Genomic DNA, 71,626 nt, shown 5'->3' with positions numbered 1-71,626 from the left:
ATGGTTTGGAGACAAAGTTAGAGAGGCAAGACTAAAATGGTTTGCACATGTGCAGAGGAGGGATGGTAGATATATTGGACAAAGGATATTGAATATGAAGCTGCCAGGGAGGAGAAAAAGAGGAAGACAGCAGAGGAGGTTCATGATTGTAGTAAAGGAGGTCGGTGTGACAGAGGAGGATGCTGAGATAGGGCGAGCTAGAGGCAGGTGATCTTCTGTGGCGACCCCTAAAGAGAGCAGCCAAAAGAAGAAGCAGCAGTGAAGCACTTAGCTGAACAAAGTGAAAACAAAATGTTGAATTTTCGCCGCATGGTTTTATGTTTTGCTGCAGCTTCTCTCTTCACACACAGCAGACAGCACAGAAATTACCATGAAGCCTGTGTCCCCGGGAAAACATTTTCCTCCAGCTGATAACTACCACTCACACTGTAAGTGTAATAAACCCCCAATGAGCTTCAGCATGTGGAAAGGTAAATGCTTTTCCCACAACAACAGCAAGCTGACACAATGATGTGAAATAATCCAACAAACAAAAATGGCTGCTGTAAGAACATTTAGATTTTCAAGACTTTAGAGGTAAACGTCACGGTTCTATTTAGCACTAATGAAAACTATGTTAGCTCTATTATTATCATAGTTGCTGCTGCTTTTGTGTTCATCTCTTTTCACTCTCATTTGATTTTATCTTTTTTTTTTCTGATGGATTTTGGATGCTTTTGTCAAACTAAATGTCCAAACAACCATCTGTGGGAGAAAAGCAATTAATGATGGCTGTGTTTAAAAATGGACACAAAGTCAATCTTCATGGAGCCACTAGTGTGACTTTAGGCTGTTTCTCTTGTCATAAGCTGGTTAGGTTAATTTTGTCATTATGATAATTAGATTTAGCTGGAGGTCCTGTGTTCAAAGATCTTTGACTGCTCTGAATTTGTTTTAATGCCCTTGAGCAAGAAAGTGAAACACCAAGTCGCTATGGGTGGAGACTGACCTCCACTGTGAAAGAGACCTCTATAAATTCCATTAGCTTTCCTGATTCTAATATGACACTTTTGTCCAACGTTCACGTGTTAAATGCTAAATAATGCCTGTGGGCAGGTCAGCAGCATTAGATTTGCCTGTTACACACATGTTCTGTACTGGCAAGAAAATGAACCAGCATGAAACGCTTCAGTCTGATGCTTTAACAGTCCCTGTTTCAGTCCATGAAATCAGTTTCTGGGTGAACTCTTGGTTTTCCCCACATCAGACTTAAAGTTACAATTATGTATTAAAATGAGGGTTTTTTTGCTATGTAGATGGAAAAGTTTTACATTATTTTTTCTTAAGAGTTGTAGAGTTACAACTATAATATTAAAAGAAGTTTTACATTTGTTATGTTCTGAAATGGTGAAATTTTACACTTGTTGTTCAGAACTTTTGAAGGAGGGTGATCTTCCAGCATCTTGATGCGTTTTGAGAGAGTCGGATGGGGCCCAGGGCATGGAGTAGTATTGTTGTGAGAAATTGCTACTACCTTATAGAGCACGGGGGGGGGGGCACATAGTGGACAGATCACAAGAGTGTAGCAGGGTCACGATTGCTCACACTGAAGGTTTTCTGAGTTCGCTGCATTCCAGCCACGTTCTCACAGGTCGTGTTGGTCATGAAGAACATAGCAGGGTTGTCATTCAGCAGGAAATGGGCCTTAGCAGCTTATAAGAGGCTTGTTTTATTTATATTCATTGGTATACACACGTACTCCCACTCTGTGACCTGTCTGCAGTATAGGCTAATTATTGGAGGCAAACACATGGTAAGCATATGACTCGCATCTGCATAATGCATCAGAAAACAGCACAATCAGCAAGTCTGAAGTAGAGGCAGGAAAAGCACATGCAAACAGCAGAAACATGAGGAAAAGAGCAAATTTAGCAGCATTCCCCTCACAGCTCTCATCAGGGTGAAGTGCAGGATGAAGTTAAGGGAGAAACATTCACACAAAACAGGGAGAGTGGAATAAAGAGATGTTAAAATAAAAATAAAAAAAGTGAGAAGCAAACTGGATATTCAAAAGCAGATAAGAGATAAAAATGAAAAAAAGGCGTGTTAGTGGATGATAGAGGGGGAGAATGGGGGGAGGAAGTAGGAGGTCAACATTACTCATTCTGTCACTGTTAATTGGTCCACAATTATATGGTGTTTGGTCCTATTAACACTCCTATAGATGGTCCATCAGGCCCATACATCAAGCAGTTTGTCCACATGGACAAATGTGAGAAAGTGGAAGGAACAGCAAAAAGGCAGCACAGAATGGCGTAAAAGAAAGCTTTTGCATGTATCTTCCCTTGCACAGTTTAGGCTCACAAGAAAGATAATAAAATAAATTCACTATTAGATCAGCATAATCATCAACTTAATGAACTTATGAGTGCATTCACTGCATCAGTCACTGAAAAAGCAAAATGGCCTTTTGTTCAACTGCAGCTGTTCAGTCTGAAAGAAAAAACTTCTTCCAAGGCCACTGCCTACAAGGAATACAGTGTCTATGAAAAGGAGTTTTTAAGTAGATGGTAAACGTAAAGATGTCTAAGTAAAATCCGCATGGTTTGCAGAGCTGATGGTTTCCCAGCAGAACACTACTCATCTTCCATTGCTTTGTGGTCCCGTTCTAGCAGTTTGAGCAAATGCTACTAAAGTAAGCTTTCATCAGTTATCAGAATTGGTTAAAAATTAGAATCAATACAGAGTTTCACAAATAAACAACTGAATTAGTCCAGGGACCTGCTATCGATGCATCTCTGATATCGGCATGTTTTCCTAATAGCTCTCTTTTTAAACTACATCTTAGTATTGTAGTTCTTAACACTCAGCAGCAGGCTACTAATATGCTGACTTCTTTGAAGCAGTGCTCAGTCCTACATGTTTTATTTTGATTGTCTAAATTCAGATTTTTTTTTTTTTTTTTTAGGTTTACATGAATTTATGACAGAAACAACCAAGTCACCAGAATGAAACCTCATCTATAATGTTGTGCTGACATCTTGAGTCTTTGCCTATTTTTTTTAATAATTTGCTTCCATAAAGCTTCAAGAAAAAAACATTTGGAGAACTACTGAGCTGGCTCCTTGGAAGGAAAACTAAGAAATCAGGGATGGTTTATAATTTTTGCACATTAGTGTACATTTTGAACAGGTCCAGATGGAGATATGTTGTGTTTTTACATATATCCACACAATACCTACATGACATATAATATATTCCTCTAAAATAGGGTTCTCTGCACATCAATCTGGAAATAAATGGCTGGATCAAGTGCCTCACAGCTTGGACTACTAATCTGACAGGAAAAAAAAGAAGCAAGCGCTCACTGATCTGTTTTCTGTTCTAATGCATCAGAAAACAGACACAACTAGTGTCTTCATCAGAGTCCAAGTGGAAACTGAACTGAGGCAGGTAATTAAAACAGATCTGAAACAGGTGCTCATAAGTCATTGGACAGAAGATAAAGTCAAAAATACACACCTATTGATCAGGAGGGCAGGACTCACCAAGCTTGACATACAAAGAGTCCAAAAACTGGATTATCAACAAGGAACAGAAGTCCTGACAACTAACAAGTATAAATATGGACTTTCAACACATTACAGAAAACATAACAAATTAGTTTCTTTGTTAAAACAAAAAGGTAATAAGTGTATGAATCCAGTAGACTTCTTTACAAAGCAATAAGCTGATAATGTCACCTCCTCTGGAGGAAGGTGAAATTTATTTTATTCCCCAGAACTTCAACGACGCCGCAGAGCCATGATTAGCCTGTACATAAAGCTGAGCCAATGCAAAATTCCTATTTTGAGTATGCATCGCAGTCTGTGTAAATTTCACCTTTTCTCTTTTTTTATTTTGTAACACGGTTTAAACCTGTTTCCCATTTTTAACTTATGGCCCATGTGTACCAATCATTGGTGTATGGCATAAATGTCAGTTTTGTCTCCCAACAAATCAAAAGTGACAAAACTACGAGTTATTAAGGTCAGTGTGTGAAAGAGTGGTTCAGCGAGTATGAAAACTTTTTCACACATGGACTGGACCCCAGAGTCCAGGCTGTAACCACTTTGAGAATCTGTGGAATGTGCTCGACAAGACTTTACACACTGATTCAACTTTAGTTACCGACATAAGAAAGATCTAGAAAGAAAGAATATTGGAATGTGGGCAAAAATAATTGCTGACATTCATGAAATTATGAATTACATGCATGTTGTAAATATGTAGGACTTTTGATGGCCTTGCAGCATTGCAGTGGATATTGGTTTGACAATATAATAACTGACGGAAATAAACTAAAGATACCTCACACTGCATGAGTTATTAAATGATCTCCGAAGAAAAAGTCTGAACCAGACAAGGCTGAGACTGCAGATGTTATCCAGCAACTTCATGAACCATATGACAAAGTTGGTATAAGTAAGAACAAAGTTTTAAATTTTGTCGCCCTTTGCTCTGTATGATGATGTCTTATTTTTTTCTGTCCATCATCTCCTCTTCTCCTTTGCCTACTGACTTCATCCACCACCTCTCAACGTCACCCTGCCACTCTCCCTTTATCTTGGCTCTCCGCTGGCCACCGAACACAGCGCAGCCAAGGTGAGAACATGTCAGCTCTGATCCCTCTCTGTCACATCACCGTGTGATCTTATCAGATAGCGGGGCAGGCGTTAAGGCTCATCTTCTTTAGCATTCAGCCTGTGATCGCCAGCTTCCTGCAGGCCTCGGCTTTGAGTGACTCAGATGAGAATGAGATGTCAGTGTGCGCGTGAGGGGCCCCAAACACCTACCAGCATCAATCACAGGCTTCCAGGCCCCAAGTCTAGCCAGACGCACGCACACATACAAAACTGAGTATACATATAAGATCACATCAGAGCCTTTTTTAAACTGCTATTTGTCCAGAGAGAGACACTTTACACAACAAGTCCCTCTCATGCAGGAAACGCATAAATATATGGATTCAGCTGGAGGTGCTATTTCATGTTTGCTCACACACACAGACGTGAGTAAATCACTGTCTTTAGTTTCTCTCTAGCTGGGTTTTGACAGTTCTTCATTTACAGTCACTATTTTGTTGCTTTGCAAATGACAACCGAATAAAAAGGAAACACTTTAGAGAGCCGTAATAAAAAGCAGGGACTGGTTTTCAGTAACCACAGCCTATACTCCGAGCTGAGTGACTCCTCAGATGGACTCAGCCTCACCAGCTGGGTGATCACCAGCTCAAAGCATCAATCACTCCTGAAGCAAGAACCTGGGTGACAACATCAAAACTGGACTACCTACTGGAAAAAAAAGTCCCCGGTTTATCTGTGTGTCACGGGGTTGAACTGGAACAAATGCACCGCTTAAAGTGTGAGCAGGTATCATGATAAAAAAAAATTGTCAAGAAGAAAGTATGAAATGAATGGTAACTGGACTGCAGTTATATAGCACTTTTTTAGTCCTACTGGCTACTCAAAGGGCTTTTACACTACAAGTCACATTCATACATTCACACAAACATACCCGTTCATAAATCAGAGGCTCCACAGAGTTCAATGGACAGATTATGATCTTGTGGTGGAAGTCCGGATCAAACCACCGAGCTTCTGATTGGCAGACAACAGTTTTTTCCCCATTAACCCAGCCAGATCTAATTCTTTGCTTAACACATAACTACACTTGATATAATTTTAAACACATTTTTCACATGTTTTTCTCTCTTTCTAAAGAATATCTCTGTCCACGTGATTCTAACACAAACGCTGAAATACCCGTACCATGGCACTAGTAGGCGAATCCACATTAACATCAAATTAAGAAACAAAGTAAGACAATTCTTAGCTTGGCTAAGGATACTGTGAAGGTTTCTTTGTTACTATTTACACTTTTATCTCAGGTATTAAGCATTTCAGCATTTGGCAGCAACAGTATCAGGATATAAAGAGATAGACAAGGAAAGTACACCCCTGATAAAACAGCTTCCTTGTTGTTGTGGTTTCTAGGGAGGATAGTAGTGGGCATGCACAAAATAAGCTGCTACATCATCGCTTTCTGAACAGCTCTGTCTTGAGTCTACATGAAGACAGCAAAGTGCAGTTTTGAAAAATCTCCACTTTAAAAGGCATTTATATTTGCCTCTGTTTATCTCCCCAAAAATTCAATTTGCATGTGAACAAGGAGGAAATGCAGCAAAAGTCTCTGTTATTAAAAATATCTGGAGTAGTGTGAACAGGACCTAAATCTAAACTGACAAACAGGACTGAATGCCAACAAAATACAAAACAAAGACACGAGTGTATGTTTTCTTCCAGTGATGTTACTTCACAAGATTATTGGATACTCCTGAGTCTTTTCTTTCTGATAAGAGAAGTGAGCGGGAACATAGATTCTGACTGATTATTTGGGCCCACAATCTCAGAAGTAAACATTGAACAGATTTCGTACAAACCACATCTTCTGGACTTTGTGACACTCAGACTCCAGAAAAAAAAATAATGTTGTTTGAGGTCTAGGTCTCAGCAACACACAGTAAATAGAGACACAGATACCAAATCTAAACATAGGTGAATATAAATTTCCAAATTTACTCATTGGATTTATCTCCGCTGATAAAACTGCACAACATACATCAAATTCTACTTTCAGATGTGGCAAGTTGTTCCCTTTTCTTCTGCTGTAGACAAAGCATATCTAGCGTGTGCTAACATTCTGTTGTTTATTCAGTCAGCCTCATGAACAAATATAGGTACCACTATTTACTATCAATAATGGTTGTTCCTCACAAGGTTTGTGTGTATTATTACATTAGTACCTGGCTTGTATGACAATTATCTAGGAAAATGTTATTATTGCTACAGCATTAACCTCTAAGCAATAGTCACAACATTTGAAAACCATGTCAAAAGAATTGACTAAGACTCCTGTTCACAACATGCATGATGGCTGATTTGGTCACAAGTGGACAACTCTAGGAACAACAGATCACACCTCGTAGTAAAAGCTGTCCTGAGTGATCAGATCTTAGGGACCCGCTCTGCACGCAGCCAGCGTCTCACTGTCAGGTGAGCAACAAACAGGACATCAGCAAGTGTGCTGATGTTTCTGTAAAACCCCAAAAACGTTCAGTCACCTGAACAGGAACACGATTCAAATTCACCCCAGTTGCATTTTTTGTGGAATTATTTACAAAGATCTTGATAATCCATTTTTGTGTACCCAAACAAATGTGATACACTAAAAAAAATGATTTCTCAGTGTCACTGGAAAGTCAAGGGTATTTTAAACTTGTGAAACTCCAGTAAAGTAAAACATCCAACGGCTCATTGACCTTTAGGTGCTCAGTTTACTGGGCTATAACACAAAGCATTTCACAACAAGATGATATTGGCAACTCCTAAAATTTCTCATGGGGTGATTGTTGAGACTATGACAAAGACAATCTGTTCAATTGCTAATTTAATTATTTAGTGAGTCATTTTGGAGATACAGTATATAAACGTCCCAATATGTTTCTTTTCTGGGCTCTTTGGCTACAGAAACCACATATTGTTTGTTACAGTCAGAAAAAAAGAATCTTTAAGAAAAATAAATAAATAAAATCATTTTAGCGTTGCAAAGAATGATCAATTCAGTTCGGTCACCAACAAGATAAGTGTCATGAGATTACCTTCAAATACAGCCTGCTTTCTTCTCATCGCACTGACTCCATCATATGCTGACATCCTCCGTGATACTGTATGTCCCCTGCTGACTGCTGACAATAACTCCAGCTGCTCATTCAACCACCAAAAGAATGTGGATAAAAGTGTCTCAGACGGTGTTTGAATGTGGTCCAAGCCGATTCGTCCTCAGTCTGTGCTGAGAGCATTCACATCTGTATTTACTGCTGCCCTGTTGCGAACTGGTTTGCAATTTGAAGCTGGTTAACTGGACTCACAACGCTTGAATGCAACTTATATAAAAGAAATATGAGTAATTACTACTATTTAGCATCTGAGTTTGACTCAAACTGCCACAAAATCCATCCACCCACTACATTTAAGATGCTTTTTTATTGCCTTTTTCTTTCTTAAAGTGCATCATCTTTTTTTTTGTTTTGACATTTTTGACAATAGCAATTCAGACATCACTCTCTATTTTTCTAAGTTGTTTGATCCTTGTGGCTGATGATTCTTATTTTTCCTAGTTTTGTTGTTTGGGACCTTTTTCAGACTTTCAACTTTGGGTAGACGATGTAAAAACACCAGTAAATAGTCCCTTTCACAAAACATTAGACCCTAAACACCTTTTTCTCCTCGTGAGGCAACATGGGAGTTGAAGTCAACCTGCAGCTGTTATGCCTTTGAGCCAGCAATGCATGTAGTCACAGAGCCAATTCGGCAACTATGAGAGCAGAACAAAGCAGTGCAAAAATAACCAACAGGGTTGCTGTCACTTGCTGGTTCCTGGATGCCAGAATATTTTTTGTGAGCACACTTTGTTGCAAGCTTGATTGATGCATTTATGAATAATGAACTGATGTGCAGCAACGGTTGTTTTTCTAAGACAATTGTTGATGTTTTTCCTCACTTGGCATTGGGTTATTACTCAATCTGTCAAAGCAGCAAACTGCACAAACTTCGTCTCCTTTTGTGGAGGTGCTCATATTTACCAATAATTAGTTAACCTGCATTTTGCCTTATTTTAGTTAATTAATGACACAGTGTCTTATGTTAAATTATTACAGATCAAAAGTTATTTAGTGGCTAAGGAGGTAGGGGTTTGTCCTGTAATTGGAGGGTTGCTGGTTCGAGCCCCCGTTCCGGCTGTCTCAGCCGTTGTGTCCTTGGGCAAGACACTTCACCCGCCTTGCCTACTGGTGGTGGTCAGAGGGCTCGGTGGCGCCGGTGTGATGGCAGCCTCACTTCTGTCAGCCCGCCCCAGGGCAGCTGTGGCTACAATGTAGCTTACCACCATCAGTGTGTGAATGTGAGGATGAATGGGTGAATGATTGGACAGTGAAGCGCTTTGGGGTCCTTGGACTAGATAAAGTGCTATATAAGTGCAAGTCATTTACCACATTCAAAACCAAAAGGAGAAGATAATTATGTCTTGATATGTAAAATTTCTAAATTTAAAAAGTAATGTTCTTTACCATTAATATATGTACATCTCATCAGTATTCCTGTCTGTAGCAAAAAAAGAGGAAGCACCCAGTTTAATAAGCTGCATTTACAAATAAGAACCACTTAGCATAGCTAATAATGCCACAAACGCAACAGCTATAATTGCTTTTGTTTTTAAACTGTGAGTAACTTCTCTTACTGCCACATCAGTGCCATCTTCTGGCCTTTTTTAGCATGTGTGAGGCAAAGTGGGTTGAATCGCGCTGTTGAGTTCATTTTGCTCTGGTCTGGTAAGTGTGTGTGCCAACCTGCACACACTGTACAAAGAAAAGGAGAGTTTGAGACGGAAAAGCTCAAAACTATCCTCCATCCATCTTCAATACCCCTCCAGCTGCCTCTATGTGAGCCTCAAGCGAAAAAGTATTGTTTGTTTTGACAGGCACTGAAATACATTTTCAGTATCTGTCATATGCTGGATGAATCCCTTTGAACTCTATCTACTGCATTTCTGCCTCATGGATTTGTTGTAGGGTCTGTATGTGACAAGGAGCTTCAATGCCATCCATGTACACTTTCACACAACTGGTTTCATTCCAGCCATCCTGAGCAAGAACATAAGCAAACAGAAAGGTGCACAAACAGTTACCGAGCACACGTTCATGCATAAATACATTCAACTCTGTGGAAGCTTATTACCCAACTTTATTCTGTCAATAATCAAAACATAAGTGTGCTGCTGTCCTGAGGGATTGAGTTGCAAATGAGGGCTTGTTAGGAAAACAAACTAACAGAAAGAGGCAGATTGGAGGAAAGTGGCTAAAAGTAAAAGACAGAGACATGATGTCAACTATTCCTGGATAGTTCTGGACTACACAGTTTATCTCCCAACCTCTGCATTTAGTGACTGTAGTCTGCTCCTTGCACTTTTTCAACTTCTTGTGAGGCCCAAACACAGAAGATGGTGCAGCAGGGTTTGTTGAAATGCAAATGTTTCTTTTTCTTCCACCTTCTGTGAAATTACATTTTATTTTGGCAGTCTAAATATGGGTAGCATTAACAGACTCCATCCATTTATGACCTCTGAGCTACTGTGAAAAGTTATGAAGCCCTACAGATAATCAACCATCTCGGGTCAAAAACATCATTTTAACATTTTACACATATTGCATTCATTAAACTCCTCCTATTGATTTTGATGTTATCGCCTTCAGAGTTGGTCAGTATGGGCATAAGGCACTTGTGATCAAAACTGAACAAACTTGAGTTTTCATGACCTCAAAATTTGACATCTTGCCATAAAACACATTAAACCACCTGATCGGTACCAAAATGTGTAAGTTTATTCACAGTCTGGTCCTTAATGTGTCAGTATTCCACAATAGTCTTCATCTTGCCCACTGAAAACTAAAAGTTATTGAGGGTTTGGTGAGTGAGGTGAATTTAATACTCGGACTCATCAGGAGCTCCAGGACAAAAATAATTCATTAAAAAAAAAAAAAAAGGCTGACGTGGCAGTAACAATAAACCAAGCTACAAAAACTCACAAAACCCAAGTTTGCAAAGACACAAGGAAAACCAGACAGCACATAGATGTGACAACAAACCAGCGAGAAAGTGAGGGAGATGACCAGGTTTTAAAGACTGAAGGTAATTAGGAGAAGTGGGCACAGGTGAGTGATTACTAACTTGGGGCAGGTGAAGATGGGCGTGGCAGGCAAATAAGAGATTGGCTAAGGACAAGTGAATGATGACAGGAATACAAGGAGTAAAAACTATACAAAGACAAAACTAAGCATGAAGACAACCGAATGACAAAATAAAAGTAACAATAAACCCAAACTCAACACAGGATAACCAGAAACACAAAAAAACATTAACCCTAAATACAAAAAGAAACTCAAATCCTGACAGGTTTTACTCATGGATGTCTCTCTTTGACCTTTCAAATAACAGGTAACAAGTTGCTGTTGTCTTGTTTTTTCTTAGAAAATCTTTAAAAACAAAAACAACTATAAGGTTGTTTTGTTCAACTGGGCCTGAGTTTCTTGTTATCAGTTATTTTACTTGATTCTGGGGGGGAAATAAGAAAAAATACCAGAGATTCAATTTTCTAACCACAAACACAAATGATGACTATTTTCCAACATCTGTGCTTGAATTTAACAGTCAGCTGGACAGTTCTGAAACTGCTGCTACTATGTTTCAAAACCATGTGTTGACAACTGTAATAAACTACAATATTACTGATGCAAATATAAATTAAAGTATTGTTCTTTCAGATTTAAAAAAGCTGGCTGTTATTCTGTATTGTATATTATTGAAGTCATTCTGGATGTAATATAAGATAAGAGTAGACCATCTTCATTTACCATTCATTACTTTAATTTGTGTGTGCACGTGTGTGTGTGTGTGTGTGTGTGTGTGTGTGTGTGTGTGTGTGTGTGTGTGTGAGCAATATAGGAAACATGCATGAGTATTCTAGCATCGTTATTTCAATTATGTGTCATGTGGTTGGAAACACATTGTGACAGCTCATAAATAATTCTGCTCCTGTGCAGGAAGCGTGTGTTTATCTACCCTTTAGTCTGCTTATTGACCCACACACACACACACACACACACACACATCACAGACTCTTCTGCACTGAAATGATAATGCCACAGATAATTAAGAGTGATACTGAATTACAAAATGGATGAGATAGTCCCAGTTTGAGTCTAATTAAAAGGTTCTTTGGACCTCTTTTGCTGAAAATTAGCATGAATGCACACTGAGAATCATTCATGGATGCAGGGTTTGTTTTTTGTTTTTTTTAAGGTTTCGCTTACATGCACAAACACAGACACATATGAACACTTAAAGACAGAGAATAAAACATGCCGACTCACAGGAAGGACGGGTGGGCCACTGACTCATGTGACCTTAAAGGTCCTATTATGATGACCATTATAACAACAACTTATAAGCCCGTTACGCCCAACCTGATCAGAACTGAAGATCCCTTATTGATGAAGGTGAAACAGCTTCAAGAAACAGGAGAAGTCCAGTGGCTTTCTATTGAACCACATTGGATTGTCATGTCCTGTATGACTAAGAAATAAAGATAAATATTAAAAAATATAATATAATCAGAAAAAAAACTTAGGGGTGCTGATTTTTCATCTTAGCTGCTCCTCACTCCATTGCAAACCTCTTTATTGGCAGCTGGCCAATAGGACCCCACCAGCTGCAAGAAGCAGCATTGCAGTCTGAAGCCCACAAAACTGGAGGACCTTCACCCCTTGGCTGTGCCTAGTTCTTCTTTCAATGAAAGTGATTAATGAAATCTGTGACAAAGGGCAACTCTGACAAAATCTAACCCTTACTGGAAACAAATCTGACTTGTGCATGTGGACAAAACTCTAATTCCAGTTGCACAGGGAGATGGCCCTTAGCGAGAGGCCCAAGAAGCTCACGAAGTGTTCTACAAAGCATTTTGTTGAACCTGGGTGAGGTCATAAAGGTGCTGTATAAATCTGGACCATTTACCACTTGCATGACAACTGACTGGGACAACTTTCATGCACCCACAAATGTCCTTGCAAGATCTTGTCTAGTATTTCATGACCAGGAAGAACACTAAATCAGTTTTCATCCAAATTACAAATCTGTAGAAAATACCAATATATTTTGCCATTCTGTCCAAAACAAAAGAGTTATTTTTTTTGTCCATAACTGAGCCAACCATCTAAGTTTACAAAGAAATTGGAGAGGTTTTAGGAAGATTCCACTGAGAGCGCACACACACTCGCACACAAAAACAGCAACTTCGAGGCCCCTGCAGCAATGCTGAACCAAGCAACACCGACTGCTGCAAGAAGCCACAGACAACTTCCAGCAGTGTCTGTCCAGACGCACACCTTCAGTGACACACGAACAGCGCCGAGGTGGCAGAGGGCGAGTCACTGTGAGCAATCAAAGCAGTGCAGAGGGACAGAGATGCCACATACCTGCCACGATTTATCAGCATCACAGCCTCACAGTCATCCATTCACATTCCTGTTCTACAAGGTGCCGGAGAAAAGAGAAAGAGCAAGCGAAATAAAAAGACAGTTAAATCATTTGGCAGAGACTGTTCAGTGGTGATGAACATTTATGGCACTCTTCAAAACCCTCACACCAAGTTTTATTCAGCAGCTATTTCCACTAATAAAACCAGGTTTTAAACCTTTCTCTTACAACATTTTTTATTGGGTTTATAATCTGTTTGATGTTGTTATCATGTAGGCATCAATACTATTAATTTCATTTTCTTACATTACTGCCCAATATCAGTGCACAGAGTTACAATCAATAACTAACATCTTAATTGTGAATTATTTATTATAATTTTGTTTTTGTGTTGTGATCCTCAATTTTAAATAGAAAAAAAAAATGCACACAAAAGAAATCAGAAGATCTAGAAAAATTTGTAAAAGACACAGAGAAACTGGTGACATCTTATATCTAGTAAAAATATTACCAAATATTACCAAATTGAGAAATACCTCTGGGCTCTGAAAATGTTTTACTTTGTGGTAATTCAATAATTTCATGTTAACATTAACAGTGACTCGTAATTATGTGTTAGTGAGTTGCCACTCACAGTTCACCTTTTTTTTAAAAACAGCTAAATAAACCCCAAAAAAGTAATTAAATCAAATAAAACCAACAGTTACATGGATGTGTGTTTGAAGTGCAAACCCACTCTCAGCTGGCCTGAGGGGTTACAAAAACAACAACAAAAAAAGAACCATCTAAAATGGCATCCCTAAAGACACAGAGTTATTTACATCCAGCTCTCTGAGGACCTGGGCTGATGCCTCACCTCGTCATCCACCGCTGCAGACGGACAGGACAACAGGAAGGTGGCAGGCAGGTGAACGCTCAAGGACTTGGAGAAAATTTACATTTTACTTTCTTTTAGTGAATAACAGGCATCTCATACAAAACCACTGCTTGAAAATCAGTGGCAATTCTTCAGTTAGTTTTTGATCATTACCCCCTTGAGCGTACACACACAATAACCACATGCACATATAAAAACACCAAATACCAATTTGTAAATACCATTTACTGCTCTTACAAACTTTTTACTCATTATATAGCTCAAATAGTGTCACTATCCATGTTAGCATCTATTTTATGATTTAGGACTACTTCATATTTGTCTCTAAAAAAATATAACAACATAATTGGGATGTACACTTGCTGTGACAAAAGTCTATTTACCACAAGTCCAAATCCAGGTAAACACGTGTGTCTTTCCTAATTCTGCTAGTCAGATAAACTTGTGTTCCTTCGGTGGGTTGATGTGAAGATTTTGCATGTGTGTCGGCAGTAAAGTTGGAACTCAGTCTTGGCGTTTCAGCTTTGTTATCCTTTCTACGAAACATTGCAACAGTTGCAAAAAGAGATACAAAATCACTTTAAGTTTTTCTGTTCTTTGTTTATGTGTTGTAACAAAAATCCGCCCTCACTGTGAAAAGTATCGAAGAGGCTGGCAAACAACTTGGTGTTTTATCGCCACCTGGTGGTAGTGTTAGCAACGCTTTAGTACCAGAAAAAAAAAAGTTGCTCTTCAAATTGATTTTTGCGTTATTTATGTAAATCTGTGCGTTTTTAACAACTATTCACATATGTAAGAAAATACATATTGCCCTTTTATAAAGAAAAGTATAGGAATGACTGCTGTACAAGAATTTGAAAGATTTGTTTTTAAGAAATGTGCAACCGTACAGAAAAAAAGCAGTTTTTATCCTGAATACTTCCTGCGAGTTGGAGCAATCTTTTCAATGACTGATACACAGCTGTTATCAAACTACCTATTTTTTTCAATTATAGGTGAGGCACTATTTTTTTCTTTCAAACACAACATTTATATAATTCTGTAAATGCAGTATAAAGAAAACAATAAAAAGGCATTCAGATCAGACTTTACACTACTCATACACATTATTTGGTGCTGATCAAAATACACAAAATAAACACAATTGGCATGCTGTCTGGTGTTGTCTCAACAACCGAAGAGCACTACAAAGTACAAGTTTTGCTCAACCATGTCGTTTTTGTGGTCAAACTATTTCCATTTGTTTCCAGCTGTGTCAACATCTAACTGAGCCACACTCCTCTCTGCAACTGCTTTGTGAAAATTCCAAACATAATTAGCCAAAGCAACATTCCTATTGTCTTTTTTTCAATATATATTAAAATTTAATTGTCACAAACACAAGATTTTAAAAAGACATTAAAAGGTTTGTTCGTTTTACAGTACATTTAACAGCCAGAATGGATATATTCTGCACAAACCTTCAAATCTGTTCTTTTTCTGAACATTAATAAACATAATTTTCCCTTTAGATATTCACAATGGGATTTTTGCACAGGGATTGCAGCACATAAAAACTTGTGTGTCACTGCTGAGACTATAGTCTATGCAGCCCTCAACTGATGTGCAGAAGAAGAACGCAGGCAAATGAGAAAACAGACAGGAAGACTACAGATAACCGAACAAAAGAAGTGGACAGACAAAAATAAAATGTACACAGGTTGACAATTGTGGACACACAAACAGGTCAATACATGCAGAGACAGGTCCATGAGCAGGTGGGTAAACAAGCACAGAGATCGTTTACACTGGATCAATCACCCAGGATCAGATAAGAGGACTTTAAACAATCTAAAGACCTAATACTTATAGCTGATCAAATATTTCAAAATGTCATTTTTTACTATAATTAGTCAATCAGAATTTCTGAAATGAGGTTTTATTCAAAACTACATAAAACCTGTATTGAACTTCTCTCAAATATAGTGACATAACAAACAAATGGGTTAATTTTGTTTGTTTTGTTTTAGTTTTAGGGTTATGAGAAAAAGTCAGGGGTTACATTAACCCTATAGGATTTAGATTTGTGGGGTATTTAATTGTTTTTTTGGACACCCTGGATCACTTTCAGTTTAGAGGTATAAAACATAGCTGTGATAGTTTAAAATAAAAAGAATAATTTGGCAGCCATGAGGGATTTACATAAAAAAGGCCATTTGTACATTAAAAAAATGTCAAGTTCTTAGTGTGGGTAAATCTGTTGTATTTTTAGCAGGATGTGCGTAGAAGAAAATCTGATTGCAGCCTCATCTTATCATAAAATGGATCAGATTTTAGCAGTGCAAAGATGCGCCATCATTTCCCTTCACATGTGCATCTATTTGTGTCTGCTCTACCGATGAACTTAGATTGTGCACATGCCTGTCTATGTATGGATTGGAATCTAATAATCTGTCTGTAGTACTCAAGAAAAAAAGTAAGATGCTCCTCTGCGCACCTTTGTCACTGAAGAAATGTCATCCAAGTTCGGAGTCTATGATGGAAAGTTATTCCCCCGGCTCAGCCAACCTTCTCTGCCACCGCTGAGTGCGAGCCCTGATGTTTCCTGCCCTATAAAAATCTGCAGCACGAATGGCAGCAGTTGGTTGTCTCATTATGCAGACAGAAACCAACCTTGTTTCTAGCCATGACAAAATTCCTGAGTCAATTTGTGGTTGTCAGTGAAACGTACCAGAAATGGTAACTGTCCCAACAACAGTAGCAGTAAATCGTCCATTTGGTTTGTGTTCACCCAGGAGAGCTAGCATCCTGTAATGATTTCAGAGATGTTTTTTTTTTTTACAGAGAAAAGGCAGTCAACTGTTCACCATTATATCTGCATGCAATGACCCCTAAGTTTTCAAAAGAGCAAATATTGTAAATATATACTATAAATAAACAATGTTGTCTGCTATAGCCATAGAGTTTGCCTCAGCTCATGCGCAGAAACCTCACAAGGAATCCCACTGCTGCTACCAGCTGTGGTAGAAATGACAAGGAAAGCTAGAAAATATAGCTTAATCTTTTTTTTTTTTTCAATTGATTACAAAAGAAATGTTGAGCAGAAAATCCCAGGGATGAGACCTTTCCAAGCAGTTGAATGGGCCTGCCTTAAGATAGTCAGAGCGCTTTTAATAAAAGCTGTTCAGTATCTAAGGAGGCTAACCTCGTCATGAGCTGGAAGGCTGCATTACAAGGAGGACTATATGAGTTGGCATCAGAATGTCAACAGACACGTACTCTAAGTGACAATTCTGTTACACCTAATAAAGAGATATCACGAGATCTTGTATCATAAAATCTTATTTTCTATAACAGGGGTCACCAATATGTGGAAGAGGAAGGTGACAGCTTTTCCTGCAGGGGTTATTTATTCGACATGAGAACCATGTTGAACACAATAGCAGCACCAGCAAATAACAAGTTTCCTCTTTCTGGGTCACTGATTATAGGTGCTCTGTGGCCTGTGACTCAGTCAAAACACTTTTACATATACTGAAATTTGTCAAAGATAAACGATTTAGAGCTGGTATCTTTTAAGTTTGTATGAGAAGGTCATTTTTTCTTGCATATTTTGCTTCAATGTCCTCCACACTGCTCAGTCTATGAAATATCTGTTTAATTATATGAGACATTGGGTACCTTGTCTCCAAACAGTTGAACAGAAAGGCTAAATGAACCAATAGACACAAATCCCAGCAACAGTTTGTGGTGGACTTGTCTTGTCTTGGTGGAGGGAGACCATTCCAATCTTGGCTTCATTCTTTTTTTTATCATTATTATTATTATTTCAATTGGAACAAAGAAACCATTTTTCTGCCTGTGCTGCATCAGCTTTTACTCTGTGTCTTCCGTCTGAAAGTTAACGCCTACAACCTGGTGAAGCTGAGATTACAAACCCACAAATCTTAACTGTAAATCCCTGCTGGAGGTCCCAAAGCAAAGCAGCAGCGAAGACATGCCACAGTCAGAGATTTGCCAAAGCAGCTAAACATGCAATCAGTGATTTGTTTCATGTTTGTCAGCCCAAAGGGTGACTGAACGCTCCAAATATACTCACACAGCTCAACTCCAACGGTCGTTTGTGCAATGATTGAATGCTTCAGCTGCAAATGCGTGCATAAAGCCAGAGGTTCCAAACTTCTCAGCGTCTGATCCACAAAATAACAGCAGCAGTAAATTCTGATCCCAGCTATCTTTGGTTGAAATATGCAAATATTGCAATTAGGTCACTTAAACAAGGACATAATGACAAAAAAAAAAAAAACATCATTATATTATTTTTATTGACTTATAACATGTTTTATTTCTCACAACAGTTATAGTTAAATCATTTTTAAATTTTATTTTGTTTCTGAAAATCATCCTATAACACCAAACTTGATGTTTTGTGACCCATACTGGGGTCCAGATCCCAAAGTGGAGAACCTCTGCATTAAGACATATTGTCCAGTTCACTTTCCATAACTTGTTCATGACCAATACATCTCAGTGAATACGAGTCCCCAGTCCGTTCATCCATCTATCACTCCATCCTACCATCACTTGTGAACAGCACACCCAGATATTTGAACTTCTCAGGCTTGAGGCAAAGACTCACCCCGACCCAGAGGGAGCATGCCACCTTTGTCAGGTTGAGAACCATATAAATAAAAACTTAAACTATGAGAGCATAGGATACCAGGAATGCTTTTAAAGGCTTTCCTGTCCCTGTATAACCAAAGCAGGAACTATATCTGCATCCTCAGTACAAAGTTAAACTCGTTCCTAGAGTGGTTTTGACTCCGCCAGAGCTGTCCCATGTCTCTGAGCTTTCTGTGGTGTTCAAGGCACATTCGTGAAGAGGAGGGTGTCTGGTTTGAGAACCTCAGGGTCTCGTCTCTGCTTTTTGCAGATGATGTGGTTCTGTTGGCGGGTTTGCATCTAAGTGTGAAGCAACTGGGATGAGAGTCAGCTCCTCTACGTTTGAGGGCATGGTTAGGATCACTAAGAGCTTGTCTGGGTCTGCGAAGCTCAGCCCCTTCTTTAGTCAATTAAAAACTGAGGTGAGATTTCAAATCAAGAAAAATGTGTGGTTTCCCACCTTCGTTGTCGTTACAAATGGAAATAATATTCTCTCAAGCAGCTTACGTTCAGGATTTTTTTTTTTCTGATACTGACAGATTTTCAGCATAACTAACCTGCTTGGAAAAATATCTCAGACTCTGTGGTACTGTCTTGGTATATCAAAGATGCTGTTTGCTATCAGTTGGTTTTGTTAAAAGATTTAGATGTCAGCTGATAGTTCAAAGATGAAACTTTTAGAGACATGCTTCCCCTCTTTTCGAAAAATGCATCGTTAGTCTGTTTTTGCCAGCACATACACAAAACTTACTCACTTGACAAATAAAACTTGAGGCCTTTTTAAGTCAGAAGGCTTAACATTTGGATGTGAAAACGACTTTGTTTACAGTCGAATCATTGGCTGAATGTAGATTGTTCAAGGATCACCTCAGTGGTTTTGTTTTACTCGTTTTAGATTCAGTTTTTCTTTCTGTTAGGATACAGAATCTGATGAAAGCAGGAGCTAAATAACACTTTCCCAGGGGAAATAACATTCAGCTGCTAATAACAAAGATTTACCTGTGGCAAACAGTCTAATGCTTTCATTATTAACATGCTTGATGTTGACACTCAGTGTATTTATAGATTAGTAGTGTGGCATTTTTTGAGAGAATGCATATCTCCCATTGCCTTTCATGCCAGTTTCAAAATAAGATGATTTTGTTTTGAGAAGGTACAAAGTTATACTTGTTTTGGTCAAACCTTGTAAATGCTGTTATTCTTGATCTCATTTTGCAAGATCTCATGGGATCTGTTAGCACTTGAAGTATGTGTTGAGAAAGAGTCTCAGCTACTACTACACCAAATTTATCTAAATATCTGTAAAGCAGACTGAGTTGTTGCTATTTTTGTGTTTGCTAAGGTTGCTTAGCTGTGGCAGCTATCTTGAATGGGGTATACTTCAAAGTTAATCAGCTGCAGAGGTACGTCGAATGATTAATTTTTTAAGAGTTTCATAAACTTCATCCTCTGGTTCATGGGATTTTTTGCTTACACTGTAAAAAAATAAACACGCAGACATTAGCAAAAACAGCACAGCCTTCACCAACGCTCAGTAAATATCCTAAAATACAATTATTTTGTTCTTTAGACTATTTGGAGCTCCATTTGTGGCTGCAATGCATTCAGCTTGTGCGACTTCAACAAAAACGTGAAGAAAAGCACATGTGAGCAGTCGTAAGGCAGCTTCATCTCCAAACTCCAAACTCAGCCACGCAGGCAGAGTTTGTGACCAGTGTTTGGGCTTAAAGCTGCCGTTCATATTTCATGAAGCTCAGCTGACAAAACAACGGTCTCTATCAGACGCTGCCAGCACTTAACTGATGTCGACTCTCATCTTTAGATGCTGAACTTTCATGCATGACCTAGTGGTATTTGGGAAGAGCTGTGAATCATTCGGGTTGGATGTGGAGTGAGAATCCTCCCCTCTCCATCCACACCACACCCACCCACACACACACCTGTGTTTATTAGTGGATGACTGATGTCTGTTGAGTCTGATAAACTGCAGGATCACTGCTGCGCTAAAAGCAATGCAACAGTACCTCTGTGTGGTCATCCGGAGAACTGCACAGTGACTTTAGAAGATAGACTGCCTGTCTGAATTCATCCAAACTTATTTATAACTTTAGTCTTCATGCAACTGTGTTTTTGTAAGTAACACACATTTCTAAGAAACCCTTTTATTATATTCTTACCCAAATATTTCTTGATATTTTGGCAAATTTTGCTGAATGAACACAAATAGAACTTTTTGATTATCAGCCAAGATCTGAAACAAGGCTCACTCCTATCAATGTTAACTCCAACCCAGTGCCAATCTGTTACCACAGCTGTGGATCAAGGAGTGGATACAATGGCTGAATGACTTCTTTCCACACCAAATTGGCATTTGTAATCAGACCTAATAGAGGATTTCACCCTACTGACATGGGGCGAGCAGTGTGCCAATACTGGCAACTCTGTTATCCATTTGATTTTATAATAAAATCACTGCAAATACAGCCCCACGACCCTTTAGCATGTACAGTTAGAGTTAACAAATTTGTAAATCCTGCTAATGTCATCCAGTCTGCACCAAAATGGACATGGATGATATTATTCCAGCCATAACTCATTCACAAAATCTGTGGGCATGACATAATGGATTATCATTGTCCCCTAGAACATTAAAAAAAAATCTGCTTCTCTTCATACTTTCTTTAGGAAAGCTGGTCTGCACATGTAACCTTTCAAGACCTACAGAAATACTTCTTGGATCCACGGCCTAAATTCTACCAAAAAGTCAACCATTTTAGATTAAATAATTTTTTTTTACATACAATATATTCAAACAAACTCCTCCTAGAGGTTTCAGCTTGTCAAACTGAATACCATTCAGTATATTCTTAAAGGCATCCGTGATTAAAAGTTATCATTAACTTAAGTCTTTATTAAATGGGGATGAAGTGGCTTGACCTCAAAGTTTGATGTTTTGCCTCAAAGCAGAGAATTCTTATAATTCACACATAAACCGTTAAATCTACACCACATTTAAAAGGCTTGCTAAGGATTTCCTAATGATCGTTTCTATATTTATGTATTTCACAAAATACAGTACACCCTACAAATTTCTGCCTTTGTCCATCCTTCGTCACCAAAGAGGCTATAAATTTCAGAGGCATCATCCAATGGGTATAAACGCACGGTGCAGCATTTTCAAAACTTTGAAATGAAAGATAAACTCAAATTTAAGAAGTCTGATGAGGTTTCCTAAATAAACACGGGAACATCGAAATAAAATGACCTCAACAGTCTTTTGCCACCCAACAGTAAGAAATAATACCTCACAGATGGGACATTTTTTTCAGATTTCAAATGAATTATCAATCTTTAATACTTAACACGTATAAACATCAATGTATTGTCATCACCAATCTGTCACCATGTAACAGAAAGTTGGAATAACTCCTCAAGCATGGTTTGATTTGACCCAAATTCCTCATAATGTTGGCAAACAAGGCTTGCCAACAGCTCCACCTACTGATTGTAGACACGTTGTGGGCACGTCTGGGTGTAAACAAAAGAGACTGTATATTAATATTGGTATATAATATCAATACCAGTCGTCTTTAATTGTGTGGTGAAATGCTCATATAAGAAAAAAAATCACAGTTGATCAAAAAGTAATGAGGCAGCTGTTTTATTTTACCACACATGACGTGATAATCGAGGCACAAACAGTAAACATTCGACGACCGTGCATGTATTTTAGATATATCCAGGTAATATGCAATAAACTGTTCACACAGAAACACATATTTCATAGATACTTCAAGGCGGATGCATGATGTGAAGCACACAAAACAGACTGTCATGAAGTCAAGCTTTTGGCACAACAACAATCTAAAGAAACATCGTAAGCTATTAGGCAACACACAACATCATGTCATTACAATGTAAATGCTCTTATAGATAGTTTCACCTTTATGGCTTTCCCAATATAGGCATGACTGGCTTGAAAAGTGCCACAGGAATACTCAAATTAGTCCAAACAAAGTCTTGTACCTGGAGACAGCTAACAATAAGCGTGTCAAAGTGATTATAACATAAGAGTGTGCAAAAAAAAAAAAAAGGCAGCCTTTTAGTGTGAAATCTCCTCCATATGAATGCTTGTAGCAGAACAGGCTCCTCATCAATCTCTGGAAACACTTTGCTGGGGCTCATGCACATGTATGTTGGAAAAGTTAAATGTTGTATGGTTCATTTCTACTTTAAACTTTAGCCTGACCCCTCTGATCAGCAAATGAAACAGGTGCCTCTTCCTGCTCCCAAACTAGTTTAAAGATGTTTCTACTCCAGGCTTCTCTTCCTTCACTTAATGACATCACTATGATACGTATTTGCATAATATCTCCCCAGTGGACAGTTTAACACACCCTGGGCTTAGTGAGATAGGGGCCTTAAAAGAGACAGGAGCTAAAATTAGGCGTTGTGGGGTTTTTTGAGCAGCTGTTAAAACCTCTTCAGATGTCCAAAATCAATTTATAAGCCTGGACGTTTCGCTTAATACGAACATTTCCAGTAAATAACATAGTTTTAGATGTGCTGCAAATCTATAAGGAACATTTTTTTTTCATAACAAAATAAAAGTTCTGCCTTAATATCAAGAAAAATAGACATTTTTAGAATTACATATGTGTACTCTTATTAAAAAGCTACTGAGCTACAGTGACATAGAAGAACCCTCGGTTACAAATGGGTTACAAATGCAACAGTTTTGATTATTAATTTCACCACAACCGGATTTTAAGACAACGTTATGGACTGATAATTTCCTGTGAATTCTGGGTAAGTGAAAATCTATAATCAAAAGTAAATTCTTGGAGTATTCAGCACAATAATACTGATGAAAAAAAAACAAGCATTGCTATTAAATTTGACAGTGTTATAAATAAATTTTGTGTGTATTCTTATGCTCGAACATGTAAAATACACGTCAAGGATTTTGACAATCAGCTGTGCAGGTCAAAAAGTTAATAAAATAAAACGCTTTATATACTTGAAACAAAGGTAGTTTCTGCTTTAACTGTTTCACTTTTTATTCTTTGCCTGAACTGGCGAACGTCTACATTATGAAATACTGAGATTTATTGGGAAGAATGATTATTTTGTTTAGTGTTGTTAGCTTTGGTACTCATTTCTCACAAAACATACAACTACTGAAGTGTTGGCCATGGGTAAATAAAATAAAATGCTACAATAACTCCAGGAAGAGTAAAGAGTTTTGTAAATCAGCGCAGTCTGTGATCCAGTCACAATCATTTCCTGAAAAGTTTCGGCACAACTGTTGTAGAGTTTCAGTGTTTTGGAGCATTTGAGCCAGTTTCGTCATTGATTATTATCACCCACCGCCAAGAGCAGCAGCCTATCATGTATCTGCCTGTGTCTGTGCGTGTGTTCGTTTGTCTGTCTGTTGGCAAATTACCTCATGAATCACTGGACAGAGTTTAATGACACTCTCAGACAGCAATCATTGGGCGTACTGGACGTCTATAACTAAGTTTTGGAGTCAGCCCAATTCAAGATGGCTGCCACAGCTTTTCAACCTTAGCAAAATCAGTCAATTTTACTGATATTGAGCTCAAGTTTTGTGTGGTAGTAGATGAGTTATTTCCATTAAATACTCTGAGTGCCAACATTATGTGCAACACCTTTGCTTAAAACTTTGGCAAGCAAGGCAGCAGGCAGTAGTCCTTCAAAGAATGCTACCAGTGTGGAACTTTTTTAGAACTTTTTAAAACACTTTTGGGGTCATTTCAGGTCCTCTTTGCATGTCACCTTTCTAGCCACTAATGGATTTTCTGCTGTAAACCCACCTCATCCCTGTTGTGTGGTTCTTACACCTTGCCAAATGTCATTCATTCTCCCTTTCCGGTGACGCAGGTTTGCAGAAGTAACAGTATGTCTGTGGCTGAACCAAAAGAAGTTGGCAGGGCAGCTTCAGGTGAATATCTTGTTCTATTAATCCACACAAAAAGTTCAAAAAACATCTTTTGTTAGGAGTTTGAAATAAGCTGCAAGACTGAGAATACAAGTATGGAAAGTGTTAAATGTGAAAAAAGTATGTTTTATTGTCTAAAAAGCTTTATTTTGACTTAGATTATTGGGTAAACTGTAGATTGTTGATAATAACCTACTAAAGTTAATGTTAATTTGCAGGTGTTTCCATTCTTCTTTTGACTTTGGGTTCCACTGAAGTAATTGACCACTATTTAAACGCAACAACGAAGTGCACATGTAAAAAAACATCAACCACAGGAGTTACTTCATGCAATGATAAATAAGTAACGTAGAAAGTCTCCCAAATGTCTTAACAAGTTGATGATGTTGTTTTTTTTTATGATGAACGCTCTCTTTCTTTGCCCAGCATTATATCGGCTTGTTTTGTTTGTGGAATCCATAGATTTATTAAAACTCTGACCCGGGTGTTTTATGGTTTGCAAAATAAAGGCATAATCTTTTCATGACCATCAGCTTCACGGACATTTGAGTTTACAAAATACCTTTCCTACGTTTTCTGCAGGGGAGCGTCTTTACAGCGGCACTAAACAAAACACAAACTCATGAGTGCATTTCAGTCCCGTTTGCCTTCTGTTAATGCAGTAAATGTTGGCTGTAAAGGCCACACGAAAGCCACAAGTGTCAGGAAATTTACAGCATCACAACACCTACACTGTATGTTTGCGAGGTCTCACCGAAAGGAGTGGAAGCGGTGTGTGTGTTTTAGTGTGTGTGTTTGCACTAATGTTTGGCTTCTCGGGGGTAAAACTCAGCCAAGGTGCTCTGAGGGATCCTCTTCAGCATCTCTTTGGGGAAGATCCTCATGAGCTGCCATCCGATGTCCAGAGTCTCGAACACACTCCTGTTCTCATAGGCACCTGGGCACCCAAACACACACACAATGGCGCATCAACAACCTTGCTACATTGGTTTGCAAAGGAGGATTTTGCAGACTTTTGAGATTTCTTTAAAGCTTTAAAATGTTTTCACTGGGGTTCATAAACTAACCAGTTTGCCTAATCAGTATCAGTGAGGTAGAGCTTTCCACCAACAAGACAGTCAAGGGTTGATGCAAAACAGTCGATTCTTTAAAACCTCATTTCATGGCTCAACTCACCACTTGCATCTCTGCTGCTTGCAGATCATGTGGTTCTGATAAATTCTGCAGAACTCAACAACAGCAAGCGCCGGGGCAGCCAAGTGTAAAGCTGTTGGAACCAGAGTCAGCAACTACAAGTCTGAGGCCAAAGTTCTCTGTCAAAAATGGCAGATTGCTCCGTGATGGGGTGAGCCGCTGGTCAAAGCGTCATCACTGGGCTGTTTGCAAAAATGTGCTGCACCAGCTATTATGGTGAAATGAGCAAAGCTGGAAAGTACAATGTCACAAATGTTCACAAGATTCAGCTAGTTATCAAAAGACCAATATTGTGGATACAAGCAGCAGAAATAAGCTTCTTTATTTTCTTCGTAATGTGGCTCCATAAGCACAGCCTTTCAGGTACTTCAGTTGGAAAGGCCTTCAGAGTACTGTTTTGGGAGCTTTTACAGGCACGGCCAGCTGGGAAGAAGCCCAGGTGATAAAGAGTGAACTCATTGAAAGGCTTTTTTCTGGCCTGAAAAGCCAGATGAGATATAAAACCTGGAAAGTAGACCTGGTAATTGGGACATATAGCAGAACACCCTGCTTAGCCTCTTTCTGCCACCCCCTGGCCTGTAATGGGTGGCAGAAAATGGTTCGGTCCACTAATAAATCAATACACCACGCACAGTTTAAAATCATCTCTGTTTCTCTATTTCTCTGTCTTTAAGCCATCAAAGCGTCTTGATGTAAACAGATTCACCAGCGGATGAAGTTAGGCTTAGGTTTAAGGTAGAGTTGCTTTCTGCACTTCTAACCAAACTAAATAAAAGACAAAACTAGCATAGCTGCATAATTTTTATTCAAATTCATCTGGTTTGCTGCCTATGAACTATATCAAATGTGGGATATCTACTGCACCTTGGGAGATGAAGTTCTTCTCAAACTTGGTGAGGAACTCCAGATAGAGCAGGTCATCAGCAGTAAGAGCCTCCTCTCCCACGACTGCCTTCATGGCCTGAACGTCCTTTCCTATGGCATAACATGCATACTACACACACACACACACACACAGGTTCAGTAAGGGTTGGTAAAAGTCTGTATACGTACTACAAAGCAGCTTTGTTCTTACAAGCTGGTTTGAAACATCAGAGTGGTCTCTGCGGGTCATTCCCTCGCCAATGGCAGACTTCATCAGTCGAGAGAGAGATGGCAGCACGTTGATGGGGGGGTAAATCTGATGGGGAATAGAAAAAAAGAAGTCAATTAGCTGTGGAGGCCATCTTGAATCAAGTTGACTCCAAAGGTTAATCAGCTGTAGATGTACATCCACTGTAAATTCAGTAAGATTTCAAGCCAAGACCAAAATATTTCCAATGCGAGAGGAACAAGCCTAAAGTAAAGAATCAAATCAAAGCTCATAAATGATCCTTTAGTCAAGATTAGCAAGTCTGATGTCAAATCCCAGGACAAGGCAAAACTTACAAACCTTCAATGATGGTCTAATGTCATGACAAACATTTTTAAATCAAGTTCTACATTAAGTTCCAACTCAGCTCCTCGGTCAAGTTTCAAAGCCTAAAACAGACCAATAAATCCAGTGTTATTTGTCCGATTGAGACCTGTCTGTTGAAGTCAGGATCTAAGACACAATTCGCTGAGGTCAAAACAAGCTCAGAGTCACATTGGACGCATCTTAAATCAAGTCCTGAGAAAAACCGATCGAGTCAAAGTGATCAAATGTATGACTTTTGTTTAATGAGAGTTGACTTCTAACTACAAACAGTAGAACACAGTGGTGACCGGATCTATGACCATTATATAGATAATAAAAGCCTCTTCAGATGTGACACTGTCATGATGTCCCCATGTCTGCGAGGCTGCTCTTCATTACCTGTCTGTTATGAAGCTGTCTGTCCACATAAATCTGCCCCTCAGTGATGTAACCAGTCAGGTCGGGAATGGGATGAGTGATGTCTGAAAGACAAAAATCACTCTGTTAACACAATTCTGCAGCATAATCAGTTCATGTGTGATACTGTAAGAGCGTGTACCATCATTAGGCATGGTGAGGATGGGGATTTGGGTGATGGAGCCACTGCGCCCCTCTACTCTGCCAGCTCTCTCGTAGATCGTCGCCAGGTCAGTATACATGTAGCCGGGGAAGCCTCGGCGGCCTGGTACCTCCTCTCTGGCTGCAGACACCTAAGAGAGGTTAAAAAAAAAGCATGGAGCTCTGTTACAATTTTCTGCACTAATTGTGTAGTAAATGCACTGAAAACATGGCTGACCTCTCGAAGAGCCTCGGCGTAGGAGCTCATATCTGTGAGGATGACGAGGACATGCTTCTCACACTGATAGGCCAGGTACTCAGCTGAAGTCAGAGCCAAACGAGGCGTGATGATTCGCTCAATGCTGCAGAAAACAAAGAAGCTTCACTTTATTTCCCATTTTTACATGTTGTTTCAACATAACATGGTTTTGTAGTGTTTAGATTCAGTGGTATTACTGAATCTAAACACTACAAAACCATGTTTACATTTTTTTATTTAAAGAAATCAGTACATAATCAAATTTTACAGCCTGAAGCACTGAATTTAATCATTTTATTCTTTTAACGCCAAATCTAAAGTTACACATCAAAGTGCTTTGATTTGACAAGGCATTTAGTATCTAAGATTTATTCGGTAATCTATCAAGGCACAACTTCAAAAACATAATTTTTCCGTTTTGTTGTGATTTATAGCACTTCTGCTTATGTACAAAATGAAGTCGACAGCTCAAGTCTAGTAAGGACTCATACGTGGGGTCGTTGGCCAGGTTAAGAAACAGACAAACATTGTCCATGGATCCGTTCTCCTCAAAGTCCGACTTAAAGAACCTGGCTGTCTCCATGTTCACCTGGGCAGAAAAACAAAAACAAAATTGGGGTTCAATTAAAAATAGGTAAACTTCTTTCTGGTGACAAAAACGTTCAGTCTGTTAGTTAATACAGCAAAGTTAAGGTGGTTTAAGGGGAAATTTCAAGGAAAAACCGAGATGTGACAGAAAACTGAAAAAGTTAACAACTCTTTGTCAAAGAAAGACGTTTAAGTTTGTCTAAATGCTTTGCTATGGTGGGTCTTTAAAAGAGCTGTGTGTCAAACTAAACTAAAACTCTGTACAAAAACTATTTTATGAAAGTTATGAGCAACAGTACAACAGGCTGATTGTACTGAATTGTGAGCTGGACATAGTTTTTTACAAACTGCTTCTGCATATTCGGTTTTAAAAACTGATAAGAACCAAATTATTTTTATTTGTTGATTTGTAAAACCCTTAAAACTGGAAATAGGGTCACATTTCTTTTATTTACCACTGTATGAATGACAGTAAAATGAGGTGGATGGTGGTCAAAGTAAGGTTTAATCCACTTGTATCCTCTCAGTCATTCTAGTTTTTAATTTCCTCTTATTTTACACCAACCTGTTTTTATTTTTGTTGTTTTTTTATCCCCTCCAGTAGATAACAAAAGTACAATCCGGTGCAAATGAACTTTCATACGTAATGCTTCTGGATAATCCCTTTTGGGTGTTTAAAGCTTTTTGTAGAAAAGCTGATGCAATTTTTTACATGTCTTGGGAAGAAACAAAAGAAAAAACACAGATGTTTTAAGCCACAGCAGCTGGACGGCTGACAGATTAAACATGAATGCGTTAAAACATGAAACACTGCGGCTGTGTCGATAAGTCTGGAGCAGGACAAGAAAACCCTCTCACCCCCATGGCTGCAAAAACAATAGCAAAGTTGTCCTCGCTGTAGTCCATCACGTCTTTGGACTTCTTCACCAAACCAGCCTGCCGACAGATCTGAGCTGCAATCTGACAAACAGAAGGGAAGAAGGATATGAGGCAAACTTCGACCAAATATCTGAGCACAGTCATTTGTTCACCTTTCGTCCTAATTAAAGATTACATTTACAACATTTTTTCATTTTATTAAACCAGACCAGTTCAAAGGAAATGACACTTTGGATTAATTCATTAAATTTAACCAAGATGAGTCTTCCAGATAACATTGACCAGAGAAGACAGGAAATTAACTGGCTTTCTTTCACTTTGAAGAAACCAGCGATTAGACGGCACCTGGAAAGATCTACTTGGGCTTTCGAATAGAAACGAAGCCTTTAGTTTCAATTGTGATTTTTCTCTGTGTGTGTGTAAACTGCTGAAAAATCTGTTGAACAGAAGAGCTGAAAAGCTGACAGCGAGTTCATCACGAAGAAAAAATGGACAAAAAAAAAACTAGACCCAGTCTTTTTGGCCGTTCTTTCCTTTTTCAAACTTTTTTAAATATCTGCTTTCAATTAAGGAGAAGATTTACAGTTAATGTTGAATTATATTGATTTTAAGGTTGTTGGTTTTTTTTTTGTTTAATCACTTCACTGAGCAATAAAAAAATGAAATGTTTGGTTGAGAAAAAGTGACCATGTTTCTGTATAATTACTTTTCCAAGCTGGTGGTTCATCCATGTGGAAGAAAAAAAACTTTAACTGGTGGCTTTAATCAGCCAAATCTGGTGCCGAAATAAAATAAAATGTAATATGTGTACAAGTTCAGTTTTTATCGACAAACAAAAAAATGATTTGTTTGTTCTCCTTTGTGAAGTTATTTTTTGCGAGATAACATCAAAGTGCTTCAATAATAAAAATTTCACAAGACCTAAAGAAGTAAAATATTATCATCACCTCTCTGTAGCTGGGTTTAACATAGTAAAACTACTTTTGAGCAAATTACCTGCTCTACATGTCATTTGGGAACGATTTCCCACTCGACCTCACCTTGTTCCAGCTGCAACTTCAAAAATCATCAGATCTGTTAAAAGTCGTGCTCAGTACAGTAGCCAGGCTAAATACTGTAACGCACGCTGATGACAACTGATTTCTCTGCGTTCTGTGCATTCAAACACTGGAGGAACATGTTTCCTAACAGAGGTAGTACAGTACTGTCTCTATGGCTGATTTAATGTGATACAGACGGACAGGAGCAAAAAGGAGAAGTTTGTTTCTACAGCTCCTCATGCACGAGGTCGCCATATTGGATTTTGTCTTCAGGGCTGGTCAAGAATTTCTGACCTCCAACTACAAATGGATGCTCAGGTCAGGTGGAGAGCTTTTATGGTCAGGGTAAAGAAGTAAACAATGAACTAGGACCACAGCAGAATGCAGCAGAAAAGTATAAATGTGTCTTATTCTGTATGTATTTGTGCACCTCGTTGTGTGGCAGCCCAGCAGCAGAGAAGATGGGTATTTTCTGCCCCCTAGCGATGCTGTTCATGCCATCAATGGCAGATATGCCAGTTTGGATCATTTCCTCAGGGTAAATACGGCACTGAGGGTTGATAGGCTGGCCTGTGAGAAAATACACACAAGCCCACACACAAAGTACCAAAAAAAGGCCTAATGAGATATTATCACATATATTACAGACAACCTGAGGAGCAGCTTTCACTTTTTTTTTCCAGAACCCATAAAACAAATAGCTGCTAACGTACCCATAATGTCCAGGAAGTCTTCAGCCAGGACTGCTGGCCCTCTGTCAATAGGTTTACCAGATCCATTAAACACACGACCTGCAAACACACACACCGTTTGTGAGCAAACATGCAACTACTGCAGCTTTTTTCCTTCAAAAATAAGGCGAAAACTGAATGCATGCGGAGCGGAGGTGGTAAAGTGGATTTGTACCCAACATGTCCTCAGAGACAGGTGTTCGTAGGATGTCTCCTGTAAACTCACAGCTGGTCTTCTTGGCATCGATGCCAGAAGTCCCCTCAAACACCTGTGGAGCATTTGCAAATCGCTGTAAGCCTTCATTAAACTGAAACTGAAAGTAGTACAAAGCTTTTAATCCTATTATATAAATCTATTTTTTTTAAATTGTTTTTAATTCTAAATTGTTGCCCAAAAACTAAAAGCATATTGGGTTCTAAATTTAGGTAAATACAAACACACAACGCACAACATTGTGCCGTTTTTTTTGACAAAAACTGAGCCAAAATTCTGAAGCAATCTGTGAAAATTTCATCATTCAGCAGTTTGTAGAACTCACTTTCAGCTGTAACAACTTGAAACTACTACATTACATAATCAGTCATAATTCATTGGTGAGGATTTGTGTCCCACTCTTCTTTACAATGTTACTTCAGACAGCTTGAGGTCTTGTCTGGACTTTGACTCAATCATTGGAACACCGTAATTCTTCTCTTTTTCAGCCATTCTCTTGTAGATTTGCTGGTAAGCTTAGGGCACAGGTGTCAAACTCTGCTCCTCGGGGGTCGCTCTCCTGCATGTTTTACATGTGTTCTTGCTTTAAAACACCTGGTTTAAATGGATGACTTGTTGCCGTGCTCCTGGAGAACTTGATGATTTGTTGAGGAGGTAATTAAACCATTTCAATCAGGTGTGTTGGAGCAGGAAAACATAAAACTTCCTGGACAGCGGCCCTTGAGGCCTGGAGTTTGACACCCCTGGCTTAGGGGATCATTGTTTGGATGACCCATTCAAGCTTCAGCTGTCAGACAGAACAGCCTCACATTTTACTTTAGAATTTTTTGCTATACAGATGAGTTCATGGTCGACTCAATGACTGCGAGGTGGCCAGGTCCTGTGGCTGCAAAACAAGCCCCAATCATCACCCTTCCAGCCCACTGTCTGGCAGAAGGTGTGAGGTGTTTGTGTCGATATGCTGTATTTGGATTTTAAAGAACATGCTGATTACGACCAAACACTTCCACTTTGTTTCTATCTATCTCAAAAAATATTGTACTGGAAGCTTTGTTTGTTTGGATTCAGCTTTGCAAACCTAAGTCATGCAGCATGTTCTTTCTAAAACAGAAGCTGCAAGCAGTACTAAAATGTACCCTTAATGGACCCATTATGACAGTTTTAACCACCATTGATTTAGCCTGTCAGCATTTCAAGCTTTGCCAATCACACAATAAGGGTGCCGCACGATTTAAAGCTTCTAAAAGTTCCTCGTGCACACAAAGTACCTGAACCACGGCTTTGGAACCGGTGACCTCCAGCACCTGTCCGCTCCTCTTGGTACCATCAGGCAGGGTGAGATGGACGATCTCGGCATACTTTGGAAACTGGTCAAGCACAGCAAGACCGCAGGGGTTAGTAACACCAAACTGAATCAAATGGGTTTTAATATATCAGACACGTGGAAGGGATGTTCTGATTCTTTAACGATCCTGCAGCCAGTTCCTTAAGATCACAAAATTGAGTTAAAATTCAAAAATTCAATTCAAAAATCTCAGTCCAAATCAAAGAAAAATTAAAAGAGAAAATTCTCTTTAAAGAGCTGATCGATCCTGATATCTTGAGAAAGCCCGAGTGACGTACAGCCTGAACATGTTCATCTCATGGTGAAGGACTTTTAGCTGAAGTGCAGGTAAACCTTGGACCCATGTGCACCTTGTGTCTCTCAGTAAGGCTGTCCTAAATCCGTACACAGCAGCTACATGGATTATAGTAAAGATTTATTGTCATCTGTTAGCTTTCTTAGCTACATTATATCTCACAAACAGGCATTTTAATGAACTAAAATAGTTTACTGGATTAAGTTTAGAGTTAACTGAACTGGTTTTAGTTAAACTGACTGAGTTTATGATCAGACTCCATTAGCTTGGATTAAATTAGATTATTTTTCCTGAATTGATCTGATTTAAAATTAGATTAGATTGAAAAGTATTTTATTTTAATGAACTGGACTCAATTATATATATTTTTTATTATAATTGGATCGGTAAGAATTGCAAATAAATAGAATTTTAAAAAAAGTTTGGATTCTGCATGAACTGAAATAGATTACATACATGGATGAAATTAGACTAGAATTGGATGAAATGTGGTTATTGTTTTATCATATATCAAATGTTTTGAATTGTACATTTTTGCACTGTGTGTATGTATTTTGTACACTACAATTTGTTTATAAAAAGTGCATTTTGTGAACACCCTTCTAGTTGTGCATATAAAAGGATGTCATGTTGAACAAATGGACGAGACCAAAGGAAAGAAAACTCACATGATCTCTCTTCAGGACCAAGGCTCAGTGAGTGGCAGAATCTGTACTTGATGTTAGTAAAATATGAGCACAGGAGTGGGTCAGTCTTACCTTCACCTGATCCAAAATCACCAACGGACCGTTGACTCCAGATACTGTTTTATAGGCTGAGGAAGCACAGAAAAAAAAACCCACATTAAACAACAGAGGAGACAGCATGAAATGACAGACCTGCAACACAAACAGGAAAAAAATGTGGCACCAGCTTTGCAAGAGAAAAGTAAAAACTTGTTAACGAAACCTAATAATTAAAGAGTATTGTAACTGTTCAATCCGCCTGTTGATCGATTGTCCAATTAACGATCACAACCCCTGAAGACCTGTGATCAGCAACACAAAGAAACAAACGAATGAGAACAAACGAAAGACGAGGTTATCACAACAGAAAAAAAGACGTTTTAGAACTTTTTATTTGTTGAAACCAATAAGTAAATAACCAAGGAAAAAATTTAAGTGTTCAGATCCTGCAGTGTCATTAGTGTCTGTTAGCCATCACCATCTGAGCCGATGAAGAAATCTCTGCTTTTATTTCAAAACCAGCTTTTGCAATGCTTTTATTTTGAAGGCGAGTGGGTGTTTACTTCAGCAGCCTCTGCTCCTCAGTCCCAAGAGCAAAGACTGTTATTGTAGGAATATATTAGTACGTGTCTATGCTCAAGAGTTTGTGAGAGATTTTGGAGTTACCGTCATGTCAGCTCCTGGTAAAAAAAAAATAAAAATACAAAGACTGATACAGAATGTAGAGGTTTTAACAACACAGTGTACCCAACATAAACAATTTCCTTCACTGGAGGAAAAGAACTGCCCATTTAATGTTGTTAATTTGGCGCCTGCGTTTGAAATGCTGCAAATCTTTTTATGTTTGCGGGACTTGTTCAGACTTTTGTTATCCAGTCACAATGTCTGCTCTTAGCAGCTCAAGAAAATGATCTTTACAGCACATTATAAAATTCATATCTTGCTAAACTGAGCGTCTGTCCGGCCTTCCATCGTTCTGTTTGTGGCCCTTTTGGGTAAATCAGTTGCTCACCTCTTTGTTAGATGCACAATAAACTTGACATGAATAATATAAATATATGACAAGGGTGCAGAGGTGATGGGGGTGCAGCACAGAAAACCTTGGGCCAACCTTGATATTAATATATGGAAAAGACCTTAGTGCTTAGTGCTTTTGTTAGAGAGAAATCCTGAACTTGGCTGTTTATGGAAGTAGCTTCCACAAACGGACTACATGGTTCTTAGTTAGACCTCTGATCTTCAGTTTGATGTCACATAAAGATTAAAGTGACAGAAGTTTAAGAAGCTGCAGTGGTCTTATCTTGTGCAGCAAGCGCAAGAATAAATCAAATCTTATCATCAATCTGCTGCCTGACAGGTGGCTCTGCAAAGGCATCAATTAGTTATTCTGCGCTGACTCTTTCATAAACACCGATGGAGACCTGCCTCATCATCCCTGGACCTTTTATTTACGCACTCACTCAGGCGCGGCTGGGAGAGGTAATCCCGGCTCACGGCCATGGCGTGTTCCCGGTAAGCGCCGGCGCTCCTGGCGGCGGCCGGAGCGTTGGCCGTCGGTCTGTTGCCGCTCACGGCCGAGGAGAGCTCGCTCATGGCTCCGTTCACCATCCCCCTGAGCACCTTCATCGCCATGTTTTCCACCTGGAACAGCAGCCGCAGCGGCGCCCCTCTCTCCCACCCCCGAGTCGTGACAGCCGCGGCGCATGCGCAGACTGCACCGGCTGCGTCGGCCGGATTTTAAAGCGTCATTGGTTCGTAGACTTATAAAGCAGAGCAACAAAGCCAAAATGTTATTCGTTCACTTTTTTTTTTCTTTTTTGGCTTTCAAAAATAATAAAACAAAACAAAACGTTTATATATGTCAGCTGCTTTCAATCACCTGGAGACCATTCCAAAAAGGTCAAACTCTCTGCTTCTACCTTAAGTACACTAGATATTTTTAAGGCCTGATTTTAAAGTCAAACATAAGACATTTAAAGATGCGATATCAAGCAACAAAAATAATTAGGAAAAGACAAGAGGAGCAGTAAGACGGGAGGACAGACAGCAACATGGTGGTTCAGTGGTTAGCACTAACGCCTCACATCAAGAAGGTCCTGGGTTCAAATCCCAGATTGGACCTGGGGTTGTTCTGTGTGGTGTCCATTCCAGTTTCCTCCCACAGTCTAAAAACATCCATGTTAGGCCTTAATAAGGAGATCTTAAATAAAGGATAATAAAGAAACAGACTTGTGCTTTCATCTTCTTTATTTCTGTCAACACTGTTAAAATTTTGTAAAATGGGCTCTGCGAATCTCTAAAATCATGGAAAGCTCTCAAAGCTAACGACAAATCCATCGGTACGTCTGCAGAAAACCGGAATAAAACATTTGACACGAATGAGTCCGTGTTGAGATCAGCTCCTCCATCATGTCAACTAGTAGCTGCCGTATCCGTTTACATCATGTCTCTGTGTGTCTTTTACCGGGGGTCTCATTCTGGACCAGCTCCCGCTCTCCGCCGCTCCATCACTACTGGACGTGGAGGACCAGCGGGGGGTGTAGCGAGGGAGGGCAGGAGGAGCGGCTCTTCCTCTGGTCTTGTGTAGGCGGCTGGTGGGGTGCCACTCTGACTCCTGATACGGGGAGCGTCTGGTCCAGCTCTCTCCCTGAGGAGGGGGGTCTGCGCCGCGGACCCATCTGTACGGATTGGCTGATGGAGGACGGTGGAAGGGAGGTGTGGGGAGTAACGGAGGGCGGGGGAAGAGGCCTTGGTGAGTAGGGTGGTGGTTTGACCCTTGAGGAGCAAACGACCTGACAGAAAACATCAAGAAAACTGTCAAAATGTTTTAGGGGATAATTCTTACATGAGCTTAGATTTATGATCATGTAAGTTACAGATCCACAAGGAAATGTCTGCCACACTTTCAGATTTTACAAGACATACTACCACACTTTAATCATTATCAAAACATCTCTCAGAATTATGTTTTTGGGTTTTTTTTCCCCCCCATTTGTATAAATATTTTATCTATATTGTGAGCGTTAATAACAATTAAACAGAAATATTATTTTAGCTTGGTAATAGTTACTTCATTTTTCAAATCTTTATTTATTTATAAAGCATTTTACTTTAATCTATCAATAAATGAATAAATAAATACTTCTGGGACAATCTTTTCACATTTTTACCAAATATATTGAATAATGTTTTAGATATGTTGTTTTTCTATTTTAGACAGAGATCATCTTCTGCTGAGAGTTGTCAGCGTTAGAGCCGTTTTGGGCAAATATTTAAAATAATGTACAACCTCAATTAATTTATTAATGCACAGAGTATGGGCTGTTGATGGCAACTACTGCAAAACTGAGGTATATATGAGCCATTTTTGTGTTCGCTAAGAAGGCTCAACACGGCTGTGCCAGCCATGTTGAATCAAGTTGCTGACTTTTGGAGAATTTCATTAAAATCCGTTCAGTGATTCATGAGATATTTTGCTAACAGACAAACAGGGATGATCTGTTTGCATTTGAAGTATGTGTTGGTAATTATCTTCAGCTACCGCCAAACCGAGTTAATAACTTTTCCAGTTTTGTGGGGAAATATTGATTTTAAAAAATACAAACATTAGGCTTATGTATACACATTAGTATTCACATTTACACCTTTTTTTATTCATTTAATTAGTAACTGGCTCACTTTTTCCTACATACTAATCACTGGATTGAGATAGTCAAGTTTGGTTGAAGAATATGCAGAATTAGCTCATTTCTTCAGTTTTCTTTTTCCACACACAGCTAGCTGCTCTAACGCAGGGTTCAGCGTTAAAACAGGATCTTCTGGCTGCAGGGGATACAGTAGAGGCAGCTCAGAGGTAAAGTGGAGAACAAACCTTTTGATGGTTTTGGGTAAAGGTTATTGTCAGAAGGGGTCGTAAACCGTCTGTCTGTAATGAATACCTGTGATGTTCAGGGGCATTAAAGCGGGCTCCACTGTCAGACGCTGTGAAGCTCGGCCGGCGGACAGCTTCTCCTCTTACTGGCTCCTGCTCACACGTGGCGATGCCCTTGTTGCTGTTGGAAAACATCAAGGAACGTATGACACTCAGTCGCACAACAACACAGATGGGTCATAGCAGAAAGCTAAATTTCTGATTTTCTGATCACTTTCAAGTTATTTTAAAATGCTTTTTTTCTTACAAAGTTTAAAGCAAAATGCAAAAACCACCAAGGGGAAGTGCGGGTGTAATTATGGTACAGAAAGCCGATGTTCTCACTGGAGGATGCAGTGTCTCAGGAGGTTAAACGCATAATATTTTTATGAAAATGAATTTAAGAGAGGAGAAGACAAGCGTCCATGACTGTTGTTCTCAATTAGAAATGTCAGCTGAAGACAAATGGTTTTGGTGTGGCTCCCCAAGATTGCTACTGGCCTTCATCTGGCTACCTCTTGAAAAAAATCAGGAGGTGCCTTTGCCACAATTAAGCTTCTGAGCCAGCAAGGGAGGTAGTCACAGAGCTGAAACGGTCAGTATGTGTAAAGGTAAGCTGGCATCATGGCTCGAGGGTGTAATGTTGTTTTAAAGCATAGTGCTCCTTTTATCCTGGAATGTCAGCTTCATTGTGGAAACACACACCATCACATGATGTGATGTGCAGCCAACCTGATTGGTGTATCGGTGAAAGGCCAGAGGCAGCTTAAAGAGTGGCTGATCTTTGCGGCCACATTGAGGAGCCATTTTGTGAAAAGTCCTCGGGACAGTGGTCAGTAGCACAGGAGCTGATGACTCCGCAGTTTGTCTTTACAGCCAATCTTTGGAACAGCAGCATCACAATGGAAAAAAAAAACAAACTCTGGCTCTGAACTGGAGAATACTCTGGAGACCCTAAAGTTGATTACAGTAAGAAGAAATCTGCATAAGCTGCTCAACATACAGCCTTGTCTCAATCATGACTGTAGCCTAGCCGTGCCTAAATCTTTTGGCGACCAAGCCACGCCAGTGTGCACGGCCTCATGTCACGGATCTGCTCCCACCTCCGCTTACCAAACTCCACCTAAGACCCTGATACGCTGCCGCCACGATGATAAAATGAGAACCAGAACGGTTCCCAACAGGTGGCCAGATGGGGGACACAGAGAATCTTGGGATGGCACACCAAAACCAAAAGCTAAAACATCCAACCATCCATCTTCTTCCTCTTATCCGGGGTCGGGTCACGGGGGCAGCAGCCTAAGCAGGGAGACCCAGACTTCCCTCTCCCCGGCCACTTGGGCCAGCTCCTCTGGGGGAATCCCAAGGCGTTCCCAGGCCAGCCTCAGTGTCATATTTTACAGTTGATACGATTAACTGAGCACAGCACAGTCACAACCTGTTCTCTCTTCTCGTAAATTAATTTTCATACAAAACATTATGCATTTAACCTGAATACCAAAATATGCTTTTCTATACAAAGTATCATTCATAATGTCAAACTAAAATCTTCATCTGTGTGAACAAAAATGTTTTACATGGGTACCTGTGAGCCTGTATCCTGTTGATTATTTGTTCACATGTAGAAAATGAAGTTATTAGTCATTATTATTGGATTATTGGAGACAGTTTAGAGCCTTGTGTGATTCTAAGTGTTCACACTCTTTCCATTTCTATTTTATTAGTCTGCTGTGCAAACAGAATAATTCACATGCGTTAATTCTCTGCATCACCTTCTTTTTGGGCCGTGCTTGAGGTCTTCCAGGTAGTTTTGTCTCTCTATAGCATGACCTCGCGACGAGTTGAACACTGAACAGAACAGATATTTTGGGAGGTTCAGGGTTACGTTAAAAAGCTGCAGGCAATGCTGAAATACAAGACTTACGCTCCACTGCCTTTTCGGGGTCCATCCCGTCCACGTCGATCAGATACCTGCAGGTGACAAAAAGCTGTTAGGCTACACCCTTGTGTCCAGCTTGTCACACAGGTGCTCCACCCCCGTACATACCTACAGATCAAGTAGCCGGTGCGGTTCACCCCGTGAGTGCAGTGGACTCCAATCAGCTTGTCTGGAGGGGGAAGTCAGTGCATTAAAAAGTGCATCTGAGTGGTTTTCCTCATAATAATCTGTGAATTTTTTAACAAAACATGTGTGGCTGACAGTATTTCACATTAAATGGTACTTATATAGCACCTTTGTAGCCAACCAGGCCACTGAAAGAGCTTTACAACACAATCTGTCCTCATTCCCCCACTGACACACATTCATACAGCACTCTGCTACATCTCTATAAAGTTAACCTGAATAAGTCATTCTACAGAGTCTAATCAGTGCTTCAGATCACATTCATAAACCAATGGGACACATCAGGGGCAGTGAGGGGTCCAGCATCTTGCTCAGGGACACTTCGACATGTGACTAATGCCAGGAATTGAACCTCCGACTCTCTCGTGGAAGGACATGTGTCAGATCTTAGCAGGCCATGCTTCTGCACCCATTAGTTCCACTCTCACCGTTATCACTGTTGTCTTGGAGAAATCTGTGCACGTAGCGCTTGAAGCTCAGGATCGTGTTGTCACTGGGAATCTCATGACCGGCTGTGAAGATCTTCACACACAGCAGCGACTGCGGAATGTCCTACACACACACATACACACAAATGAAACTGAGACAAATACCAACAAAACACGCTAACAAATTCATCAGTAACTGTGTTCATATTTCTATGTTTCATTTTTCATTTATTCCTTGTTAAAATTCCTTGTTTGTAAATTCCTTAAGGTTTTGTTTTGTTTCTGACACTCATTTACTGGAAGCGTTAAAGACTTACTACAATGCATAACACTATCATCAAGGTGACTTAAACATTTCTCAACACAAAATAGTCTTAGTTTAGAAGTCTGGCACGAAATGAGGCAAGCGATGTGCATTCCATCAAGGAATTCTAGGCTTTTAATTTAATAAATCAAAACTACAATCACTTTGATTTCTGTGCCTCTTCAGTCTTTAATATATTAATAAAACTCAAAACACAGCAATACTCTAGGTTTTTTATCACCTTGGTATTGATTTTTTTTTCTACGCTGACTGACTGGTCATTATTTTTTTTTATTTTCATTTAATGTTATGTGATTTAACTGAAGCAAACTTTGCTTTTAAAATAAATAGATAAACTGAAGAAATCAGGGTTGCTTCTGCTTACCCTTGGTTCTGACTTTTAATTTTAATTCTAAGGTGTTTTTTTTATTTTTTTTCCAGTCAGACGGTCAAAACTGATCTTCAATTCAATAATAACTCATGCATTGTAAAGCAGCTGGCATTTTTCATGTGTGCTTTTAAAATTTCCATCTAGGACCTCTGTTGCTAACAAAAAAATAGTTTTATGATATATTTTTTAAACAATACCTAATACCTACCTTAATTTTTCCTTTTTTCTCAAAATACTACTGAGCATCTTTCTGGTTACGGGTTCAAAATTCTAATATCATGCCAACATAATTATCCGTGTAAACAATATGGAAGAAAGAAGCATAACCTGACACTTTACACATGACACAAAACAACTCCATTTGCAAAGATAAAATGATGAATGCAGTATGTTGGAAAGTGTTTTATAGACTGTAGGCATACATTTCAGATTTGCAATCTATTTAATCTGAAATTAAGACATAACTGTGTCATAAAAGACTTGAAGTTTGACAGAAATCAGTTTGGTTGTAGGTTAAGACATACTGATCACCCAGTTCTTTCTGAAGCTGTGTTCAAACACTCGCCTGCAGAGGGATCGTGTGGTTGTAGCCTGAATCCTTTTCTGTCCTTCTCTTATGTCTTGATCAAACAGGATCTGCTCCCTGTGATGTGCGTGTTCCTGTGTGTGTGTACCTGAGGTGTGTAGTAGCGTCTGGTAAACGTCAGGTCAATGATCAGACCGAGCTCTTGGTTCTCTTTGTTCAGAGCATCCAGCAGCTCCCAGGGGCCGAACACCTCAGAGCACGGGAGCTTAAAGTTCAAAGCCTGAACAGAAGCAAACAGTTGCACTCATTAGTAACAAAAAAAAAACAGACTTACTCTTGTTAAAGAAACAGCAGTTTTGACACACTGCTGACCTGTTTTAGAGGCACTTTGAAGGCAATGAAGCGAGTCCCGCTGAGTCTCTTTCCAACAGCTATGTAGTCCAACCATCTGTTAGAGAGAAAGTTAGTCACCTTTACTGTTTCTTTGGCAGAAAACCTGAAAAAGCAGCATAGGAGCATAACTTTTTCTGTGATTTTAAGAAGAAAGTGTATAGATAGCAATTGAGGAAAATTGCAATTTACATCCCTCAATTCAGAAGCTTTAGAGCAAATATTTGTGTGTTAAAACTGAATACCAACTTTATAACTCCAACATAACTCAAACCTGTCACTTGTGTGCAGCTGTCAGGTCAAAAAAAATCTTTAATCACATTTCTACAACAGAAAATGTCTCTTTATCTGAACCAAACTTTCACCTCAAGAATTGAGTAGTCAAAAACGTTTTCTTCCTCCTACAGAGATATATGCTATCTGACATGAACAACATGTTTAACAAGAAGTAAACCAACATGTTGAAGCAGTGTGTGAAAAACTAAATCCACTCTGAAAAAGCAAAAACACCTCATGTCAGTTTTCGAGCTCGGTCGTGGAGGGATGATAATTTGGCCTTCTTACGTAGCCACAAGACCTAGGCAATTTGTTGAGTCGAACATAAACTATTCTGTTTACCAAAATATCCTGGAGTCAAATGTGAAGCCATCTGTCTGACAGCTGAAGCTCAAACCGAACAGGTTCAAGAAACAAGACAGATTCCAACTACAGCAGCAACTCTACAACATTAGGGCTGAAAAGAAAAAGAATGAAGTTGTTGCTATGACTCTAAGACCACACCTAAACCTGAATGAAATGATGTGATCAGATATGCAAAAAGCTACTGTTTACCTGAGGCTGATACATTAGAAATAGTTTTACTTTCGTTTTCAGAAAAACTGAAACATTTTCTCGTCAAAAGAAAGTCCTACCAAAAAATTAAATTAACCAAATGTAATTCTGTCTATTTCTGCAGTATTTACATATTTTTATTTGCATAATTTGATTATATCAATTTTCCACAGTAAAAAGAACAGTGGCCCCTCGCTGATGTTATTTTTGATGCTTTATTTGTAAAGATTTTGTGTTTGCTTTCTGCTTTCATAAGTCTCATTTAGCTCACCTGTCCGGGATGTCGTTCTTCTTGTGTCTCGACATTTTCACAGCTCCTTTGTCCTCTTCTGTTTCTTTGAGACAGAGCAAACTAGAAAACAACTAGAAAACTATCTAAAAGCAACTTCAACGCTCCCACATGAACAAACGCACAAAGTCAGCCGTAAGTTTTTTGTACACGCAGCTCATCTAAAAGCCCGGCTTTCACTGTCAGAAACACAATAAAAAAACAAACTAAGGCTTCCGAACACTTTAAAAACATTTTAAAACAGTTTCTGTTCCTCCGTTTCTATTTTGTTTACAATCTTCAAAAACTGTCGCCACCATCGCCACATCCGCGAGAAGCCGACTGCAGGCGCATGTAGATGACGTCACACACAGACCCTTTTATTGCCACCTGGTGGTGGAAGAAATGTATTACAGCAACACATAGATTTCCATTATATATTTCCATTAGAAAGGGCTGTGATGGGCTGGTGTTACCTGTCCAGGATAAGAGTAAAACCTTTTTACAAATGTAGAATGGATAAATGAAATAATTTAACAATGTAATGAAATAAAATATTAAACACTTTACATATTAAAACACTGAGAGAATAGTTCTGTTTTATTAATAAAGGCTGACATAAAAGAAAGAAATGAATAATTAAACTTGTTTAAACTATTATTTTCAGATTGTCACCAGCAGTTTTATGTTTGGTTTCACCTAAAAAGCAATGTGGCCACTTGAAGGAGAAGGACGTGACGTTACCCACTCTATAATGGGACATGCATTTATGAAGAGTAAAACAGCAAAGACAGGAAAGATCATCCATCAGGAATCTGAAACTAAAACTACAACAAGAGAAATATGAACCCTCCAAATTCCAATTCCCCTATGAATTTAATGCAATACTTTGAGTCAACTTTTGTAACATCTTTCTAACAAAGTCATACAATAGCTCAGTCAGTAACTAATGAATGGACTGGTTCTTCTGCTTCACTCCCAGATAGGGTCTTCCTAATTTTGTCAATATTACATAAGTGGAGACAGGGTTGCTGGAGCACTTACAGAGAATCATAAGATCAGCCTGTTTATGAAATGTTTACACAGCTGTCTGCCACTTAGATAATCCTGCAGGTTTCTGAATGTTTTGTTTTCCAGTCATTGTATAAATTTATGCATTTTGTTTGTGTGCCATTTGAGCCCCACTGTTTTAGTTTCCACTCAGGTGTTGCTTTCAGGAAAAGCAGGATTCCTCTGTTTCGTGTCGTGTCAACACTGATACGCATCTGAAAACCGATTGCGTGCAGGTTCTGACAGATCAGTCAGGACTTCTCGATGGAATTAGACAGCGTGAGATTCAGCGAATTCAGACGTTTTTGGCAAAATCTTCTAAATAACAACGTCCACACTTTTCACTCCAAAGACAGAATCCAAAGAACTCACAATATCATCCAGTTTTGTTTATTAACTATCCTTTAGTGGCTCTTTTTAAATTGCTATCAGGTTTTTATTTCACTATTACAGAATTATTTAATATCATATACATAAAAAGGCAGAAAATATACCTAATATCGTCAAGAAAAGTTTTATTTTTGTCCTAAAAAGAAACCTTTTTAGAAAAACCCACCTGTGGGAAACACATAGGAAATCCATCTAGAGGAAGGTGCGTTATTTCCCAGAATAGGTGGAAAAGAACGTAACGTTGCAACAGCATGACTCCACAGCATGTGATTATCTCTTTCAAACTGACAGGAAACGCTGCACAAGCTGTGTTTATCAAAAAAGGTGTGGCTACAACTTTATTGCTCTGCACAGAGTGCTTTAAACCAAGAGTGATGCAGAGACTTAAAGTCAGGCAGAGATAGATCCGTTCAGCAGAGACTCTCAAAGACACAGACCTTCCCTGCAGCAGTAAAGAGAAGCCATGGATGGAAAGGGGGAGTGTAACAGGGCAGTGGTGGTGTCTGTGGCCTCGTTCGACTACGGAGTACCCCTGGGAAAGAGGAACGGAGCCAAGAGAGACACTAAGAAACTCCACAGCACCCTCAGCAAACTGGGCTTTAAGGTGGACATACACAATGACCTGAGCAGTGAGGAGATCTACAAGCTCTTCCTCCAAGGTAACGTGCCAACACTTACAGCTTACTCCTAACATCGCTGCCTCTTACTGAGTCACACCGCTGACAAGCATTGGAAAAATGTGCACGTTCCATTCTGGGCAACATGTGGTCGTGTCTCATCGCGGTCCCGTCAAAGGAAGCAACGTTCTCGATTCATGTTGCTGATCAGAACGTTGAAAAAGTTGTGATTTAGCTTCAAATCAATTCCAAACAGCTAGATCAGGGGTGTCCAACCCTGGTCCTCGAGGGCCACCATCCTGCATGTTTTACTTGTTTCTCTGCTCCAACACACCTGATTTGAACCAATGGGTGATTAACAGGCTTCTGCAGAACATGAAGAGGTGATTTAACCACTGAATCAGGTGTGTTGGAGCAGGGAAACAAGGAAAACATGCAGGATAGTGGCCGTCGAGGACCAGGATTTCCTACCCATGAGCTAGATCTTCTTGGAATACGTCCAAAACGTTTCAGGAAAAGTCCTGTAATAGTTTTTTGATGATCTGTAGAATGCTGTTTTTGATTTGTTTTTATCCTGGACCTCATAGTTGACTCTTAGATCCAGTAGATCCAGTATGGGTAGAACTTTGTCAAGGGCCCAGAGAACCTCTAATTCACTCAATCTCTTAAGCTCATAGGTGACAGTGTGCCTTTAGAAGGACACAATTGTCTTAGTAAAGACAAAATAATTAAATTTTAAATTACGGGTTAGTAGATCCTTCTAAGTTTCTGCTGGAAATTCTCACCCTATGCTCTCTAAATCTCACCTTCTCCATGATCAATGAAGCATAAATATCATGTAAATATGTCTTAGTTCCTATTGTTTTGCCTACATTATGTAATCATTTCAGTGTCTTAGATTCAGGATTAAGAGCAGACAGAGTTGGGGAGGAGTTTTATAGCTGCTTATTGGTAATGGATTCAACTTTACAGTCTGATGGTCATGATTAGCGGCTTTAGAAATCAAAACTTATCGAACAGGACAGCAAGAAAACCAGGCGTTCCTCGCTGAAGGCCTCGGCTTTGGAACCTTTCGTTTACACGCCTCGTGATTAAACACACGCCTCATGTTCAGTGTTGTGCTGTGTGTTGAAATGAACGTCAAACAGCAAAGGTGCAGTGAGTGCATGAATAGCTGATGCTCTGTACGCTGTGTACAACCACATGCTGCTTGTTGCTTGACTTGCTCTGCATGTAACAGCAACTGAGTGAAGCGTGTAAATGACTGTGTATGTCTGTGGTCTTGTCTCTGCTGCAGAGAGTAGGCGGCCTGTGAAGGACTGCTTTCTAGCCGTCCTCTCGTCTCACGGAGAGGACGGCCTTGTGTACGGAGCCGACGGTAAGCTCGTCCAGCTGGCCCACATCTTCAGATATTTCGACAATGATTACATGGAGAAAAAGACCAAGCTGTTTTTGATACAGGTAACTGGACACCTTAAAGTATCAGCAACAAGCAAGCCCCAACAGTGATGAAGATCTGCCTTTGGCTTTAAGATTTCTATGCACGTTATGTAATTCACAGTGTTTCTTAGTTCTGTTTGCGAAGTGACACTCGGGGTGCTCTGTCTACAGGCATGTCGAGGAAACGCTCTGGATGATGGAGTGGAGGTGGATTCAGCTAATGACTCTACAGAGAGCATCAGTTTCTCACAGTATCTTTCTGTCCCAGTGGATACAGCTGTAATGTACACCACAGCACCAGGTAAACCACCGGTTAGACCTCAAGAATCTTCTGATATACCCGTATAACTCATCACCTACCATAAATTTGCCAATTAATCACCAGAACAACCAACAAAACCACCTCGAGACAACTAAAGGCTGCCATCGCAGACATAGAGCCTCCTCCATGGCCATTAAAAATACCCAAACTACTTACAGAATAAAAACATTAATGATGATTTAAACCTAAACTACCCATAAAGTTTTTTTAGACGCCACTAAAATACTTGAACTGCCAAAGCCAACCTCACAAAAAGTGATCACAACAGCCTCCAAAAGTCCGCTAGAACTACTTCTTGAACTACTGGAGCCTATAAATGGTTGATCTAGTCTTTTATAAAGGTCTTTAGTCTTTCTAGTCTCACAAAGCATTCAAAGTGCTTTTTTTTACACAACAAGCCACATTCATTGGGTTCAGTGTCAAGGACACTACAGGGATCAAGTCACCAACCTCTATCTGAGTCACAGCCTCCCTCTCTGATGACCATCAGACCTCGATCAACACCTTCGGAACATCCTGGAGGTTTCTTCATTGACACCTAAATCCTTTAAATTATCCGTGGAACTCCTGAAGTCACGGTGCGATCCATTTGTACTCTGAAGTTGGAATTTCCAGGTTTCAAGTCTGAAAAACCATCTGTAACACCCCCCAGACGTTCTGTTAGGCTACAGTGTTTGGGGAAACCCATCGTTATTGGTTTGTATTGCTAATAATAGTAAGTTTGCTTACTGAGAACAACAGTTAGCAAATCCTACTGGTTTTTCGAGGCGCAACTGGAACACAGATAAGTTGAATGGGATGTCACTCCCAGATACGAGTTCCAACTTCCACGGTAAATGGAATGCAGCGTATTTGCTGGATTTCTTGGTGTACAATAACGTTGTTTTTGAATCTCCCGTCTTCTCCATCAGGATACGGCGCTTTCATGAGCCCTTCTGGATCAGTCTTCCTGCAGACGTTCTGCTCTTTACTAGAAGAGGAGGGCCATCAGAACCTGGAGCTGACTCGCCTGATGACACGAATCGCCCACAGGATTGCCTACAACTTCCAGGCCAAAGGTCGCAACCTCGACGGGAAGAAAGAGATGCCCTGTCTACTGACACGACTGACAAGAGAAGTCTTTCCCTTCGCAGAGTCGAGGAAAGACAGCGGGGCTGCGGGAATGTCAGCCACGTCGCTGCTCGCCACCGAGAACGTCAGAACACAAACTCCTTGTATTCTTTAGACTGTGGCACGTCAGAATGTGTAACTAACTGTGTAGAAGGTAGTTATTATCACCAGGAATGTAGACACGACAGGCAGAAAGAAAGAATCATGTCTGTGTTTCACGTTCCCAGACATTTCTTTAGAAATTTTGTAAAAACCTTTTAGAGGAAATAGCTTGAGTTTTATCTGTGTATCATATCCATAATGTCATATATTTAATATATATATAGATTATTTTATATATTTAAATGTAAAACTGTTTTTTGTTCCATTTATTTGTGTACCCATGAGTCAATAAACAGAAAATTAAATGCGTGTCTGCTTTTGACTTTGTTCAAGGACGCAAACCAACTCATTGTAATTTGCTCCTCATAATTCAACACCAAACAAATTTTAAATTGAATTTGACAATCCTCTCCGAGCCTTTTCTTCTCCTTTTCCAAGGAGTGTATAAATATCAAAATCTTCCTCCCATCAGTAAAATACCTCCGTGCATCTGACACCAAGATAAAGTTCCTGTCTTCAGTTCACACAAAGTTCTGGAGAGAGAAGCTGATATTTTTAAAACCATTTTCCGAGATGAAAGTTTTTCTTAAAACTTGGACTCAAAATATGGAGTGTTCCAGAAACGATCACATAGAAGTTACGTCACACTATCGCTGTGTGCTGTAGAAACCAGAACAGTAATGGAGCCGTTTTTACCAGTTTTTCTTTGTCTGTCTCGCTTTTTCCCTGATCTCGTCACTATTAAATACTGGTTATGTGCTGAAATGATTATTAACTTAAAGAAAATTGTAATACACACACACACACACAAAAACACACACATATATATATATATATATATATATATATATATCATATTTTACGCACTATAGGGCACACTGGATTATAAGACGCACTGTCAAGGAATGGTCCATTTTCAAACTTTTGTTATAAATAAAGTGCACTGGACTATAAAGCGTGTCGTGCACCTCCCAATTTTTGTACCTTCGTACGCGCTATGCTCCGATCAAAATGTACGATTTCGCTGCTCTAGCAGAGCTGGTTTGCCTGTATCAGCATTTATATGATCCCTCTATGAGAGATCACAAAAATAATCAAACGGTTCAAAACTCACGGAAGAATACTGCACCGACGTAAGCATCAAGTATAAATGCCTACAGCGCTCACTCAGGTCTGCTCGCCGTGCACGACTATAACTGAGCTTCAATGCTGCGAGTGGTGCAGCTTTGTAGTTTACCAAAGTTGTACTAAAACATTACGACTTCTTACATATGTAAGGCGCTCCGGATTATCAGGCGCACTGTTGTTTTTTGAGAAAATTGAAGCTTCTTAAGTGCGCCTTATAGTCCGGAAAATATGGTATATATACAAAGGGCCCCAATTGTTTGTGGGAAATTTGATTTTTACCTGACCTAACATTGTTCTTTCTTTGAATTTTCATATTAATGTGGACATTCTCACCACCTAATGATGTGGCATGGGTGTATTTTTTTAGCACTTTGGTCAGAATTGTGTGGATGGAGAAAACAAACAGAAATATCCGGAGTTAAACCCTAACCATAACTGTAAGTGAAAAGATGTGTTTAATAGAACTACTTCATTTATAAATTTTAAAGTCTTTAGTTGTCAAGATGTAAAACAGTAAAGTAGTCATGGATTAAGCTAGATAAATTAAAAAAAAAAGTCCAGGGTTTATAAACCACTTGACCTGAACGAAAGTAAAAGTGGATCAAGAATATGTTTAAAACAAAACTGACATTTTACAGAGATAAGTAGTATCTGATGTGCTGTAAATGGGTCTTTGTAATACAAATAAACATGTTGGTTTATCAGGATCACATCCATAAACTTCAGACAGCCATAAACACTGGCCCTCATGCAGACAGCAAAAAGGCAGTTTGAGAACAACTGCTTTAGGATGTTTGATGCCTGCAAGGATTTCAAGAAATTATGTCAACCCTCCCGTGGCCTTCGGTTCAAATTCACCTGAAGTTATTAGGGCTTCTCTACCTTTCTTTGTCTCTTTCTCTTTTGAGGGATTCAGGAGGGTTAGGTATTTTAATGGGGCTGTTTATAGCTTAGCAAAGGTTTGGACTTGTTAGAGGTCAGGAAATCCCTAAAGGATCTGTAGAACCTCAGAGACATTCAATGGATCAGTGGTTCCCAAGTCATAACAAAGAGCCTCATCATCATCCCATTATTTTTATCCATTTATGACAACTGGTTTTGTCTATTTGTAAAAGTTTAGGCTTGAATATTGCTACAATTTTTCAATTAATTTGATTTCAAGTCTTCTCAAAACCTGTAACTGGGTGTTTTACGGCACACAGTGGGAACCAGTGCATGAGATCTTTCAGAAGGATCTGTATGACAGGAGTTATGCTGTTTTCTATTTGAAAAGATAGTTTGGTTTCAGGGTAGTAACCCAGTTTGCTGGCATATTGATTTAAAAATGCTGACATCAGCCAACAAACTGTAATCTAAATAAAATAAGCTGACACATCGCTCTGGTCTTTACACCCGTTAATCATTTTAAACACGTACGACTAACAGAGTGCAAAGCTGATAACACAATCTTTCTATAAAAGCACTCTCTTGTGTGTCTGAATCAACTAGATCAGTGGGTTTTTTTTTCACTACAGGAGAAAAAAGTGTAAAAACAACAAATAGACTAGTTGTTGAAATGTTCACGTTGGACTGGTTTAGAGTTATACTTCTTAATATTACAAAGTACACAACTAGCAAATACTTTTTTTTCCATTTGCTTTCCAGGACTACTCAGAGTCCCCTAAAGATTCAGGCACCACTTCTGTTCAATCCTGAGTATCTTGAAAACTGAACATATAAATCACGCAAATACATTTCAAAGAACTCCACGTTTCCTTCTCTTTGTTACACTTAGCTTTTACACATAGTTTTGGAAAAGTCTAAATCATATAATATATATTTCATGGAGCTTCGTTCCTATAACATGTGAGGCAAAAAGAAAAAAATATATAAGACTAATTAATTTTCAACAGTTGATGTTAAAGGCAGGAACTGATCAAATTAGCATGATTCATGGTGGGAGTTGTGTGGGCATTCTCCGTATGTCCAACGTCCTGAAAGTAATAAGAGATTACAAATTTGCTTTCATTATTTGCAGTTAATTTTTAACCTGAGCCTAGTTTATGTAAGTACTCTAAAAATTACGGGTTGTTTTTGTGGAGAATCAACATTGTGTAAATTGATATACGAGACATTAAGAAGTGGGGTTCTGTGTGAAGGACATAAACAATTAATATCTTACCTGTTGTAGGTAGCTCTTTGAGTGACAATAGGCTGGAGAAATACAGTTTAAGTGTTACAGAGCTGAAAGGCTAACCACCCTGCCATAAATTTTGCTTTATACAATTATTTCAATAGAATTTGTTGGTCATTTACAAAAACAAATAGCGGCAGCAGTAGCTAGCTGTAGCACTTCCGGTGCAGCCTTTGAGGCACTTCAGTCGGTGATTTCATTATTCTAGCTAAATACCCATGTGATGTAAAACTGACAACATGCAAAAGTTTATAGAATGAACCACTGCGAAAACTTGGGGATTTGAGTTGTTCTAAGATGACAAAATCTGCTTTGGACGTTTGTCCGCTCGATTAAGACATTATTAGTTCCACTCTTTTTCTCTAAATTGAGGCTGTTCAAAAGGCTATCTGCAGCATGGAAACTGTTAATAACATTTCCACAGAACTTCACTTCAAAACACTCGAAACATCCCTTTAAGACAGATCTCTGCAGTTTACAGTTTGTTACAACTAATAGTTTCCTCGCCTACATTTCCATCCGCCTGTCATGGAATATTTTTTTGTGCCGGTTCGTTCATTTACATAATACACATTCTCAACAGCTTTGAAATGCTACCTAGGTGGATTAGGAGGTGAAATAGACGCAGTAACACAGCTGGTAGTAGCACAAATGTTAGTACTTTATGCTGTTAAAGTAGAAAATATGGTAAATATCAATATATGATGTAATGGCTAAGTATAAAATGCAGAGGGTGAACCTGGGTACCATTTAACACCCAGGATCTCTAAATCTCACCTTCTCCATGATCAGTGAAGCATAAATATCATGTAAATATGTCTTAGTTCTTATTGTTTTGCCTACATTATGTAATCATTTCAGTGTCTTAGATTCAGGATTAAGAGCAGACAGAGTTCGGGAGGAGTTTTATAGCTGCTTATTGGTAATGGATTCAACTTTACAGTCTGATGGTCATGATTAGCGGCTTTAGAAATCAAAACTTATCGAACAGGACAGCAAGAAAACCAGGCGTTCCTCGCTGAAGGCCTCGGCTTTGGAACCTTTCGTTTACACGCCTCGTGATTAAACACACGCCTCATGTTCAGTGTTGTGCTGTGTGTTGAAATGAACGTCAAACAGCAAAGGTGCAGTGAGTGCATGAATAGCTGATGCTCTGTACGCTGTGTACAACCACATGCTGCTTGTTGCTTGACTTGCTCTGCATGTAACAGCAACTGAGTGAAGCGTGTAAATGACTCAGTAAGCAAGAAACTTACAGATTTTAGGACAAAAGAAGCTTTTCCAATTATTTAAGAAGTTCCATCTGTCAGTAAGAGTTAGATTCATTGTTCACTGGCATCCTGTAGGAAATGTCATTTAAAAGAATTGTAGAATTAAAAAGTTTCAAGGGTTGTTTCAGAACCCAAACTGAACGAGTCGAAAATTTAAATCCTTCATCTTTAGGTTTTAGAAACAAGTGAAGAGTAGTTTTATTTTGTGGCTCTGCCCGAAAAAAGCTAAGAAAATGTTAGAAATTTAGGATGTTTTTTCGTTGAGAAATATGAAGCGCTTTACAAATGTTTGAAGTTCAGTTTTGCTTCCAAGGTGTCGTTTCTTGTCACCCCTTTAAGACTTCCTTCCGTGCGTCACCCAGTGTTCAAACAGCCACGTGAACACTCAGCCCCGCCGTGCATCTGTCATGTCTGTCTCTCCATTACAGCAACGTCTCACTCACCTGTGTCCATATATGGACTTCCCTTCCCAGGTGCAGACATTATGTAACTTTCTCAGAAACTGAATGACCCCCCTCACTCACACAGCCGTCATGAGTCAGCGTCTTCTGACTTTGGCACAACCAGCTGATTTGTTCGCGTTCCTCTCAACTTTTTTTCTCTCTCTCTCGGAACAAGTGACTAACAGGGGGAGCACATACTGTAACTCCAATAAAACAGCTGATGAACAATCTGAAATACCTGCCCTGACACAAAGAGCTACTTCTAGATGTAGAAATACCTATTTAAGAACAGAAAAACCTATTTAACAATATTTTTCCCCTTGGAGAATGTCTTTAATCCTCCAAACCATTTTTTACATTAAGATCTTGAAATTCCTAAATAGGCAGATGATTATTAATACAAGTCATTATGGTATTTCTCTTAATATTTAATTGTATTAATCAATGGTTATGCAAGTTGCTGAGTAAGCCCTTGTATCTGGATGTTGTCTGTGAACCCTTTGGCACCACCCTGAGGTTAGAAGGTAGACAGGAGTAGGACCAGGGTTAAAATAATTCACTATACAATACTGATAATAAAAGGGGTTAAAAAATATTTTGCAAAAAGCATAAAGGGCTCAGGGTTAACATGAACTTAAATCGACTTGCAGGCGATCAGAAGAGACGTAGATAAAACGTTTTGGCCATCAAGGACACCATCATGTGTGGCATAAACCCAACACGTCTCATCATGCTGAGAACACCGTCCCGACATTGAAGCATGGTGGTGGCAGCATCATGCTGTGGGGATGCTTTTAACCAGCAGGGACTGGGAAACAGGTCGGAGCTGAAGAGAAGACTGATGGCGCACAATACGATGATGGCATGATTTAGAAAGTGTACATAAATAGAGGCCATTCAACTGGAAGGAGCAAAACTGTGTCGAGATGTGGCAGGCTTTAGGATTTGTTTTTGAGCAGGGCTTTTAGACCTGGACATGCTTTCAGTCAGAAGAGCTCCCATGTAGGTGTCATGATACAGCTCTTGACACAGACGTCAAAAATTCAGATGGGGAGTGAGACTTCCACAACTGCTTTGAGAGCAAAACTCGAGCAACATAACTGCACACCTCTGCCACTCAGGTCAGGACAACCACCGCAAATGTCCCCAGTGGGATATCACCTCCTTACTGCAACGGACCACTGTAGCTCTTCATCTCTTAAAACCACGATCACCTGCCGATTCCACAACCTCCCCGCCTCATCAGAAACTCAGTGCTGTGGTGTTACAGGAGGGTTTACTTAGTAAAAAACTCACCAGGCCACAAAGTGACAGACGAGATGATTGTCGAGACAGAGGCACACACTGTGTTATAGTGGAGAACGTGCTAAGGTAAGAGGCTAAAAATAGTAGCAGAAAGGGTGAGTGGTTGAGGTCTGGGGCCCTGTTAAAGGTTAGAATAATTTAGGCTGCTTACAGCTGGACACCGGTCGTCTGTTTAGCTGTTAGGAGAAAATCTGCAGCAGCTGGCAAACCTGACGAGTTAACTGAAGCTTATGAAGATACACGGATAACCAGCAGTGCTGTGTAAGCTGCTAATTAAATACTAGATAGAAACTAGGTTTTATTATAAGTTAATCTTTGATTACCAGTAGTTCCTCAGTTAAGTATGTCTGTTCTTTCACCTCAAATCTTTATCTTCTGTCTTCTACCTACAGCAGTAAAGATCCACCACCTGTATAAATAATGTCTGGATAAAAAAAAAAAAATGAAAAAAACAAGACATTTACATCTTTAATTCTGACTCAACTTGCAGCAGGCTGTACATCAGAACTCAGTGAATATTTATTAACAAAGAACCAGAACATGGATTTACACTCATAACTACCAAGTGAAGATATCATTTGAACCAAACGAACCCTGTCCCACACCTCACTTTCAGGTATACCAAATAAACCCCTCCTAAAAAACAAAATAGAAAAAGTGAGTTTGGGGAAAAAAACAAAACAAAAAAAAAAACAGTTTTATGAAGTTAGAGATGCAGTCAAATATTGACCAATTATGTCATGACTAGTATAAAACATGAAAGATCTATAAAAATTACAAAGAATGCTCATTTACAGCAATAAAAAGAGGTTCAATTTTTATGTTAAGTGTTATCGAACTTGATTCACTCAGTAGAAGCAGCTCCTCGCAACTGATTGGTTGTTCAAAGGGAGAGAGGCTGCGGACAAGTTAAGGCACTGTGAGAGCTCGCAGCTGATTGGTCGGAGGACGTCGGAGGCGGGATGAGGAACGGCTGAGACAGCAGCGAAGGCGGGTGCGGGGATCTGACGGAGGAGGACATGAGGGGTGAGGAGATGGGCGTGTCTGAGGAGGAGGAGGGTGTGGAGGGACCTGGAGTGACGGCGTTGCGGTTCAGGGGCTGGGTGGTCCGGTGCGGTTTGGTGGTGAGCGAGAGCGGCTGCAGCTGCTCCGCGTACGGTGAGGTGTGCCCGCCGTGGCTGTGGGACGAGTGCGTGTGCTCGGTGTGCGTCGCGGCCGGGGCGGCGGGCGACGCCAGGGCCGTGGTGGGAGTCGCTGGGGAGTCCAACGAGGAGGCGGGGCTGGCTTGAGACAGGTGGGTGTGTGTCAGGTGGGACACCGTGTGCGGCTGGGTCAGGTGAGGTCGTGTGTGTGAAGTTTGCGTGACTGGAGTGTGTGTGTGGGGCGTCTCCTCACGAGGTTTCTTCAGCTGTGGTGGGAAGTCATCAGCAGAAGCTGCAGCAGCAACTGAGGAAACAAAAAACAGAAGAGCCTTCCAGTGTGTGCAAAGAAGAATGGACCAAGTACCAAGTGTAGAAGCACACTTTTAGTAGTACACATTTTGAACCTACTGTAAAAAGAAGTTCCACAATATTCCGAGTCTACGTGGAGTCTGATTTGTCTGATTTTGCAATTTCATTTGTGTTTTCTGTATTATAGAAATCATAGTGCTCCCACAAAACAGGCATGTGTGCTTAAAGTCAGCTGCACTGTGATGGGCACATATCACCAGGTTGAATTTAGCCATTCTATCCTGCATGCTTTAGTTGTTTCTGCTTTGACACACCTGATCTGAACGACCGAGTGACTGACAGGTTTCTGCAGAACTTGCAGACCTGCTGAAGAGCAGAGGAACATCTAAAACATGCAGGATAGTGGCCCTCCAGGACCAGGATTGGACACCGCTGTTCTAGAGGAAAGTATAGTGCCTCTTGTCTCTTCTGGTCTTTTTACGCTCAAACCATTTGAAGAATAAACAAACACTGAAATAACGTTTTCGGGTGTGATTCAAGCTGCAGTCCAAAACACATTTTGCACTCTGGATAAACCAACACTGCTACTGATGATTTTCACTCAGCTGTGAGGCTTGGCTGACATAACGGCATTAAGTTGCCACTTCTATGTCTTAATGATAACACTGTGACCACTCACTAAACAGGTTAGGTTTTATATCCTGGATGTTCGTTACATCATCCGATTTGTCCCAGTCTGTGAAATACAACAGATCAGGTTTTAAACTTAAACCATGAACCTGTAGAAATCTGCTCCTGAGCAGAATACTTTATTTCACCCTGCCCAGGATCAAGCTGAGTTAATCCTGGTACCCTTCAGGTTCCAACAAGGTGTATTTGAGTGACTTTTTACATTAAGAGTCATTTTAAATTCATAAAACTATCAGAAAAACAAAGTAGAAAGTTCAGTATGGCTGTAAGCAATACACTTAAACTCATCATCATGAACCTCCTGACATGATTCATACAAATGTCACCTCACCTTCAAACTGAGTGTCGCCTTGCACCCTCTTCCTCTTCTTCTTTTTACCCTGACAAACAGAAAACGGGTGAGTGTCGCACGGAAAAGCAGCCGATGAGTCGAGGCTTTCCGCCGTACCGTGAGCGTACTCACATAGTTGTCTCTGGCTGACCAGTTGGGGTACAGCTTCGAGTGGAGGAGCCTCTCTTTGCGAGCCAGTTCATAATATTTAGACTGCTCGTCTTTGGACAGCGAGTGCCACTGTGAACAGAAGAAACGGAGCACACTTCACAACCACGTGGACAAACAGGTGGGACTCATGTTAAGCTTTACTCTAGCTTCCTGGGCAGAGTTTCAAACACTGATGCAATCATAATTTCATTTTAAACTAAAATATTTGCAGTTAATTATATTTACCTCTTTTTTTTTTTTTTAGAGGAAATGGATTTTGGGATCTCAGACATGATTTTTTTTTCCCTTTAAAATTCCAATTCTTTACTAAATTAAACTACTAACCTTAATGTTGACTTAAACTCAAAATAAGACTTTCTTTCTAACTTGAGTAACTTACCAACTTTATTATTGATCATTTAATGCACTGGGATAATTCCTATTTTCTAAACAACCACTGGACGACAACAGGTAAGCTTGGAATATTTCTCAAAAAAGTACAAGTTAATAAAAAATATGAACTATTTATTTAAATATCAACTTAAAAACAGAACCAGTGCAGACAGAGAAGCTGTCTCCCATCAACTGGCTATCAGAGTTTTAAGTGTTTTTGCAGCCATTTGCTTTTATTATTTCATGTATATTTACAACTTTTCTCTCCAGTACAATAAAACATCTTTACTACTAACCAAACACGTTTTTGGTGCTTTTCTTAAATCTGAGTCACATTTTTATTGTAAAACTAAACTTTACATTTTATTCTCAAAGCATTTTTGATCCAAGTTAAAGTTGTAAATATTAATAAGTAAATCTATAAAAGTTTGTTAAATAGACTGACCCTCTGTCCCAGTATCTGATTGATGGTGGCGCTCTCCTTCACTTTGCACTGAGCCACCACTTTGGGCCTCTCCTCCCTCATGTACAACATGAAAGCGTTGAGCGGCTTCTTGATGTGAGGCTTCTTTTCTTCTTCTTTCTCACGCTCGGTGTCCGATGTGGACTTTCTGTAAGACAGCGGATCACGGAGACGATGTGTAAATCTTAACTTGGCTGAAATGAAGCCTCTTGATTGCTGTTCTTCTTTTACTAAAAAGACCTTGAACACAAACATTTCTGCACACCACACAACAGATACTTGACATTACGTGACAACTGTTGGAAACGGAACATGAGGTGAATCTCGGTGCTCATTAATGGAGTTGTTGTTTTTACCCAGGCTGGTGGCCGCTGCTGCCTGCAGGCTCCTGCTTCACTGCTGTGGGGACGACTGCTGAGTGGGGAGCTGACGACTGGGGGTTCGGCACCAAACGTGGAGAGAAGCTACTTGACACCAGACTGCATGAAAACACACAAACATTGCACTGAAAACTCACAACACACTCACAATAATCAAAGCTATATCACTGCAACAATTAGAGAGTGTGTGTATATTACAGTATACACACACTGCTCTAAATCACTGTAGTAACGTAAGACTCAGTCCTATAATCCCTAAAGTATATCAGGGTACTGATTTAAATATATCCTTCAGCTGGATTATTTTTATTTGCATGCATTGCACTTATAATTTATTAGTTTTTTTGTTTAAAGTTTTTTCTAAGTTCATTAGGACAGCTTAATTTGGCAAAAATGGGCATGTAATGGGTAAATATTCAAACCAAAACTTCAAAACACTAAATCCATATAAATTTGTTTAATCATTTTTGAAACAATAAACCATTAGAATGGTTAAATATAAAGTCTGTTGAAGGAAAACCACAGGAAAAATGTCCAGGATGAGCTAAATGTTGCTAAATGATGTTGCTAAAACACATATGTTGTTACTACAAAAGTGATTTTTCTCCACTATATATTCTTATTATATGGCTGATTTCATCTGTTTGGTTTTAAACATGTTATTCATTTATTTTTAAATTACCATTTCTGAGCGTTCATTAACTTGCTTGGGGGGGGTCTTCGCTTTGTTTTCTCCTTGTGTCCTTTCCTCTGTCCCAACTCATCAACATTGTGGTCCAGATTTGCCAAAGAATTTTGCTGGCATTAATCAGGATTTTATGCATCGGTTTCATTTTTAAAGTCCCTCAAAGTGTACTGCCACCCAAACATCGTCTCTTTACACAGTTTGCAGACATTTAAATGGAGGCATTATGCATGCATTTAGAAGAAAAAAATTATGTTTATTTAATACCGTATTACTAACACTCAGTGTCCGCAGCCCCATTTTCCACAGTCTGAGCTGAACATCTGTGACAGCTGCATGACATACTTTCTTCCTGCATGGTTTTTCTTAGTAAACATGTTTTATGACTGCATTTCTTTGCCGACATGAAACGGAAAAAATAACTTTGAGCAAGTCAACACTTTGTGACTCTAAAAGGTTCAGTGCAGACAGATAAAACTTCACAGCATTATAGCCAAAACTAGCAACACGCCACTCTGTCTACAGAGACACGCTGTTCATTCAAACATTCAACATTCAGTGTTGCTCTGCTCCTGCAGCAGCCTTCAGAGTGATTGACCTCAGGTGGCACAAGCTCAGAATTACAGTACATCAAATCTGTCTTCAGGAATAAAAGTTGTGAATTTCTCAACATGATGGCATTACTCGAATTCTTTCAACATCTGTGACTAATTATTAAGACAACTTGAAGCCTTAAAGTAAATTTTACTATGTGTATAACAACAAATGGTGCTTCTTGATGCCAGTAACAATCTGGTCAAGCAGGTGGAGCTGCTTGAGATCTGACTTTAATCTGTGCTGTATATGGTACAACTTATCTGCATCAAAAACAAAAACAATAACACTCAATTATTTTCACAGCTTCCACAAGTACCTTGGCATGGAGCCATTCATAGCAAGAGCTGCTGGTGTGAATCCTCCTGCAATGGGATACATGGACTGTCCAGGTCTGCGAAAAGAAAGAAAAAACAGTTCAGGATTCTTTTATAAAGCTGCATACAGACGTATGTCCTCTTATCAGTGTAACAGTAGGTGTTCCTATAATCTGACCTCAGGCTTGATGGTCAAATAAACACTTTCTGATAGAAGACAAAACAGAAAGTCAACACCACGGTTTTCCCTTTTCACCATCTACAGATCACAAATTACGTACCAAGTTTGACAACACAGTAGGGTAACACTGCAGCCATTTTAACCATGAACAAAACCAACAGCTCTTTACTTTTTAGCTGAATGAAATTTCGGGAAGCAACGTTAACTCTGTCCTGTCCAATCCCTCACTCTGTTGCAGAGGAAGCAACAGGGATCTTTATAAAATGGCTTGTTTAAGAGTTTCAGCTGGATTTCTGCAATGGATGTTGTGTTGTGAGAATTCAGAAATTTATTATGAACACATTTAGGCATGTTCAAGCAGGAAATGAAGTGTAAAGGTTCTCAGCTTGTGGTGCATAAAGAGCTGTTCCTCTTGAAAATGAAAAGTCATTATACTCAGAAACTGATAAAACTGATGCTGACATAGCTTGGCAAACGTGTTTTAGCTTTCAGTATATTTTTTTTATTGCATGTGGGCAAAATAAAGTTAATGCAAGCTTCACTCACAGCCATCCGAGAGGGTGGGGGATCTGAGCCATGCCTCCGGGAGAGACCGGGTAGCAGGGGGTGTGAGGGCTCCTCGACATGCCTGCTTCATGGATAGCAGCAAAGGTCACGTGTGAGGAATAAAATGAATCTTGTGCGTTGGGACGTGACAGATACGGGCAGGCAGCTTACCTGTGTCAGGAGAAAAGCCAGGTGAGGCCCTCTGAGGGGAGAAGGCCTCGGGGCTGTAGGACAGCAGTGGGTGGAGGTGGGTCATGCGGGGGTGCTGCATCACAGGGACACTGTTAGACTGGAAACAAGCACACATACTTATAACATCATACTCATTATACAGTTACCAGTTCAAAGATATTATTATTAAAAATAATAATCATAATAATAATAATAAAAGATGATCCTCTATTGATTTGATACTTTTTTGAATTTGAAAAAAAAAAGTTATTTAAATGTGTAATTATAATTGCTTCAGAATAATTAATTCATTCTTCTGTTGACTTGGTTTGCTTATTTGTCTTCATCTACTAAACTCCAAAGCTCATCAACAGATCTGAAAAGATGTTTTCTTTTACCAAACACACCCAAAAGACCCAATTCATCACTCACATCATACTAATATTAAATCACACAGAAGTAAATAAATAATTACAATGTTTTTCCTTTAATATTGACAGGACAGAAGCTTCCACATAAGAACATCCATCACATTCTCTACATCTACACTCTCTTCAATATCATACTTGTCACAAAGAGCTACATTCTTGTGGCTGTAACTTTAAATGTTCAGAAAAGTAAGTTGCTGCAACTACAAGGCAGTTTTCTAGGCTGTGCAGCATGGCTCCGTGTCTGATATTACACAGAAAATGTTTTCCAAACTGACATGCTCTTTCTATTAAAATGTTATATTACAAACAGTTATAAACATCAAAACATGTAGCACATACAACCTCTTGAACATTGAAAATGTACTGATTACAGCTGTTATCTCACTATAAACAGGACTCTGAAACATGCTTAAAGACTTACTGCCCTCTGCAGGCAGATAGCAGAAAGTAAAGCAGGTATGTGGAAGTTCAATAATCTGTAATGGTTTAGTTAAAAATTCTTTCATCAAATATATGATTGAAGCTACTTAAATAGGTTTACTTGTCTGTAAGAATGTAAAGTTCCTTTTAGGTAACCCAGAAGGTGTGATTTATTATCACAAGTTCATCATGATAATGCATTTTGTATCTGTGAAGTGGTACAAAAGCTTTTTGTCAGCATTATTTACATTTTTCTTTTTGCAACATACAAGTAAACTCTGACACATTTTGCTGAATGTGTGTGAGCAGGTTTTACCAGGTGTGTAGGAGTAGCAGAGTCTCTGACGGCTGCTCTTCCTGGTACGTCGAGCAAAGGCCATTGAAAGGGCAGGTACTGTGGAGAGAAGCGGATGGTTAACGCAGGGCAGGGAACGGCAATCATCTTTGTTGTTTCTAAAAACTGCGGGCATACAGTGGCACACTACGACAAGAAAACCTGTTGATACCATGACATAAAGCAGCACAGAGCTGTTATCAGCAGTTGTGATTGGCATCATCACGTCGCCACGTGTTATTTCACAGCACTCCATTTTTGTTTTTAAACAGAAAAATATTTGTACTAAGGTTTTAATGAGCTTGCAGTAATACGATGTGATGTAAAATCAAGCAACATAAGAAACATTATTATTCACTGCTGGACCCTGTCACACACACCTGTAAAAAAGACTAAAACACACCTCGCTGAAATCAAAACAAATGCACATAAATAAGGTAAATAACTACAAAACTATTTTTTTAGATTTTTTAGAATAGCCTGGCTCCTAAACTCAACTAAATTGTCTGCTAATCTACATTCAAACTAGATTAATTAGAAATCATGAGAAATTTGTTTATTTAAAGTTTACTTTAAACAAAATCTACAATCAAGACACACCTGGTTTAAGTTGGGATTCAAATTGTGCAAGTTTTTGTGTACAAAAAAATAAAAACAGAAATACAAAAAAGAAATCAAATGCCATTAGGATGCACTAAAAACATGTGAAAGTATATTTAATCGGTTCAAGTTTAATTCTGCACTCTACTACTGAATTTAGTCTTTGTAGAGTTTAAATGTGCTGGTAGTAACTACTGAACTACTGGTACATTGAACAATAAAGGCTATAAATATTTAATACTTTCTTGTGCTTATTTTTTCTAGATATCAGTTAGACTTCCTTTGAGAGAACTTACTTTTTTTTTCTTTTTGAGGCTTCATTTAAAAAAAGAGAAACAGGTTTGACAAACAACATGTCAGGTGATCGATGATCAAATAGCTGTCCCTGTCCTGAGCCCTGAGCACAACGTTCTTTAACATTTATCTCAAGCCGTTGTAGTGCTTAAAGTTTAAGACTTTGTCCTAAATCACTTTTTCTTGTTTCCATTTATACGTAGTCTATACTTCTACAAAAAAAAAAAAAAAAAGAAAAGTGGATTTTGTTCTTTAACACTTGTGCTGAAGACATGTTAGGAACTTTAAATGGCCGGCATCAGTAGGAGGAAATACTCGCACTGTAGAGGCCCGAGATGAGATAGTGCTTTATCTCCCACATGTTTACATTCTCTCAGACTAAAAACGACAACCTGCACTCCCACAACACACACCCACCCTCATGAACAAGGAGGCAAACAGCCGACTTCCACAGGAGGAAGACGGGTTGTAGATAAGAGGTTTGTGCTGATGTGAGGAACATCAGAGTGTTGTTTGTCTCAGATGTTGGGACCTCGGGGTGGAGCCAGACAAAGAACAGAGTCCATTCCACACACTTCTGCACACCAGCAGCACCTCAAATCACTGAGGCCCCACTATTGACCGAGTCGTCTGAGAACAGGGAACACCCTCCCTCCTACCTTCTGTCAAACAGAGCCCCACAGCTGAAAGGGCCTTTGGTGCTCGTTCAGCTGTGAGTGACGCCTACAGACTCTCAACTGTGACCTCTGACCCCAAACGAGAAGGGAGAATCCAAAGCGGACAGAGCAGCGGGAGCTCTGATATCGCTTCCTGACTACAAATTGACACTCTCAATCAGCCTTTTTAAACCTCTGAGGTTTTCTTTTTGTCAGATGAAACTTAAAAACCTCTAACAGTTTCAACAACCCAACAATATCACGTTGTGGAAAGTCAAGGCCAGTGGCCATCGGAGCACTCGGTGCTGTGACCCCCAAAACTGGAAGAGTGGCTCGAACAGATCCCAGGAACAACCTCAGAGATCTCTGTCCAGATGAGCGCAGTCCTAGGAACAGCTAAGATACTGAAGAGTTTGTTTTGCTTTTTAAATAAACCCATATATGTCAAAATCTTTAACCATTCAAATAACCCCACCCCTCCTTTGAATATGACAAAAATAATTGGCATGCAAATGTGTGTGTGTGGTGGGGGGGTTTGTTTTAAAATAAAACAAAAATCTACTGACTGGACCAGAAATTGAACTTAATCATCACTTTACATCTGTTTTGTACAGGCACATTTAGAGCTTGTTTTTTCTGCACAGAAAAAAAAAGAAGGAAACACACCACTACAATAAACAGGAAAATCATAATAGAGCTCTTTCCAATCATCGGTCTTATCACCATTGAATCTACATCAGACAAACTTCCAAGCACACCACACCTCCCCCACCTGCTGCATACAAACACCAGGACGGCTGCCCGGCCTGCACACTCAGAAACAAAAAATTCACACACAGTTAGTCCACAAAGCAGCCTGTATCCTGCCCCCCATTCAGAGGCCCGAGGAAGCTCTGGCTGCGCGCTAACTGGATCCAGCTGTTGGAAATACCAGGACAGTGTGCACTCACACTCACACATACACACACACACACACACACACAGTCTCTATTACTGAGGGAAGTATAAATTCACTGTCTGAGCACAGGGGAAAGTTATTAAGTTTACTGCTGTTTACAAAACATTGCAGGGTGCACATTTAAGGTTTTTATAAAAAGACTAAGAAAAACATTTAAAGTTCACATACTTTAAGGCTGCAGTCATTAAAACAACCTTGAATTCAGTCATTTCAGCTGACCTATTCAAATATGAAATTATGGCTTTAAATAAACCCACCAATAGATTACAAGTGTCTAGATTTAGTTTGCGTGAAACACAGAGAGCACACTTAGGATTTGGGTTGAATTTACAGAGAAGCACAAACAGTGTGTAAAATCTATCGTACTACAGTAAAATACTTTAGTAATTTAACCAAAATGAGGAACCATACTAAACATTTTCACTCGGACTTTTATTCTGCGACCACAAAGAAAAACAGCCTGACTAATCAGCCAAGAATAAAACATGGTGTAGATAATTTTATCCTCCGTCACAGAGCAACTTCAAATTAATCAACAAACACTTCACTTTCCAAACCCACATTTGTGCACTCTGCAGCCAAACCTAATCCCAAGTAAAAATTTTGTCACTCAAGCTGGCCAACGGCGACCAAGTGGTGACCAAAGAAGTGGGCTTATATTCCAAATTTCTCGCAAAAATAGAAGGCGGTCTGACCAACGGTGAATAAATAGCTTGTGCGTTCAATAAATAGAGAACAAATGGCACACTGTAACAGCTTTTTGCTGTTACACATCAGTAAAAACATCTATTAGTGCCTTAACCAACTGTTTATGTCTCTGTCTCGAAAAGCAAACAAAAGAAAAAGTGACGTGTGGATTTTAGAGATGACACTCCTGTGTAACATGATTAACTAAGGGACAAAAAGACAGCAGATGTTTTCAATTTTTCAAATTTCAAACATATAGAATAAAAAGAGATAATATATATGTGCTGCTGTGTTTCAGTAGCCTTGTTTTACTGACTGACGTGCATTTGCAGCTTTTTTGGTAGTGTGTATATATGCAATATATGCCTGGTATTTTAAGACATTGGAAACAATGCCAGTGAATATTCTGGGAGACTTCAGCCAGCCAAAGGGAATCACTTTAACTAAACAAGCACTGCAGCGTGTATACAGACACACAAAATAGCACAAACACATGAATGTCAGCACAAAAGGTCAGCTTTGTCAAAGTAAATCCGCCAAAATAAAAGGTTTACAATAAGGCAGTGTTCACAAACACCACTGGTTTATTATGTTGACTCACCTAATTACTGGTATTTGAAAAAAGAAGTTTTCTAATGATTCAGACACAGAGTGTAAAAAAGAAATCTGTACTAAATCCACAGGTCTGATAAGTTATTAAAAGTGAATCAGCACCAAATTTATCTGGATCCAGTTTCAAAATAAAACTGGCTATTAAAAAAAAAAATAAGAATTAAAAAATAAAATAGTTGATTTTCATCTTTGAAGGACAATTCATCATTTAGATTAATAAATTAGTTGATTGTTTAAAAAGTCATTAGCAGCAATCCTATTTCCAGTTGATTTTTTTAGACTTGAAACTTTCGATTCAAACAGAACGCCGCAATAAACTTGTTGGAAGCATTATAAATGTGAACGTTTGTCTCTGACATGAGTAGCAGCAGCGTGCACCGAACTGTAAGCAGGAGGCGGGAGAGGTGGGAGGAGGAAGGGGAGGTTATGGGAGTACGACTGAGTGGGCAGACAGGTTGTCTCTACATGCTGCCTCCTGCTTCCTGCCTGTGCCTATCAGCACAGTAAACAGCCTGTATTATGGGTCGGGTGGCGTTCAACTTGCGATAGCTTGTTTACAATAACTTGGCTTCAGACAGGCAGGCGCAGCTCCTCCTCAACTCCCATAAATACTCGGAGTGGACTGAAAGGTACACTGGAGCTCCACTACGCCAGCACAAATACTAAGAAGGAGAATGGCAGAAGAAAAGCAGGATTGCTTGTCAGTCAAGTAGTTTTTCTCTGAGAACAATAAAACTACATCAGCTAGAATTTGCTTTCAATTTGAAAGATAGTAATGTAATGTAAAATGTTCATCTATGTATTGTTTCATATCTATGCACCATTTATTGTTTTGCATCTTATTATAAAACACTGATTTTTTTTTCTGTGAAAAGGTGCTAAATAAATAAACTTTACTTACTAATTTTGTATTTTAATTTGCACATATTAGTTTACATTTTATTTTGTGGTACACAATAAATGGCAAAGTTAACTAAATTAAAAAAAAATTACTTTTTGGAGGAAAAATGTGTCCTTTAGAATAATTGATTAAGCAAGGTGCCAACATTATTCATTCACATGTACAAGAGTCTGTCCTCGTGAGATTCTTACTAATAAAGTGACACACAGGAAGTGCAATATAATGCTAAAGTATGATTCAGAAAAAGTAATAGCAAAGAAGACTTGTGATTTATCAGTAATTGTGATCACTGAAGTTCATTATTGCATGTATCTAGAGATGTCTGCATCATCAACAAGAGAGCGGGCAGCAACATGAATACAAATAGAAACTTGGGCTCAACTGGACAGAAAGTAATCTTTGTGTTGAGGTAACTCTGAAAAAGGTTGGATGCATCGACAGATATTTGAGTTCTCTGATTCAGCTTCAACAGCAAAGGTCCATAAACATCAGTGATACAGTGTGGTGAAAAAAAAGAAATAAAAACCTCTGCAGAATTTAGTATTTACACCCAAAAATCAATAAATTAATTAATTAAAAAGAAAATAGTAAGACATTTTAGTCTGGAGTTTCAAATAAAGTTTATAGTTTAAATCTTACACTCCCAAAGGTTGTCATTGTCTAGATTATAACGAAAGTAAATTAGAAATTATTATTGGGCTTTATAGAAGAAAGTTGATGCAAGTTTGAATTTTGAGCAGCTGCTGGACTGGCACCCTTCAAACTTTTAAAAAGTCAGTGACAGGAAAGCATAAATTGTCTTAAAACAGTGGGCTTTGTCAACTATGAGATACAGTGGGTCATTTTAAACTGTTTCAGATTTGTCTCCCTCACTTTAGAAGCCAGTGCAGTCCCCAGCAAAGTTTACTGTAAGGCTTAGTACCTCCCAGAAAGGAGCTTTTCCTTTTTTTTGTTGTGATTATTCCCGTCTGACATGTCATAACCTGCAGCTCGTAAAAGAACCGACATGGAGAGAACACCATTTCGGCTGTCACCAAAATGACAAATTATGGCCATATGATTGTTTTAAATAACGATAATAATATTAAAGCATTAGTGATGATACCAGTAATTTTCTAAAAAAGTGCAGATAATTTCAACAAGAATCAGCTGCAGTTACAACATAAAAAAGGCCGAGAGTTAAAAATAATAATAATAAAAAGAAGAAAAGCAGAGTACAGCCCTTATCCTCGAGGCCAGTGTTCCACAACCACGATTCTCAGGGCCCATTGTCCTGCAGGTTTTAGATGTTTATCTGCTTCAACACACCTGACTTAATGAATGGGTTAGTAACAGGCTTCTGCAGAACTTCATGGCAAGCTGGGGAGGTCATTTAGTTATCTGAAGGGAACTGTCTAAAACGTGCAGGGCAGTAGGGCCCTAAACACCAGGATTTGGGAACAAAAATCCAGGCAACCGCCCTGTGGCCAGAACTGCTTTTGTACTCTTTGAAAACAACCACAAGAAAATACTGGCTCTAAGAAAAAAGCTACACGTACACAAGGCCAAAAAGAATAATAAAATGAAGCCCATTATTATATAATATCTGACCTGAGCTAATTTAGAGAGTAGTTGATCGTGGTCAGCCTTTTTTTGTGAACCAACTACTATAAGTTAGTTCTTTTTTTTTTTTAAAAACAAAACCCTTTTCACTTCCTGTGTCTCTGATGCTGCGCTGAAAACGATTATCTCGTCCCCAACCTGTTGAAGTGCGAGTAATGCAGCCCATGCTCTGAACACTCTTCTAATCACTTATTTCTTGCGATGTGAAGTGGACACGCAGCTTTCTCTCATTCATTTAAGGTGCACTGCTGACTGAGATCCAGAGAACACTGAGCATGCAGCAACAGGGAATTATTATCACATACAGGTGTATGTGAAGTGCGACAAAATGAAGTCATTTACCAAACATCAGAACTAGTAAAACAAATAGATGCCCCATTGAATAATACACTACTCTGTAAGGAGTGGCAAACACTTTTGAACTTTGCTGTATATGTATGGTTTGAGATGGTAGGGTACTCTGGCTCCAAAATATGAAAAAAATCCCAAAATTCTCAACCACAGCAATGGGCTGGGCAGTGTAAGCCACAAATCTGGTCAAAATGTCTGGATTCCTTTTAGTCCTATTGCTGTCCTTTCAAAACTTGTATAACTTTTTTAGCTTTCCTCTTGTGTGTGTGTTGATGACAATGCTGTAAACTGGTTTCAAATTTGGGATTTTTAATTTATCGACTCAAGGCAGAAACTGGGCACTAATCTGCGTTGAATCAGAAATCAACTTCTGAACATTGTTTTGTCTGAGACTTAAATCCAGATTAGCAGGGTGAATCTATTCTAATGTTTTAAAACTGCAGAAATAAGATTTATTCCTTGTGTTTTAAACAAAGTTCTGCACAAAACATATGTGGAGTTTTATTGGGTAGGGAGTGGGAGACAACAGAAATATTATTTTAACACACAAAGAAAAAAAATGTTTACAAATTGAACAAGCTCAGTGTGGATGTATTCTTAGGTGTAATGAGATGTAATAATCCCCTGTGGAGCTGTGCATGAGGACCATTCAGACCCTGCTTAGGACAACAATGAGCCACAGAGAGAAGGGGAGGGCACGACAAAGCTGAGGAATGCAGGTGTTTGTGTGAGTGGGCTTGGCTGTGTGCTTAGCCTTCATCTGTGTCTGGGTTAAATACACAGAGTCAAGACTTCGAAAAACAAACCAGGAGAGGAAAACAAAAAAAAAAAAAAAAAAATCACAAATATGGACCAAATCTAAACCAGACTGCAGCTCCAATTTTGTCTAAACACCGTCGGCCAATTAGGAGCCAACAAGAAGAAACAAAACAATACACAGTTTAGAGCCATTTAATCAAAAATCAAGCTATTTATTGTGTTTGCAGCTTTGCAAAACTGTTTTTTTCCCAGGTTTCCTTATCCAGATTGTCATTTTAGACTTAAATTTTAAGATAAATTTAAATAAATGCACTTATAAAACATATCCAGTCATCTCCCTACCACAATTGCGGAAAGAGAAAGAAATGATGTTACCAATGAAGTCTAGATGCAAGTACTTGCTACATGCCTGTATTTTTGCACTTCTGCTAGAAAAGTAGAACTAGAAACTACACTTGCTTTGCTTTTTTAGTCACACTTTAGATAAATAAAGAATTACTACTATTATTATTATTATTATTATTATTATTATTATACCAGCTCCAATTAATTATTTGTGTGTAAAGACTTTTTTTTTTGCAAAAGTAGGAACATAATCCTGAGGCAGAAAAGGTTTTGCTGACTTTGAAAATGTCAGATTTGCATTTTAGCCTCAAATTTCAGAAGACTCTTGAGAGAAAGGCAAACTTTTACACTTTAAAATAAAAATCACAACAACAGTGTTTTCATTTAGGTTTAGCTTTTTCAATGCCTGGCTGTTGTTTAAACTTTAAATGTTCTGACAGTATACAACCTCAGCAAAGGGTTGTATAAAGTCTATTTAAAATTAATGACTTCAATTTTACTGCATTCCAACATTTTTCTTTAAACATCCTGATGTTTCGTCCTACGACAGAGGCAACTTTTAAAGCTACTCTTTGCAAAGTATGAAATCAAATATAAAAAAGGTTATCCTGAACTATATTAAATGATGCAGCTTGAAAGAATTTACTCCAGCAGTTTTCCAGATATACAGAATGCATTTCTGAAATGTGGGTCCACACTCAGTGTAAACAAAGCACATGTCTGAATTGCAAAAACCCAAGTAAAAGCCTGAGGCCCTGTTTCACAAGCCTGATCTCCTGGAAATGTAAAAAAAATTTTTTTTTAGATGTTGATTGGAAAGTTGCACGTTTACATGGTGCGGATGTACTTGTTGAACCTGCTGTAGGTCCCCTGCCAGGCCTCTAGTTGGCGCTTATACATGAATGCATGCAGACACCAGTTTCTCCAGCATGTAAACACCTATCTCTAAAATGGCGATTACATGGGCTTTTGTTTGGACTTACAGTGAGGTTGAAAAGAGTGAGTAACATAAACAGCACTCTGCTACCCGCCATTATTACTGTTGTTGATGTCCTCCTGTATGAGCAGAACAGCCAATGACTGCAGCCGTCTGGTGCGCATGTGCAATTTCACATGCTGCAGCTTCCTTTGGAATGCAAATGGGGGGGATTCGAAACGTTCCGCTGTGAGATAGATAATCTGACTGCTGCTGTCATGTAAACGAACAGCAAAACTGCAACAGAAATGTTACAGTTTGACCGAAAAACAGCTTTGTGTAAACAGCCCGAGTTATGTGATTGACCCACAACAGACTGGCTGTAGCCTCAGTAGGTAAACACACATATAAGCGTATGATCTCAGAAAAACATTTAGGTGGAAATATAAGAGAGACTGCAGCTAAATACAAAAAAACAAAACTGGAAAAAAAAAAAAAAAAAAACGAGTAAGACAACTGTCAAGAATAAATATCTGGGGTCAAGAAGAGCTGTGAGGAAACAAAGAGAGCTTGGCATTCAAACGTGGCTTTTGCAAAACTTCTGCTAGACGAGTACATTTAATGTTTGACTTATTTTCAGTCACTTTGGCTCTTTTTTGTAGGTAAACATACTGTACATATGTGGGAGGTGGCATCCAGTCGCAGATTTTGCTTACATTTTTTAATTTAAGAACACAATAACCACCGATGTGAGAAAAACATGCTGCAGATTTTGTTTCTTACTTTATGGCTTTTTTTCCCAATGGGGTCCGGTCTTCATGACTTTGCAATGAGTACCTTTAAATTAATGGCCGTGAGCGTTGATGTATTAAACTTTGAGCCGGTATCCTTCTAATCCAAGCTGATCCTCCACAAAGCTGCAAGGACAGGAAATTGGGCAACACATTTCCAGCCTCAATCAGAGCTCGATCCTGCTGCAGGCAGGTAAGATGTGTCCAGGCCTGTCTACAACCCTAAACCATCAAACCAGCC

At 39.2% G+C, this 71,626-nt stretch overlaps 4 protein-coding genes across 6 annotated transcripts in view; 1 reads left to right on the top strand and 3 right to left on the bottom strand.

Annotated features, from left to right (window-relative positions):
• Window positions 1-22,269: 22,269 nt before the first annotated feature.
• On the bottom strand, window positions 22,270-35,544 carry atp6v1b2 (ATPase H+ transporting V1 subunit B2). The gene is made up of 14 exons (XM_017427474.3): window positions 35,313-35,544; window positions 33,886-33,941; window positions 32,756-32,854; window positions 31,449-31,542; window positions 31,256-31,333; window positions 30,973-31,112; window positions 29,482-29,583; window positions 28,527-28,624; window positions 28,015-28,138; window positions 27,778-27,928; window positions 27,618-27,700; window positions 26,856-26,960; window positions 26,645-26,774; window positions 22,270-25,523 (listed from the first exon to the last, which is right to left on the bottom strand). Exons 1-14 carry the CDS (start codon window positions 35,482-35,484, stop codon window positions 25,387-25,389), a joined length of 1,569 nt encoding a protein of 522 aa, XP_017282963.1. The 5' UTR covers window positions 35,485-35,544; the 3' UTR covers window positions 22,270-25,386.
• Window positions 35,545-36,081: 537 nt separating this feature from the next.
• Window positions 36,082-43,386, bottom strand: LOC108242515 (RNA/RNP complex-1-interacting phosphatase). Its single transcript, XM_017427386.2, has 9 exons — window positions 43,029-43,386; window positions 41,909-41,984; window positions 41,685-41,816; window positions 40,316-40,439; window positions 39,810-39,870; window positions 39,687-39,733; window positions 39,535-39,610; window positions 37,791-37,904; window positions 36,082-36,644 (listed from the first exon to the last, which is right to left on the bottom strand). The coding sequence occupies exons 1-9, from the start codon at window positions 43,061-43,063 to the stop codon at window positions 36,269-36,271; spliced, it is 1,041 nt and encodes a 346-aa protein (XP_017282875.1). The 5' UTR covers window positions 43,064-43,386; the 3' UTR covers window positions 36,082-36,268.
• A 1,395-nt stretch (window positions 43,387-44,781) lies between these two features.
• LOC108242539 (caspase-7-like) lies at window positions 44,782-48,346 on the top strand. The gene is made up of 4 exons (XM_017427416.3): window positions 44,782-45,124; window positions 46,380-46,543; window positions 46,694-46,823; window positions 47,756-48,346. The coding sequence occupies exons 1-4, from the start codon at window positions 44,929-44,931 to the stop codon at window positions 48,067-48,069; spliced, it is 804 nt and encodes a 267-aa protein (XP_017282905.1). The 5' UTR covers window positions 44,782-44,928; the 3' UTR covers window positions 48,070-48,346.
• A 6,480-nt stretch (window positions 48,347-54,826) lies between these two features.
• The window catches only part of LOC108242566 (transcription factor 7-like 1-A), a 20,926-nt gene continuing 4,126 nt past the window's right edge, over window positions 54,827-71,626 (bottom strand). For 2 of the 3 annotated variants that reach the window (XM_037979482.1, XM_017427468.3), the window contains 9 exons: window positions 61,896-61,973; window positions 60,729-60,846; window positions 60,558-60,642; window positions 59,833-59,907; window positions 58,211-58,333; window positions 57,837-58,002; window positions 56,981-57,088; window positions 56,849-56,897; window positions 54,827-55,822 (listed from right to left, as the gene is read on the bottom strand). In XM_037979482.1, the coding sequence (XP_037835410.1) occupies window positions 55,260-55,822; window positions 56,849-56,897; window positions 56,981-57,088; window positions 57,837-58,002; window positions 58,211-58,333; window positions 59,833-59,907; window positions 60,558-60,642; window positions 60,729-60,846; window positions 61,896-61,973 (1,365 nt within the window). In that variant the 3' untranslated portion in view covers window positions 54,827-55,259. The remainder of the gene's footprint in view (window positions 55,823-56,848; window positions 56,898-56,980; window positions 57,089-57,836; window positions 58,003-58,210; window positions 58,334-59,832; window positions 59,908-60,557; window positions 60,643-60,728; window positions 60,847-61,895; window positions 61,974-71,626) is intronic. The other variant, XM_017427469.3, reaches the window with a different exon arrangement.

This window comes from Kryptolebias marmoratus, linkage group LG14 (genome assembly GCF_001649575.2).
Source record: "Kryptolebias marmoratus isolate JLee-2015 linkage group LG14, ASM164957v2, whole genome shotgun sequence".
NCBI lineage: Eukaryota > Metazoa > Chordata > Actinopteri > Cyprinodontiformes > Rivulidae > Kryptolebias > Kryptolebias marmoratus.
This window is presented reverse-complemented; position numbering and strand designations above follow the sequence as displayed.

What these genes read in the sequence shown, in the direction of transcription:
- LOC108242515 (XM_017427386.2), bottom strand. Translation starts at nt 43,063, where the DNA reads ATGTCGAGACACAAGAAGAACGACATCCCGGACAG. An exon ending in ACCGGCTACTTGATCTGTAG is followed by an intron (nt 39,734 to 39,809) that starts GTATGTACGGGG and finishes TGTCACCTGCAG; the next exon opens with GTATCTGATCGACGTGGACG. An exon ending in AATGCCCCTGAACATCACAG is followed by an intron (nt 36,645 to 37,790) that starts GTATTCATTACA and finishes GTTTTCTGTCAG; the next exon opens with GTCGTTTGCTCCTCAAGGGT.
- LOC108242539 (XM_017427416.3), top strand. Translation starts at nt 44,929, where the DNA reads ATGGATGGAAAGGGGGAGTGTAACAGGGCAGTGGTGGTGTCTGTGGCC. An exon ending in CTACAAGCTCTTCCTCCAAG is followed by an intron (nt 45,125 to 46,379) that starts GTAACGTGCCAA and finishes TCTCTGCTGCAG; the next exon opens with AGAGTAGGCGGCCTGTGAAG. An exon ending in CCAAGCTGTTTTTGATACAG is followed by an intron (nt 46,544 to 46,693) that starts GTAACTGGACAC and finishes CTCTGTCTACAG; the next exon opens with GCATGTCGAGGAAACGCTCT.
- atp6v1b2 (XM_017427474.3), bottom strand. Translation starts at nt 35,484, where the DNA reads ATGGCGATGAAGGTGCTCAGGGGGATGGTGAACGGAGCCATGAGCGAG. An exon ending in TGTCTCTGAGGACATGTTGG is followed by an intron (nt 31,334 to 31,448) that starts GTACAAATCCAC and finishes GTGTGTTTGCAG; the next exon opens with GTCGTGTGTTTAATGGATCT. An exon ending in AGACTTCCTGGACATTATGG is followed by an intron (nt 31,113 to 31,255) that starts GTACGTTAGCAG and finishes ATTTTCTCACAG; the next exon opens with GCCAGCCTATCAACCCTCAG.